The 64,145-nt window shown below is 36.4% G+C and overlaps 1 pseudogene; it reads right to left on the bottom strand.

Annotated features, from left to right (window-relative positions):
* Positions 1–37,360: 37,360 nt before the first annotated feature.
* On the bottom strand, positions 37,361–58,366 carry LOC100736613 (stAR-related lipid transfer protein 13 pseudogene; annotated as a pseudogene).
* Between the last annotated feature and the right edge of the window lie 5,779 nt (positions 58,367–64,145).

Here is a 64,145-nt window from a genome sequence, read left to right on the forward strand (position 1 = left end):
TATAGTCTCCAGTACTATACAGCAAGATCTCATTCCTTATCCATTCCAAAGGCAATAGTGTACATCTATTAACCCCAAATTCCCAGTCCATCCCACTCTCTCCCCCTCCCTCTTGGCAATCTCAGATCTGTCCTCCAAGTCCATGAGTTTCTTTTCTGTGGAAAGGTTCATTTGTGCCGTATATTAGATTCCAGATATAAGTGATATGATATGGTATTTGTCCTCCTCTTTCTGACTTCATTTAGTATGGGAGTCTCTAGTTGCATCCATGTTGCTGCAAATGGCATTATTTTGTCCTTTTTAACGGCTGAGTAGTATTCCTTTGTGTATATATGCCACATCTTCTTAGTCCATTCATCTGTCGATGGACATTTAGGTTGTTTCCATGTCTCGGCTATTGTGAATATTGCTGAAATGAACATGTAGGTGGATGTGTCTTTTTCAAAGAAAGTTTTGTCTGGATATATGCCCAAGAGTGGGATTGCTTGGTCATATGGTAGTTCTATATTTGGTTTTCTCCCATTCCTCCATACTCTTTTCCATAGTGTTTGTACCAATTTACATTCCCAGCAACAGTGCAGGAGGGTCCCTTTTTTCCACACCCCTCTCCAGCATTTGTTATTTGTGGACTTATTAATGATAACCTTTCTGACTTGTATGAGGTGATACCTCATAGTAGTTTAGATTTGCACATTTTAATTTTTTTAAATCTAAATCTAATAGGTGCAAATGCTTGGTTATGGTTTTAATTTATATTTTGTATGTTAAGTAATACTTACTATGCATTCACATTTAAAAAAGCAACTTCTTTTTCCTTTTCTGTGAACTGCCTGAACCTACTCTTAATCTGAGAAAGATATAAATAACAATGCAATTATCCATGTTCCCACAACCTAGCTTCACTTGAGGAGTCTTACCCATGCCTAAAAATCCTTGGGCATTGTGCCAGTCTCTTGTCTCATCACTTGAAGGCAGTGACCATCCTGAATTGCATCTACTCTTCTCTAGCTTTTCTCAACATTTTTTTTTTTTTTTGTCTTTTTTGTTGTTGTTGTTGCTATTTCTTGGGCCGCTCCCGCGGCATATGGAGGTTCCCAGGCTAGGGGTTGAATCGGAGCTGTAGCCACCGGCCTACGCCAGAGCCACAGCAACGCGGGATCCGAGCCGCGTCTGCAACCTACACCACAGCTGACGGCAACGCCGGATCGTTAACCCACTGAGCAAGGGCAGGGACCAAACCCGCAACCTCATGGTTCCTAGTCGGATTCGTTAACCACTGCGCCACGATGGGAACTCCTCAACAGTTTTATAATCTCTGAATTCCTAAACATTAGATCATCTAGTTTTGTATGCTTTTAAAGTTTATAATTTCCATGAAATAAAACTATATGTACTTATTTGTGATTTTTTATTCTTTTCTTTGGTGTGTTTTAAGTGTTCCTAAGAATTCTCAGGTATTATCCCTTCAAAAGTTACAGTCCCCATAATACTATCCCTGATTCTGTCTCCATGTCTTTTCATTTTTGTTAACACTTTTATCACTTTATTTCTTTTTTTTTTAACACTTTTATCACTTTATTTCTTTACGTTACATTGTAAGAAGAGTTATATCCCTCGTCTAATACATTAAATCTCTCTTCAGTTATTTAATCTTCTCTTTATCTTAAAAATTTTTATATCCATTTATAAATTTCTAGAACACACATTTGTTTCTATTTCGCATCTCCTTAGTCTTTTTGTCCTTGCTTGTACTTTGACTTTTTTATTCTCTTAAATATAGAAATAGTTATTTTATAGTCTTCATTTGATAATTCTGGTATCTGAAGTTCTGTTAAATCTTATTCTTGTCTCTGTTATTTATTCTTGCTGTCACGCATGGTACCTTGAACTCTTTGCTATTATATACACTATCATTTTTACAATTCATCATCTAGTTGTTAGTCACTCATATATAGATGTATAATTGCTATAATAAAACTGATTTTTATCTCAGATTCTTGCTAAATTATGAATTCTGAATCTTTAGCTATACTTGGGAGTTTATATATATCCAAAAATATACAACAATTTGTAAGTAATGACAGCTTTCCAATCCTCCTTCACTTATACCATTAGTTACATATTTTATTTCTTTTCTTTTTTAGTTTCATTAGATACAATCTATACAGCAATATTAATAGAAATTAATGCTGTGCATCTTCATCTCATTCCTAATCTCAGGTGCTTAGTTTTTAATATTCACCATTAGGTGCCATGTTTGCTGCAAGATATTTGTAGATAACCCTTCATGAATTAAGGAAACTTTCTTCTGTTACTGGTTTGCCAAGAGCTCTTTCTTCCTTTATCATGAAAAAAAGTTACATTTTATTAATTTTTTTGCATCCTCAGAAACATGAAATGATTTTAAGTTTTTATTCAACCTAAGTCCATCTAGATTGTGATGTATCATCACTTTATATAATGTTGAAGTCGATTTGCCAATTTTTGTTTTAGGAATTTTGTGTTGATGTTTGTGAAAAAAAATTGATGTGTAATTTTCCCTTCTTATTATTCCACTTTCAGTTTTGGTACAAAAGTTCTGCTGGCCTATAAAAATTATTTGAGAATTTTTTTCTACCTTTCTGTTCTTTGAAAGAGTTTTTGTACTATTGGTGATATTTCTTTCTCAAATTAATGGTAGAATTCACAGGGAAGCCATCTGGGCCTGCAGTTTTCTTTGCGGAATATTTTTTTAAACAGCTTTATTGAAGCGTAATTTACATACCATAAAATTCACTCATTTTAAGTGTAAACCTCAGTAATTTTTAATAAATTTACAGAGTTTTATAGCTATCATCAAAATCCAATTTTAGAATATTTTCATCACCTCAAAAGCATTTCTTATGCCAATTTGTAGTTGTTTTTACTCCCCCCCCCAGTTCTATGCAACCACTAATCTACTTTCTGTCTATATGGATTTGCCTTTTCTGGAATTTTTGTATGAATGTAATTATACAATATATCACCCTTGTCCCTAGCTTCTTGTACTTAATAAAATATTTTTGTGTTTCATCTACATTTATAGCTATATGGTCAGTAGTTTGCTGAATAGTATTCCATAATATGAATATACTTTATTTTGTTAAGCCAGTCACCAAATAATGGACATTGGGTGTTTCCACATTTTGACTATTTCTAATGATACTGTCAAGAACACTTATATGAAAGTTTTCATTTCTAGGAGTGGAATTTCTGGGTCGTATGGTATAATGATGTTTAATAATTTAAAAATCTGCCAAAATGTTTTTCAAAGTGGTCGCACCATTTTACCTTCCTACAAGCAGTGTTAGAGTTTCTCCACATCCTCAACAATAATTGTCATTATCTTTCTTTTTGACTCTAGCCATCTAGTGGATCTGAGTGGCATGTCATTGTTTTGATTTGCATTTCTCCCATGACAAATGACGTTGAGCATCTTTTCTTGTGCTTGTTTGGCATTTGTATCTCTTCTTTGGATGAATTTCTATGAAAGTTCATTGCCCATTTTAAAATTGGGGCCCTTGTCTTCTTATTACTGAATTTCCTTTGTTTATTATTACTCTAGCTATAAGTCCTTTATCAGATGTATGATATTCAAATATTTTCTCCAAATATGTGGCTGTCCATTAATTTACTTAGTGATGTCTGTTGAAGTATAAATGTTTTTGACTTTGATGAAGTCCAATTTATTATTTTTTATTTTATAAATCATGTTTTTGATATTCTATCTAAGAAAGCTTTGCCTAACTCAAGGTTACAACAGTTTTCTCTTATAGTTTCTTTTAAAAGTTTTCTAGTTTTAGCTCCAAAGTTGAGGGCTGTGATCCTTTTGAGTTTATTTGTCTAGTGTGAAATTATTTGTCTAGTCTAAATTAATCTTTTGTGTATGCAGATGTCTAATTTTAAGCTTAAAAAATTGACAATATCAAACTTTGGTGAGGATATGAAGCAAGTGGAACCAGCATACATTATTGGTGGGAATGTAGAATAGAAGAATCAATTTGGAAAAAGCATCTGTCAGTTTCTTACAAAATTTAGCATTTTACCCAAGCAATTCCATTTTGATCCAAGACATGTGAACACATATGTCCACAGAATTAGTTATGCATGAATGTTCATAGCAGTATTTTTCATAATAGCCCCAAACTGGAAATGATTGAGATGTTTGTCAATAGAAGAACTGGGAGTTGGGAGTTCCGCCTGTGATGCAGTGGAAACCAGTCTGACTAGTAACCATGAGGTTGCGGGTTTGATCCCTGGCCTTGCTCAGTGGGTTAAGGATCCACCATTGCCATGAGCTGTGGTGTAGGTCGTAAACACTGCTCTGATCCTGTGTAGCTGTGGCTGTAGCATAGGCTGGCAGCTGCAGCTCTGATTCATCCCCTAGCCTGGGAACTTCCTTATGTCATGAGTGTAGCCCTCAAAAAGGCAAAAAAAAAAAAAAAAGAAGGTAAGAAAATTCTCTGATGATATAATGTTTTCTATCTTGATTGGGGTTTAAAATACTCCAATGTATGCCTCTGTCAAAACTCAGTGGATGTACACTTAAAATCTTTCCTTTCAACTATGTGAAAATTTTATCTCAAAAGGTGGAAAACTATTGAAAGATTAATTAAACTCTTATTACAGATATGCATGCTGAACTTTGAGTTGCATTAAACTATAAGATAGATTTATGGATTGATAGAGTCATGTCTGGATAGATAGATATGTAGTAAAAGGTGTAGTAAAAATTTAATGATAGAATGTGGGTGGTAGATATATAGATAGTCACCATAAAAATTTTTAATTTTGCTCTAGATTTGAAAATTTATATAATAATGCACTCCATGGTTTCCTCAATCATGAAACTATTTTACTGCTACAGAAAGAAGGAAGGTATTTTGGATTCACTTTAAGATATGCCCTAGAAGGAGCTAGCCCTTCTTCTTCCTTAGACAATTAACTATATTGCATGATGAGAAAATATGAACCTTTAGACCACATTTTTTTAAAAATTAGTTCATCTCTAATGATGCCTTTGTTTAATTACAACAAAAATCAGGGGGCTTCAAAGAGTATCATAATTAATCCCTTTTACTTATTGAAGCCAGTCAAAACTTTTTTTTTTTTTGGTCGTTTTTAGGGCTGCTGCCGCAGCATATGGAGGTTCCCAGGCTAGGGGTCTAATCAGAGCTGTAGCCGCTGGCCTATGCCAGAGCCACAGCAACACAGGATCCGAACCGCGTCTGCGACCTACACCGCAGCTCACAGCAACGCCAGATCCTTAACCCACTGAGCAAGGCCAGGGATCGAACCCGCAACCTCCTCATGGTTCCTAGTTGGATTCGTTAACCACTGAGCCATGACAGGAACTCCAAAGGCTTTTTTTTTTTAAAGGAACTTAATGACTTTATTTCAAAAGTTTTTTGGGCATTGAGTTACCATGCAGAACACACAATGAGTGTTCATAATCCAAAGGGGATGAACTTATTGTCTCTTTTTACTTTACTTCTGAGCATTCAAATGATTTTACTCTTTCCTTGTTTCATCATTCACAAAATTTTTTTGAGAACTTCTATAAGCCACAAAATCAAACAATTGGTCATATCCATGATGAATTAAAAATTACGGAAGAGTTCTTATAAATTCTTGAAGCACAAGGCTTCTTATGATTTCCCTTTAATTTATTGTTAATATATTAAATCTTTAAATGAAATATACTCTCTACAAAACTTCCATGCTAATGCTACAACTATTTCCATTTTACATTGTAATTTGTCATTATTTATATTCATTTTTAAATAATTTCTAAATTTTTTGACCTGATTTTATATCAGTAAAGCATTTATTTTATTTATTTATTTATATCAGCATTTTATTTTTGCATACTTTCTTTTTTTTTTCTTTTGGTTTTTAGGGCTGTACCCACAGCATATGGTGGTTTCCAGGCTAGGGGTCAAATCAGAGCTGTAGCCGCTGGCCGACATTACAACCATAGCAATGCCAGATCAGAGCCGAGTCTACGACCTATACCACAGCTCACAGAAAGGCTGGATGCATAACCCACTGAATAAGGCCAGAGATCGAACCTGCATCCTCATGGTTTCTAGTCAGTTTCGTTTCCGCTGTGCCGTGATAGGAACTCCCTATTTTTGCAAATTTTCTTGAATGGCCTCTTGATTTATGGTGTAAGAAAGACTGAAAAACAAGGAAATAAAAATGAACACAAGTAAGTGTCTTTCCAAGAAAACAATAAGCAAGGTAGCTGTGTGGGCTTCACTTTCTGGGAACTAATAGCATCCTCTCTCTTCTCCGTGGGAGATCTAGGAATGCTTGTCTTTCTTACTTCCATTTTTCTACGTTTCCTTGAAGGGCTATGGAGATATAAGAGTTCGTAACTATAAGCCCAGTGAATATGTAGCAAATGTAAGCCTTGTTTTAAATATGTTGATATATTTAAATAAGTTATTTTTTGGCTACTAAAACTAAAAGGAATAAATAAAATAGTTTCCCATTTTAATATAGACCAATTATAGGTGTCCTTCAATAAAAGGATAGTAAAAGGATTTGTTGATTCTCTAAGAGAAGGAAAGTTGAAGATACTGATCAGAATTTGTGAGTCTAGAAGGAACAAAAAAGGCTTGGCAATTGCGAGTTTGTCTTGGATTTAAACACTTACAATAAATTCTTAATACTTAGCTTCTTGTCTGTGTTTGCTTTTTCTCAAAAACAGATGTTATTTATTCCAGAGACGGACAGCTCGGTTTGTGGAATATGTGTGAAGCATTTCTTGGGTTGGAAATATTTCAGATCAAATAATAATGTCACAATATCTGTTGAACCAGTAGTCCCCTGAAATGTAGCAAGAGCTATGAATAACTTTGTCTTCATAATTTTTGAGAAAATATAATAGTCATATCTTAAAATAGGCCTTTTTATTATTAACTTATAGTATTAGATATTATTAGTTGAAGACAAAACTAAATCTGAAAGCATTTTAGTATTAGGCTTGATGAGAAGAAAAGCTTAACAAAGTATTTTCCCTACCAGCAGAAAGAATTCCAAACAAGCAAACAAAAAAGAGTGAAGGCAATGTATTATAAAGGTAGACACAACAGGGATTAGAAGTAGGGATAAGGTTAGGCATGGTATTGATGAATGTGTCTTGGAAGCCCTCAGTTGAGTTGGAACCCATGTTTCAAACCACCTGAGGAATTGTAAGTTTGGGTCCAGTGAAGAATAGAGCTAGAAAAAGCTGAAGGGCAAAGAAAGGAGGAAAACAGATTCCACTTCATTTATTCATATAACCCCCCTCCCACCTTTTTTTTTTGCTGAGAGTTGGTTGCAGTTGGCATTGCATATTCAATGATGTGAAATAAAGGCATCATCTTTGTAGCTGTCAGAGTCCTTGCAAAATTTGAGGAGAGTTTAATAAATGAATTACGTAAGTTTGATTAGGATTTTAAGGAAACCAGCAAGGGACAGTGCTGGACTCCAAGGCTAGTAACCATTGGGAAACCATTACCACCTCCAGGGGAGGGGTTGGCTGACCTGAGAGGGCTCTTTGATAGGAAGAGTGGCTTTGTGCACTCAAACTATGACGGCGTCCTGTAAACAAAACAAAGTCTCCATCTCACTACCTTTCTATTCTTCCGTCTCCAGGGAGTGCCTGTTATTGGCCATACCCAAGTAGAAATGAGAAGACAAAGGGGCCTAAGTCCATATGGGTCAGCTTCTCGGGGCAGGAAGAAGAGTGTAAAAGGGTGGACAGAAGATATGAGTGGATGGCAAGTGACAGATAACTAGCAGAGTTCCTCTCCTCATGGAAACTTTCATTTTAGGGTAGTTGTTCTCAATTGGGGATATTTTGTTCCCTTAGGGGACATTTAGCAATGTTTGATGAATTTTTTTTTTTTTTTTTTTGTCTATTTGCTATTTCTTGGGCCGCTCCCACGGCATATGGAGGTTCCCAGGCTAGGGGTCCAATCGGAGCTGTAGCCACCGGCCTACACCACAGCCACAGCAACACGGGATCCGAGCCGCGCCTGCAACCTACACCACAGCTCACGGCAACGCCGGATCGTTAACCCACTGAGCAAGGGCAGGGACCGAACCCGCAACCTCATGGTTCCTAGTTGGATTCGTTAACCACTGCGCCATGACGGGAACTCCTGATGAATTTTTTAAATTGTTACAACCAAGAGGAGAAATGTTACTGGCATCTTTTGAGTGGACGCCAGGCATGCTGCTGAACATCATTCAGTGCACAGGAGAGCTCGTGCGCACACACACACACACACACACACACACACACACACACACACACACACACACTTAACATGCTGAGGCTGAAAAATTCCGTGTTAGAGAAGGAAAAAAAATTGTGCAATGATGACATGAGTAAAGATAAAAGTATAAACTATGAAGTGTCCCATGAAAGAAAACCACATGCTTCTCTAAGACCACAGGGTCAGAGAAGGCTTCCATGAGGACAAATGATTATCTGCTCAATAACACAGACTTGAAGCCTGGTGCCTAGAGGGTTAAATCCTAATGTACATATGTACACAGAAGTCCAGATATTCATAAAAACCATCAAGACTGCAAATTAAGACAGCAATTCCAAGAAGCCCTTCAAAATGGAGACAAAACTTAGCTTCTGTCAGAGAGATTTACATACTTCCAGGAAAAATCTCTAAAAATAACTCGCTTGAAGCCATGAGCTTGGAGAATATACATGGAGTTATTTGTCTGGATTCTGGTACACACTTGCACACATATGTGTGTATGTGTGATACACATAAGCATACACACAGAAAGCAGTACCGATTCTAATATCTCCTCTGAACTGTGAAGAAGATGATGACATTCAAATTTTCTCATTTCTGAGGGGAAATCACATACATAGTGCTCTGTGCAGAGAAGAAATTCATTTGAACTAGTCAAATAGAGGAGAATGAATCTTACCATTGCTGCTTCCCTGTTGTGCCTATTGATGATAATTTGTGTAGAGGTTTATCCCACATGCTGCTTAGAAATGCCGTTAACACTTGCTTGCAGTTTACATTTCCAGGACCAGGAAACCTCGGTAACAGATTTCTGCAGAGCTGACGATGAGGGTGATTAATTTTCTGAACTTATGCCTTATTTCTGTCTTGTCACTCTGATAAACCTTTCCAAGCTATTGTTGAGATGATGGGTCTCTAGATCTCAGTCATGTGAACAAGCATTTTGGTCAAGTGCAACTAATCAATGATGCCAAGATCTGTTTATCCTGCAGTTCACTAGGCACAACGGGAAGATACAGAGGCTTTAACACTCTCCCGACGTACTTGGAGGTGAAATAGCACCCATATCAGTGCAGAGAAGAGTCGTGCAAATTAATAAGCTACTGAATATAGAGATAGACTGAGTTTAGGAAAAGAAATCAGACAATAGGAGTTCACTTTTTAATATTTGCAATGGTTTTTATTTTAAACAACAAACATTTATGGCAAAAAGGCAACTTGGGACTAAGATGTACATCAAATTTGCTAAGCAGTAGTGAGATACCTGTTATAGTCATGAATCCCGTACATTTTCCCTAAATAGCAATGAAAGGTTGTTGTGTATTCCACTACTGATTTTGCAAGCTCTAATTGGCTCTGGCATTTCATTGACTCAAGTTATGTTCTCTTTTGGTGTTGGAATCTCCTCATATTATGTGTTTTCTATTTAGATACTTTTAAAAAGTTGAATTATAGCACAGGCTGAAGTGTTACTCTACATCAGAGGCAAAACCATGAACCTCCAGGGGCTTCTGATTCCATCAAGTTGTCAGAGGTGAGAAGAAAGCTGCAAGACAACTTGTTAAGATGCAATAAGCATTAACTACTCGTTAAGATCCAACACTACTATATATAAAGTAGATAACCAACAAGGACCTACTGTATAGCACAGAGAACTACACTCAATATTATGTAATAACCTATAGGGGAAAAGAATCTGAAAAGCAATATATATGTTTGAGTGTGTGTGTGTATGGCATGTATATATGCACACACACAATTTACATATATATAAATGAATCCCTGTGCTGTATACATGAAATTAACACATCATTGTAAACTATACTTTGATTTAAAAAATACATACAAAATCAGGTTCAGATTTGAATAAAAATACATCAAGCAACTTAAGCCTTAAAATGAGCTTTGAGAGAGGCTGCCTCGTATCTTCTACATTGCAGGCCCTGTTGATTCTACCAGATCTCCATAATTAGGTGCACTGGAATCCATGGGGCTCTCTGTCCTAATATCCTCTTTGTACCAGGACCCCCAAAATTTTGCAGGTGGCTGCTACTTTTCCATCTAGAAGGAATCCAATGGAAACACTTTTCTCATTTCACACTGCAGAGAATTAATAATATCAAAAATAAGAACTAACGTTTGTTTACATTACAGATAAAAATAATTACAATCTAACGTTTCAAAATAAAAAAACCCTCTAAAATGCATTTATTCTTTTTTTTTTTTTTTGTCTTTTTTGTCTTTTTAGGGCTGCACCTGTGGCATATGGAAGTTCACAGGCTAGGGGTGGATTTGGAGCTGTAGCCACTGGCCTATGCCACAGCCACAGCCACGCAGGATCCGAGCTTCGTCTGCAACCTATACCACAGCTCACAGCAATGCCAGATCCTTAACCCACTGAACAAGGCCAGGGATCGGACCTGTATCCTCATGGATACTAGTTGGGTTTATTAACCACTGAGCCACTATGGGAACTCCTAAAATGTATTTACTCTTGAAAGACAACTAAGACTTTGTTTTATGTTTGTAATTATGTAAAACAATTTAGTCATTCATTTCTCTGTATTTTGAGAAAAAGCAGTGAAACACTTATCCAGGGGGAAAAAATTTAGAAATGTCACTACCTAAACATTTTTTTTCAGGCCAAAATATCCTGAATATAAAACCAAAAAAAAAAAAAAAGAGAGAGAAAAAAAATATAACACATATAATTGTGTTTAGGTTGAATTTTTTAATCATTTAAAAATTATTTAAGTCAATAAGCCAAAAATAAATAAACCCATAGAAAAAAAGGGAAAGGATATGAGTAAATAATTTGATAAATAAATAAATAGCTTAGGAACATATGAATAGGCATTCAGTTTCACTTGTGATTTAATAAAAAAGTTTAAGACAACTGTGAAATAGCATTTTAACATTTATATTGCCAAAAAAATGGTAGTACACATCGTTGACAAAAATGTGGGGAAATGAACAATTCAAACAATATTAATTCTTGGCACTGTCTCTTTGAAGAACAATTTAGAAATATCTTTCAAAAATTTATTTATTTTTTAAAATTTTTATTTATTTATTTATTTTTCCTTTTTGCTATTTCTTTGGGCTGTTCACGCAGCATATGGAGGTTCCCAGGCTAGGGGTCGAATCGGAGCTGTAGTCACCAGCCTACACCAGAGCCACAGCAACGCGGGATCCGAGCCGCGTCTGCAACCTACACCACAGCTCATGGCAATGCCGGATCGTTAACCCACTGAGCAAGGGCAGGGACCAAACCCGCAACCTCATGGTTCCTAGTCGGATTCGTTAACCACTGCGCCACGATGGGAACTCCCAAAAACTTAAATTCAATGTTATTTAACCTGGCAATCCATTTCTGAGAGTCTACCCTATGGATATTACTCACATATGTATGAAAGATATGTGTTCATTGCTATTAGTAATGAGTCTAGAAATATTCTAAAATGCCCATTCATAGTAAACCAGTTAACTATATCATAGTAATTTATATAATGGATTAACTTGCAGTCATTTTTTTTTTTTTTTTTTAATGAGGCACCTCTCTAGGTACTGATATACTGACATAGAAACTCTTAGGTATATTAAGAGAAAAACAGAAATCTGTAGAAGGGGGTAACAGTACACCACAATCTCCATAGAAAATTCCACAAAATATACTTAAGAACTTTTAAATAGTACCTCCCTGTGGGATGATGTGGGTTGGGAGGGATAATGATTTTTACTGTTTACCTGTTTTGCTGTTTTGCATGTACATTTCCTGTTTTAATTATAATACTAAAATCTAGTGAAGAATGAATAAAATATACCATGCCAGCATGAATCGTCTGAATTCTATAGGCTTTCTAAGTTACTATCCCTCGAAGAAAGGTAGGGAAAACAAAACAAAACAAAACAAAAAAAAAGCTTAGCTTAAATATGTCAAAAGGAAATTCGTGAAAGATGAATGGAGAGATAAACATTTATTTATTTTTATTATTTATTTATTTTTTGTCTTTTTGCCTTTTTCTAGGGCTGCTCCTGTGGCATATGGAAGTTCCCAGGCTAGGGGTCTAATCAGAGCTGTAGCTGCCGGCCTACGCCAGAGCCAAGCAACGCAGGATCCGAGCCGTGTCTTCTACCTACACCACAGCTCACGGCAATGGTGGATCCTTAACCCACTGAGCAAGGCCAGGGATTGAAATCGCAACCTCATGGTTCCTAGTCAGATTAGTTAACCATTGAGCCACGTTGGGAACTCTGAGGTAAGCATTTAGAATGTGCATCTCTTTCAAATCCAGCCATATAGAGCATTTCACAATTATTTTCAGGCAGGCAATGTGTTTACCAGTCCCACTAGCTAGCTTACTTTTCATGTGAGTCATACCAACTTCTCACACTGTGTTAAAAGAACACAGTTATGGCTTCAGGATTAAGAGAAATAATCCTAAAAATATTGTGACTCTAAAAGGAAAGTGGATGGAATTCTCTCTTATATTGCCAAATTGCTTTTTTGGGCCTGGTTTATATAGGTGTTGAATAATTTGCCCAACTGCCTTCCATTGCGATGTGTTTTCTTTTCTTCACTGTTATAATAACACATAGCTATTTGTTAACATGTTCATAACTCGGGCTTTCGCATATGGTGGGTGCTTCATTTACTTGACATTTTGCTTGAGCTGTTTGAAGGTTGGTGGTTGTTTTTCTGAAGTAGCACTAATTCGTGGGGGTTGTAACATCCCTGTGGCTTTGTGGTTTCTTCTTTCCTCCCCACTGTGGTTTCCACTGAGTTCATAAGAACCAGCTGCTTTTTGAGAGTTCATGACTATATACAAAAATATTCATTGCTGGTGAGCTTCTGAAGAGTCCTCTTTTAAGTGAGATGTATTTTAAATGCATCCAGATAAATATATGCAGGTTACACACCTCCCACTTGTTTCCGTATCAGTGTCCACTTGTAAATGAACTTGAGATGGTTCCAGTCTAGAACCTGAAAATGTACTCAGTCCAAATTCTGTTTTCTTTGCTGTTTTCAGTGAGGACAATAAAAGCCAGTGTGTTTGGATTTTATACTTGTAGGTCCTCTTGTCTTATTGAATAAAAGTCAAATTGAATATTCCTAGGTCACTCCCTTTCATTCTAACTGGAAGTTACACACCCAAGATGAGAGTCATGAATAGAAAATCATGTACATAGTAAATATTTGAAAAACTCTTTCTTGCCAAAACAGGGCATTTTGATGTTATGGTTGTGTTCATATTCTCTCTTCCTTTTGGAATTCAATACCAGAATCAATAAGGGATCTTAGCTACTTAACAGAAACCTAACACACATAATTTAGTACTGATTTTCAAAAAAAAAAGAAAAACCTTGTCCTTGTGAAAGGCAACTAAAAGGTTATGTACTAACTTTTAAAAAAATTTATGGAAGTATAGTTGATTTACAATGTTGTATAAATTTTTGTTGTACAAAAAAATGACTCAGTTATACATACATATTCTTTTTTTTATATTCTTTCCATTATGGTTTAACAGGTATTGAATATAATTCCCTATTCTATGCAGTAGGACCTTGTTGTTTATCCATCCTATAAGTGTATATCACTAATTTGTATCTACGAATCCCAAACTCCTTATCCTTCCTTCTTGCCCCTTTTCCTTGGCAACCACAAGTCTGTTCTCTATATATATGAGTCTATTTTTGTTTTGTAGATATGTTGATTTGTGTCATATTTTAGGTTCCACATAGAAGTGATATATTATGGTATTAGTCTTTCTCTTTGACTTATTTCACTTGGTATGATTATCTCTAGATTCATACCTGTTGCTGCAAATGGCATTATTTTGTTCTCTTTTATTGCTGAGTGGTGTTCTATTATATATATGTACTACATCTTCTTTATCCATTCATCTGTCAGTGGACATGTAGGTTATTTCCATGTCGTGGCTATTATGAATAGTGCTGCTATGAACACAGGGATGCATGTATTTTTTCGAATTATAGTTTTGTCTGGGTATATCTCCAGGAGTGGGATTGCTGGATCATATGGGAACTCTATTTTTAGTTTTTTGAGGAACCTCCATACTGTTTTCCATAGTGGATGCACCAATATGCATTTCTTACCAGTAGAGTAAGAGGTTTCCCTTTTCTCCACACTCTCTCTCACATTTATCATTTGTAAACTTATTAATGGTAGCTATTCTGACTGGTGTGAGGTGTTACCTCAATGTAGTTTCGACTTGCATTTCTCTAATAATTAGTGATGAAAAGCATCTTTTCATATGCCTGTTGGCTGTCTTTATTTCTTCTTTGGGTAAATGTCTATTTAGGTGTTCTGCCCATTTTTCTATTGGGTTGTTTGCTTTCTTTGTTATTGAGTTGTATAAGCTATTTGTATATTTTAGAGAATAAGCCCTTGCCAGTGAAATCATTTATAAATATTTTCTCTTTGTCCATATGTTGTCTTTTTGGATTATTTTTAAATGGTTTCCTTTGCTGTGCAAAAGTTTATAAGTTTGATTAGGTCCATTTGTTTAATTTTTCTTTTATTTCTATTACCTTGGGAGACTGACCTAAGAAAACATTTCTATAATTTATGTCAGAGAATGGTTTGCCTATTTTTTTTCCATAGGAGTTTTATGGTGTCTTCTCTTATATTTAAGTCTTCAGGCCATTTTGACTTTATATTTGTGTGTGGTTTGAGGGTGTGTTCTAACTTCATTGATTTGCATGCGAATGTCCTACTTTCCCAATACCACTTTCTGAAGAGCCTGTCTTTTCCCCATTGTATATTCTTGCCTCCTTTGTTGAAGATTTATTGCCCATAGGTGCATGGGTTTGTTTCTGGGCTCTCTCTTCTGTTTCATTGATCTGTGTATCTGTTTTGGGGCCAGTACCCATGTGTTTCGATTATTATAACTTTGTAGTATTGTCTGAAGTCTGGGAGGGTTATGTCTTCTGCTTTTTTTTTCTTTTTCCTTAGGATTGCTTTAGCAATTCATATAAATTTTAGAATTACTTGTTCTAGTTCTGTGAAAAATGTCACGAATAATTTTTAAGGATCACATTAAATATGTAGATTGCTTTGGTTAGTAGGGTCATTTTAACAATGCTAAAATTCTTCCAGTCCAAGAGCATGCATATGTTTCCATTTCTTTGTATCATCTTCAGTTTTCTTTACTAATGTTTTGTAGTTATCAGCATATAGTCTTTTGCCTTTTTGGTGAGGCTTATTCTTAACTATTTTATTTTATTATATGTTATTTTAAAAGGGATTGTTCACAAGGGATATTTCCTTGTAAGTGTAATGAAATGAATCTGATTTCTTTATGTTAGTCTTGTATCCTGCTACTTAGCTGAATTTGTTTATCAGTTCTAGTAGTTTTTGTGTGGAGTCTTTAGAGCTTTCTATATATATAGTGTCACAGCATCTGTATACAATGACAATTTTATCTCTTCCCTACCAATTTGAATACCACTTATTTCTTTTTCTTGTCTGACTGCTGTGGCTAGGACTTCCAGTACGGTATTGAAGAGAAGTGGTGAGAGTGGGTATCCTTGTTTTATTCCAGATTTTAGAGGAAAGCTTTCAGATTTTTACCATTGAGTAATATATTGGTTGCGGGTTTGTCATAAATAGCTTTATTTATTTTTGTCCACACGCATGGCATGCGAAAGTTCCTGGGCCAGGGATAATGAAAGTTCCTGGGCCAGGGATAAACCCATGTGCTACAGCAGTGACCCAAGCCACTGCAGTGACAATGCCAGATCCTTAACTCACTGCAGCACACAAGAGAATTCCTGTCATAAATGGCTTTCATTATGTTGAGATATGTTTCCTCTATACCCACTTTCATAAGGTTTTTTTTTTTAGTTATTATGAATGGATGTTGAATTTTATCAAATGCTTTTTCTGTATCTCTTGAGATGATCATACAGTTTTTGTCTTCTTTTGTTGTTGATATGATGTATCACATTGATTTGTGTATGTTGAGCCATCTTTGTCAACTTGGGATGAATCCCATTTGGTCGTGGTATATAATCTTTTTTATGTTTTGTTCATTTTTTTTTCAGGGCTGCACCTGCGGCATATGGAAGTTCCCAGGCAAGGGGCCAAATCGGAGCTGCAGCTGCCAGCCTACACCACAGCTCATGGCAGCACCGGATCCCTGACCCACTGAGTGAGGCCAGGGATCGAACCTACATCCTCAAGGATACTAATCATATTCATTTCCACTGTGCCACAATGGGAACTTCTTTTTTATGTCTTGTTTGCTTAGGTTTGCTAATATTTCCCTGAGAATTTTTTCATCTATAATATGCTGATTTTAAATAGAGTTCTTGTTCCAACCCCTCGTGTGAAAAGTAAAGTAATACATTGAAAGCAAAAAAGGCCTCATTATTAGAATACACCTTGGAAGATATGAGACTATATTTTTTACTCTCTCTCTTTTTTTAAGTGGCTATTTTTAAGAGTGGGTATGATCCACGCATAGTTTTGTGATTACAGTGAAATGAATGTGAAATAAGGTGTTGGGGTTTGCAGTGAGCCTGGGTCAAATAAGCGGCATTTGTTTTTTCACAATTAGGTCCTTTGCTGGCAGTTTCAGCAAAGAGACCAAATACTGAATGTTCTTTGGATAAATATGTCTCTCATAATAAGAAGTAGCCATGTAAACATCCACAAGGCACTGTCCTACCAGCATCAGAGAGACTGCATGGTCAATGTCCCCAGTGTTCTTAGTTTTGCTATTGTTTAATTGGTACACAAACAGAAAAATAAAATAAAGTTAAATTAAATTAAAATTGAAATAACATGGAATAACCCAAACAAGATCTGCAATGGGAAAAAAATGTTTGAATGTGTGGGCCATACAATAAGAATTATTTATTTAAACAGAGGAAGTTTTCAAAATCACTTTCTTTAGGCTTAAAAATACCTGAATTTTACTTTTTCACATTCCTAATCACTTTTCTAAAATTGATTTAGTCAGTTGAGTTTTGAAATTCAGATTTTTTTCAGATTTTATAGACGTAATACAGTGCACATGTACATGTAATATGTAATGACTCTCCATGGTTGTCTCGGGCACCTCCTTTTAATCAAACACATTAAGATTTCTACAGTGAAAAGCAGAAATACTCATATTAAGTGAGATAAATAGACTCTAAATAGGGTCATATTGGTTCAAGTCAGGTTTTGCCACTAAATAAATAAATGCTGCTAATTTTTTAAAAAACTTGATATTCAGAGTTTCTATATTTAATAATTGTGGATGAGGAATGGTGAATTGTATTAAACTGGCACTGCATAGCATGCAAGATTATGTAAAAGGCTTTTCCACTGTTACCAACAAAATTACAAACCTAGTCTTATTTTCTCTTAACGTGGAAAAACATAGTTGGTAATGAGTTAAAGTTCAGGAAGAACACACACAGTGAATCAGAGGCGCCGGCACCAAAATTTAAGCACATCACTCAAGCAGGATTCTCTGTTCTAGAAGCTGGGAAAACACATGGGGTTGGAAAAGCTGCATTGGCTTATTTGAACTGGGTGCCATATCTCTTAAAAAGTTAAGCCTTACGCTGCTCATTTAATTTGTGAGCTCTAATTGATGTAATTGAACTTTAACCTTGAGGGTAAAGTGTGGCCAAGACCCAGAGAGTTATGCTGCTATTAGGGATTGTTATCCCAGTTAACGCTCATTTGACATTTATAGAAACTATCAGTGGTTTATAATGATGACTGTTTTGATGAAGAGTGTTAGAGTCAGTGTTTCTGATGACTTCATTGATTAAATGGAATCAGTTACATGACAGGAACTCATTATTAATTAGCTAAAATTTTTAAAAAGAAATACTGGCTTAAGAAACTTGGAATATAATAAAAGTTATATGTTAAAAAAGGCTGCTTGAAGATAGGTGAAAGAAGAAGACCTCAGATATCCAGACAGTTCTTTAAGTAAACCTGCTTATTTTCTCTTTGATGGTTTGCATGTGTCGATTGTTTCCTTCTGATAGTAAAGCAGAAATATTGGACCAGAGTGGAAAGACATGTTCAAAACACAGGGTATGTTGAAGACTCAGCAGAAGTGGAAAACTTCCCAGGTAAATGTGTTTGGGAAGTCCCCACATGCTCACATGACAGAGATTCAGTGAACCTTGCTAATGAAACCCACCTTCTCTCCCACGCCAACCTTCAGCCCTTATGTACCTGCACCTGACATGCAAAGCTATTGTCCGAAGACCTTCTTTTAGACTTTCCTAATAAGCAACCATCACTTCCTGATATTAAACCCTCTGCTTTGTTTCTGTATGAATGTCCAACTCCTGTCTTCCCCATCCTTCTCACCCACATGAGCTTGATCTGATTACAGGGTATTTAAGTTTGAATATACTCAAACTTATTTCTGCTTAAGTCAAAGTTTTCATCCCTGTTAGTCATCAAAATCTCCCCCAACCTTTCCCAGTGTCTGTTATTAAAGCAAAACAAACTAGACCCTCAAGTAGATTACATTACTATCTGCATCCACTTCTAAAAGAGACAGTTGAGAGAATAGTAGAATTCTTAACAGAAAGCACAATCTTTTGGTGCAAAGCTTGGCTTTCTCACTTATCAGTCATCTAATCCTCAGCAGGCCACCTTGCTTCTCGGACTTGAAATTTCTCTTGGTTAAAATGGAAGATTATTGCTTTAAGTGACCACTGGTCTTCCTTCAGCTTGATTCTTGGATTCTTCTATTTTTGACAGACCTGCCATCCTACCCTCATTGGCCTCTTTTACTATGAAGTAATAAAGTAGAATTTCCTGAATTGATTCCAGTCCTCCCATATAAAGTTATTATCCAGTTTCTCTTCCATGCTAGCTACCAACCCTTCCTTCCTTGGCCTCTCCCCTACACTAATTAAGTGAAGACCATTTGTACATGTGCTCAACCCAGAATGAGAAAAGACATGAGATTTTAAGTATGTTTGCAACTTGAACAATAGTGTTTACTTGCTTCAGGCTTACACTTGAGAATTGGTCAAAAGAGTCATTTACCTGGCAAAATCATAACTTGATAGGAAACTCTATTCATTTAAGTGTTTTCTAAAAAATATTTCTCGCTTCTCAGCTCTTAATAGCACAATTTTGTTTCTCTGATTCTTCCTACAAGAGTAATTACTGGCACTTTGTGGGCTTACCTTTTAAAAAAAGAAAGGATAAGAGAGAAAGAAACATTTGTAAAAAATATATTTTGTTCTCTTGTATTTTCGTTATAAAACAGTGTAGCAACTGACAGTTTAGTATTTGACGTTTATGATTTTTTTTCTCCCTGCCTGCACCTACCTCCTACATTTGACTTGGAAGGAAAAGAGATGTCAATGAAAAACAAAAACATTTATATCTTAACAATATTTACTAATATAAATTGAAGCAAAATGGATAGATTTATGTAAATGAACCCCTCCTTAGCACTAGCATCTGTGATTTTGTTATAAAATTTATTTGTTATAAAATATGTTATCTATATTATAAAATCTCTTTAACATATTACAAATAAACATTTATTTTGTTTAAGAAGAGCAGCAGTTGTGGTGTTTCATACACTATATTTTTTTAATGTGTCTGAAGCTCTAAATAGAATAGTTTTTTTTTTTTTTTTTGGAGGCTGCCCTGTGGCATATGGGAGTTCCCAGCCTCGGGGTCAAATTGAAGCTGCAACTGCCCACCTACACCGCAGTCACAGTAACTTGGGATCCCAGCTATGTCTGTAATCTACACCATAGCTAACAGCAATGCTGGATCCTTAACCCACTGAGCAGGGTCTGGGATCGAACTCGCATCCTCATGTATGCTAAGTTGTGTTCATTACTGCTGAGCTACAATGGGAACTCCACTAAGTATTATTTTAAAATATATAATCTCTCCAGAAGAAAATATTCAACTAAGATGATTTTTAATATAAGTGAATTGTTAGGAGATTTTATATTAAAGTCATTTTTGAATTTTTCACAGCACAAGATGTAGAAATTTGCAAACTTCCTGTACAGGGCAGTGTAATCTCTATTCAAATAACGTGTTCAATAACATGTTGGTAATCTTCCATATCTATATTTAAAATATTTAAATACTTTAATATCCCTATAGTATTTGTTGAACAAAAAAATGTTCCCAGTCAGAGAATTTAAGAAAAGAGAGATCCCATTAAAGGGAGTGGGAGGGACTGGGAGCTTGGAGTAAATAGATGCAGAATGTTGCCTTTAGGATGGATTAGCAATGGGATCCTGCTGTGTAGCACTGGGAACTCTGTCTAGTCAATTATGATGGAACACATAATGTGAGAAAGAATGTATACATACATGAGTAAGTGGGTCATCATGCTGTGCAGTAGAAAAAATACATAAAAAATTAAAAAAATTAAAAAAATTATAAAATAAATATATGTCCTCAAGAAAGAACCAACTGAGCACAGGTGTAGAGAAGTCTTAAGGCAGCAGAAAGGCAAATACTCACTTTCAACTGCATTTTAACTGAAATTATGCCAGATGCCATTTTTAATATCTGAATAATTGTCCAAAATCAGCTGGTACAGCATTTACCAATTTAAAATCCAGGACAAAAGCAGAAATGATAATTTGGCAGTTGCTTGAACATGTTGAGATAGGGATTTGTGCTTAGGGAAAAATTACCCATGGGATTGAGTGGTTAAAATTTTGACCTTTAGAAAATTAATCTCTCCAGTACACCATTTTTCAGTCAATGAAATGGGATATTTGCCAACTACCCCCACATGAGATTTATAATATGAATGTAAGCAAATCATGTAGAAATAAAGAGAAAAACATGTAAGTGAAAAAATCCCAGTAATTTTTATTTTTTCCATCATAGCTGGTTTACAGTGTTCTCTCAATTTTCTACTGTACAGCAAGGTGACCCAGTCACACACACATTCTTTTTTCTCACATTATCATGCTCCATCATAAGTGACTAGATATAGTCTCCAGTGCTATACAGCAAGATCTCATTCCTTATCCATTCCAAAGGCAATAGTGTGCATCTATTAACCCCAAATTCCCAGTCCATCCCACTCTCTCCCCCTCCCTCTTGGCAACCTCAGATCTGTCTTCCAAGTCCATGAGTTTCTTTTCTGTGGAAAGGTTCATTTGTGCTGTATATTAGATTCCAGCTATAAGTGATATCATATGGTATATATCTTTCTTTTGCTTACTTATTTTACGTAGTATGAAAGTCTCTAGTTCCATCTATGTTGCTGCAGACAGCATTATTTCATTCTTTTTGATGAACGAGTAGTATTCCATTGTGTATATATGCCACATCTTAGTCTATTCATCTGTCGATGGACATTTAGGTTGTTTCCATGTCTCGGCTATTGTGAATAGTGCTGAAATGAACATGTGGGTGCGTGTGTCTTTTTCAAAGAAAGTTTTGTCTGGATATATGCCCAAGAGTGGGATTGCTTGGTCATATGGTAGTTCTATATTTGGTTTTCTCCCATTCCTCCATACTCTTTTCCATAGTGTTTGTACCAATTTACATTCCTACCAACAGTGTAGGAGGGTCCCCTTTTCTCCACACCCTCTCCAGCATTTGTTTTTTGTGGACTTTTAAAAGATGGCCATTCAGACTGGTGTGAGGTGGTATCTCATAGTAGTTTAGATTTGCATTTCTCTAATAATCAGTGATGTTGAATGTTTTTTCATGTGCTTGCTGGACATCTGTATATTTTCTTTTGAGAAATGTCTATTCAGGTCTTTTGCCCATTTTTCCATTTGGTTTTTGCCTTTTTGGCTGTTGAGTTGTATAAGTTTTTTTTATATTTTGGAGATTAAGCCCTTGTCCATTACCTCATTTGAAACTACTTTCTCCCATTTTTAAGTTGTCTTTTTGTGTTTTTGTTTTTTTTTTTTTCTGGTTTCCTTTGCTGTGCAAAAGCTTGTCAATTTGATTAGGTCTCATTGGTTTATTTTTGCTTTAAGTTTCATTTCCTTTTAATGTCTTTTTTTTTGTTCATTAAAAAAAATACAAGTGGATCATGCTTTTTAAAGACAATTTAGAAAATGAATGTGGTAGCTCTATCTTAGGACTTTCTTAAAGATGTTCATGTATTTCAAGTCTAAATTGGCCTGGGTGTTTTATCCTTTTGATGAAAGGAAATCCAGTTTTCCTCTGGACTCTTAAAGAATTCCCTCTCAGAATCTCTGATGCAGATAGAGGGGTAGAAAGAGAATTTTATTCTACCACGCCCAATTCCCTCCACTCTGGGAGCTGGTTATCCAGTTTTGCTCCAGGACTGCCAGTGCTCAGCTTCTCACAGCCTCTGTGATCTGCTTCCTGCCTTCATCCATCATTGAAATGACAGATTCTTACTTGGAGAACCCAGGGTATTGCAGGATTAAGACTTGGGGGGAGGAGGGGAGGGGATGGTAGTTTCAAATTTGGCAACCTCACTCGATGACATCATTTCTCTCCAGAATATCATTGTCTTTCCTTCCAAGGCAGCCTCTCAGATGCCCATCCAACAGGGACATGGGTGCTTTGATGGTCATGGCAAGCTCCTGACCTGTGACAGGACTGAGAAGATAGTAGCCATAGGTTCAAGGTTTCCCATCTATCTTCTGAGAATAGAGCCAGACTGGTGAGGTTCTGACTCTTTCTGTTCTTTCTGGAGTCATAGATGGGGTGGAAACCCTTTCTGTGGATGAGACTCAAATCCTCTTTCACAGTGATCCTAGGCCCAAGTACTATTTGTATGACCAGAAGTTTCTGGAACAAACTGTTGAAGGCTTAAGTACATGTTCCCCACTGTGAACATACCCAGCTTTGCCTCCAGTGCTAATCTAACATGGTCTCATCTCTAACAAAGCAGAACTTTCCTTCTGTCTTAGTTCCCACTTTATATATCTGAACTCTCAGAGTTAAAGTTCCTTGCAGCTTTTTCTTGGTTTATATTCTTTTCTCTCTCCTTATTCTCTCTCTTGGTGTTTCATCCATCCTTAAGTCTTTCAAATATATCCATTTGCTGGTGATTCCCTAATATGTAGCTCTAGTCAGACTTCTCTTCAGACCTCCAAGGTGATGATGGTTTGAAGGAGCAAGAGTAATGTAAGTGCTCAGGTGAGCCTGGACTCTTGATCTTCTTTTTTTTTGTTGTTGTTCCATGGTTGCACCCATGGTATATGGAAATTCCCAGGCCAGGGATTGACTCTGAAATGCAGCTTTGAACTGGGTTGCAACTGTGGAAATGCTGGATCCTTTAATCCACTGTGCCAGGCCTGGGATTGAACTTGTACCTCTGCTGCAGGGGCCCTCACTGCTGCAGTCAGCTTCTTAACCCATTGCACTGTAGTGGGAATTCCAGGATTCTTGATCTATTTTGAAGACTAGAGAATTTCTTGGTTGCTGTGAGAAAAAGAGACTTTGGGCTTGGTTGAATGGAGATGCCATATGAGATGAAGAAGATTGTGGGAAGAACAAGTTTGATAGAGAACATCGACAGTTCAGTTTTGAGATGTATATCAGATATATTATTAGTGCAAGAGATGTCGAGAAGGCAGATCTCTATTGGAATGAAGAGTTAGAAAAGAGATCTGGAGGTTGTCAGCATAGAATTCATATAATAGGACAAAGCCTTATTCTATATTATATAAAAATATTATAAAATATTGTATAGAATATATAGAAAATAATATAAAATATTTGCATATATGTAGCACTTATTTGCATTATATTTGTACATTTAAAATGTTTATAGTATTTATAATATTCATATAAATATGTATAGAAACATAAATGGATATAATGTTATTAATATTTGTAAGTCTTTTGATCACTATGCACCACTATCTTTCAAAATGGCTGTACAATTTACACTCCCTTCATCTGTCTGCAAATGTATCCATTTCCCTCTAGTATGTTGTTTACTTAGGCATCACATTCCAACTGGGTATAAATAACTAGGAACTGGTGAAGAGCTCTATTTATCCACAGGCTAAAAGATGGCACTTCTCCAAGATTATGAGCAGTTCAGAGACTTTATTCTTGTATACATGGGATGAGTAAGGGGATTTTGGTTTTCAGTTTAAAAGATTAACTCCAAGGGAGCTGTCCTGGTTCAAATAGCTAGCCACTGTGAAAATCTGATGGCGATCAAGATGACTGATACTTCCTGAGGAATAAAGAGAAGAACCAGTCTCCCTTATGTTGTCGTGTGCCAAATGGGGTTAGGTCCTTGCAATACCAGAAAATGAAACAAATTTCTTTAAGAAGATGGTATTGCACTTATGAACAGATAATTGAATTGTTGCAAGCTCGGGTTTTTGCTGTTATTACCCCAATTATTGGTTAGCTGTATTTATAACTGATATGGATTTGAAAAATAGATTATTGCCACTTTTGTTAGTTATTTTCCCTGCCCTTTCCCCCAACGACCCCATTCCTTCACTTTCACCATGCCTGGGAGTTAGGTTGGTTTCCTACTAGCTTAGGAAATGAGCCAATGACTGCTAAGTGATCTTTCTCACCAGGACAGCATTTTCAGGCTGGGGAAGTGGTTGAAATTTATAGTAATACTATATCTTTAGAGAGCATCTTTCTCTTAGGAGCTTGTTGTATTTTATAGACATTCAGCTTGATTCTCCCCAGGACCCAGGAGAAACCAGTAATGGTAATGACATACACAAATACCTATAAACCTTAATAATAGATGCCCATATTGTCCTAGGAAGGAAATGTCTACCTTGACTGTAGCCTTTCTACTTAGTGGAAAACTCTGCTGAGAGAAACTGCACCTCCAATGCCTGACTGCCACCCCACTCCTCTCCACCCCCAAGCCCAAAAGGTTGAGCTGCATCATGGGCCTGAGTGGATTTCCCCTTTCATTCTAGTAGAGGAAAAATTGTGCTGATCATTATTCTAATGAAGGAAATACCACTCTAGAGACTTATGGTTCAACAATTCAGTTCAATAGCAATTTTGGAGTGGCTACTATGTGCCAGATCTTTTGTGACAAATGGGGTCCTGACTGAATGCTGAGTCTTTAAGATGTGGCTCCCAGCCATGTGCCAACAAAGCAGTGCCAGGCAGGCTGCATCAGAACTGACTGCAGAGGTGTTTTAACAGAGATTCCAGAATCCTGCTGGACAGCTAGTAGGTCTCCGGTGAGTTCCAGGTTTCCACCTTTTTAGATAAAATATGTTTTGACAAAAAAAGGTGATTTTCTTGAGCTATCAAATCTAGGAGTCATTATTTTATAGATTAGCTACACTGTGATAGCATTGTATTTTAAACAATTTGGGAAACGCAAAGTGCAGAAAGAACATTCTTGACTGGCATGAGGCAGTAGTGGTGTGTGGTGATAAAAGTTGGAGCTTGGACTCAGACTGACTCTCCTTTTTCTGCTCTGTGTGATATTAGCAGCCTCTCAAGAGCTTTAACATTCTGTTTTGGCACACAGCTGTCTTCTGTAAAATAGAAGTAATACTCCCTTATTTTATAGGTTGTTTGACTGATTAAATGAGATGTTGCATGCAAATTGCGATTCCATAGTTACTCTGTTAGTGGTGGTTATTGCTGCTGTGATCATTGGTAAAACTAAGGAAAAAGTCAGACGATCTGTATTCACCCTCTTTATTAGAATACTGGGCCTCTCTGACAACAGCTCTATAGGGACAGATGTCAAACACACACCCACGCGCACACACACACAGTTTACATGCAAAGTGTGCATAAATGGAAGGTATGGCCAGTAGTGTGTCTCAAATAACATTCCACTTTGTCTTAATCTAATTATTTGTTTTAAGAAGCAAGTTAAAAGAACACAGTGTTGTTCTCATGTAGGTTCCTGAATTATTTTCCCTTCAAGCCAATGTTGGCATCACTAGTTTTGAGTTCTTCCAACGAGGGCCTCTGCTATCTTGTATATTTATGAACCCAATCCATACGTATATTCAGTGTTGACATGGAAGGGCTGACCAGATCATACATTCTGTGCTAGCATTCATCCCAAAGGAGACAGAAAAAATGCTGGGTACTTTCTGGGAAAAAAAAAAAATCAATGGACGTCACATAGAAACTGCAGGAGAAAAATCCCTTAAAGTTTTATATGTGGCTTCTGCCTTGCAGGTTTAGTCATCATCAGTTAAGACAAGACATTCCCCCTAGGGGAGAAGAGGGATGTAAGTTCCAGGAAAAGACGAGGGCAGAGCAGAGCCATTGCCAAGCCAGGAAGGAGAGGGTTAACAGAGCCTAGGATAGTCACCAGTTAGCACTTGTGAGGATGTTTTATAGACACGGCAAGTAAAACAGGCCAGATTCCAGATGTCACCGCTGAGGTTACTAGCCTCAGGAGGGATCTCCAAACAATCCCTCTTAATTCCACTTTCTTCACAAGGTGGAAAGAAGAGGGAAAGAGTGTTGGAGAAAGCAATCAGGGAAGCAGGGGTGGGCAGGGAATATGTGAATGTCAATAATGAGAAAGATGCACTTATCATTTATCAACGTGTTTCCAAAAGTGGTTCTACAAGTGTTTGATTAAAGGTATGCAACAGGCATTTTCTCGTGTTCTTGTTATCATGTCATTGAGGTATAATGATTTTAGTGTTTGTTGATGTCTAAGGTAGTTTTCCTCAAGATATTTAGTATTTCATTGGTTCATTCATTCTTTCATGCAAGCATTCACTGATTTATTTACCAAAAATTCCTTGAACTGTTTGGCAGTTTCTATAAGCCAAACAAAGAGATATTAAGGATATTTATGCCCTTAAAGCTCATGGAGACAGAGACACAGAGAAATGGGAAGTTAATTGTGATGAGATAAGGTTAGAGTGATGGGCAAGTCTCTGGGAGTGTGGAGGTGGGACCAAAGGCTCTGATGGAGGCTTGGGAAGAATTCAGAGAAGCATATTATATGTTGCTATATCTTAAAAGAAGACTGTGATACTTGTAGCTGCACATAAGGAGACACCCAACCCAGGTAGGGAGTAGGAACTGCTGGGCCTGGAAACTTAAGTAACATGAAATTAGTCAAGAAAAATGAAGCCTATTTCCATGTGGATAGTCCGCTGTGCACTTCGGGTGGATAAAGAGAGGGATAGCTGATTGGAATCAGGCTGGGGAGACTACCCTTTATCTCGTGAAAATAGGGAAATGATTCATGTTGTTTGGCAGGAAAAATGGTATGCTCATTCAGTATTTTGTGCACATGTACCTTGTTTTATTGTGCTTTGCTTTATTATGTTTTTTTTTTTTTTTACAAATAGGTTTGTGACAACCTTGCCTGGAGTAAGTCTGTTGGGCCATTTTTCCAACAATGTTTGCTCACTTTGTCTCTCTGTGTCACTCTTTTGTAATTCTTGCAATATTTGAAGCTTTTCATTATTAGTAAATTTGTCATGGTGATCTGTGGTCGGTGATCTTTGATGTTAACTATTATAATTGTTTTGGGGACACCATGAACCACACCCATATAAGATGGCAAATGTAATAGATAAATACCGTGTGTGTTCTGACTGCTCCACTGACCATTCCCTGTCTCTCTCTCTTCAGGCCTTCCTATTCCCTGAGACACAACAATATTGAAATTAGCTCAATTAGTAATCTTACAATGGTCCCTAAGCATGCAAGTGAAAAAAACTTGTCAATGTGGCAAAAACTTCATTGTTGTAGTTAAAAAAATTGTCGCAGCTACCCCAACCTTTCACAACCACCACCCTGATCAGTCAGCAGCCTTTATTTAACATGGAAGCAAGATCCTCCACCAGCAAAAAGATCATGACTCGGTGAAGGTTCAGACGATGATTAGCATTTTTGGCAATAAAGTACTTTTTAATTAAGGTCTATGTAGTTTTAAAAAATATTTTACTATTACACAATTAATAGATTATAGAATAATGTAAACAAAGCTTTTATATGTTCTGGGAAACCAAAAAAAAAAAAAAAAAAAAAAAAGCTGTGACTTGCTTTACTGCAACGTTTGCTTTTTTTTGCAAATGGAACCTGCAGTATCTCCAAAGTATGTATGTATATGTTTAACAGAGTAGAGAAGGGAATAGAGATGATGGAGACAGGAAGGAAGAATGAATTCATTAAGAGGACATGAACGTTAACTAAAACCTGCCATCCTCTGGGCATAGTGCTGGAGTGCTTCCATAAAATATTTCCTTGTAGAATCCATGCATCCACACACAACATTCACTTCCAGGGAATTAGGCTTATCCAGATGATGTAAGCTGCCCAAGCTACCAAGTTCATCAGTGGCTGATAAAGATTACAAACCCAAGGGTCTTGAAGGTGAAAGACCATGCTCTCCCCTCTCTAGACCTTGAGATGCCCCAGGCAAAAGGTATTCTACCTCAGGATTTTGCCTGGACTTGAGGGGATGCTGATGAGAGTCTGTTGCTAACTTAAAAGAAGGCTTGAAACAACCAAGTGAAATAGAGTCTAGCTGCAACAACTGAGTAAGACCTCGAATCTTAATCTTCCTGTCACAAAAGACAAAGAAGGATGATCAGGATTAACACAGTTGGCAATCTCAGCAGCCCGTCATCAGCAGTGCACTCTGAGCACACACTGAACAGCACTTAGCCCTACCCGAGCCATTGTGACTGACAAGAGAAGTGCTCTGTCTTCTGAACATGCACAACACGGACAATTCTTCCAAATGAATTATTCATTCAAAGCTTCCAACAAAAAGCACGTTGCTTTTCATTCAGCGAGGGGGCTGTGAGGAGGGGGATTAGAAGTGCTGAGGTGACAGGAAGGATGTTGGCGTTATTAAACAGATGGAGGTGCTCTAATAATAAGCTTTAAGGTAACAGTTGCTAAATAAAGGCAAGCCTAGTGAAATATGCAATTAAAAAAAGAATAGAAATTGATTGGAGAAAACTAGTCAGGGATCACAAATGCAAGTTGGCTTGGTACCTAAGGTGTGAGAAGAATTTAAAGACGAACACATTTTCTGAAAACAGTTGTGGTTTCTTTCTTTTCTTTCTTTTTTTTTTTCAGATGTCATTTCTTAAAAAGTCAACTAATTATTAGAGATTCAAATGAACTCTGATGAATACTGAAAAATGCATGCTAATATCATTAGGAAATTTACTAGCCACAAAAAAATCTCAGGCAGATGGTATTTTAGAACTGATTTTCTCCTCCAAAGACAGACACAATTTGGGAATTGTCTCTCAAGGATATTTTTAGGTCACACAAATGAAAGACAAATAAATAAATGAATCAGAAAAATTTAGGACATAAAGACAAAGGTTTATTTTTTTGGAATTGTTTTAAATCAGTGAGAAAATTCTAAATATCTCATTAAAATGAATAAAGATATTTATAAGCAATTCACGAAAAGGAAGTTGAATGGTCAATGGTCAATATAATTTCACACAAAAACTATCCAAAAGTCAATCATCACAAAAATTCAAATGAGAGAACAATTTCAGACAGTATTTATTTAGCCAGTCCACTGGCAATCTTTATTTATTTATTTTTTGTCTTTTTAGAGCTGCACCTATGGCATATGGAGGTTCCCAGGTGGCTGGTTGAATTGGAGCTATAGCTGCCAGCTTACACCATACTCACAGCACCGTGGATCTGAGCCGCATCTGTGACCTACACCACAGCTCACGGCAATGCTGGACCCTTAACCCACTGAGCAAGGCCAGGGATTGAACCCACATCCTCGTGGATGCTAGTCAGGTTTGTTAACCACTGAGCCATGAGAGGAACTCCTCAACTGGCAATCTTTAAATGATAAGGAGTCTTGGCAAGTTTCCTAAGGAAATGGGTATCATCAGACACTGTATTGATATGTGTTTCTGTAGGCCATTTTGGTAATAGTCATACATAAAAAATGAAAATTTGTAAACATCCAGTCAGCCTTTCATGTGTAGGGATTTATTCAAAGAAGTAATGGAAACAATATGCAAATATTTGTCATTGACAAAATAGTTACCTCAAGACCTTTACCTGAAAAACCTGTTTAACCTCTGTGTCTTGAAGTAGGTGTCATCTTAACTTTCATTAACAGTGGAAGAAACAGAACTGACTTCTTAGACATTAATTAATTTTGGTCAATGTCACTCAACTTGTAAGGCATGAATGAGATGGGATTGGAATCGAGTCTGCCTGCAGAACCTGTATTCTATTGTTTGTAGGACAGTAGAAGCTTTCTTAAAATTTTTCAATTCAACTGGTTTATCAGGTGAATGGACAACCCATTCCATCTGCAAATCACAGGGATGAATGTTCATTGCATGCTGTATGCCTCTCTTGAGCCCAAATACTTGGGCTTCTCCAGCTGAGTTATATATTTATCCACAGTCAGTTATTTCCTCCCCATGCATTTATCCTAGGTATAATTATCACTCTCATTATGTAATTTAATTATTGTATAAATTTCAAGCCCCATATGAGGGTGAAAATAGATTTTGTTTCTATGAATCCTAAGTTAATATTTTGAACATACTTCATACATTAAAGCTGCTAAAAACTGTTGCCGTTGAATTAGGAGGGAGCAAGACAGTTATGAAATATTAGGAAGATTTCATTAACTCACTATTAATCACTTTATAACTAATGGCTTCATGTTTCCTTAAGTTCTTGCTCCACTTAAAATACTAATAAATAACTAATATTTCTGGAACACTGTGGTAGTCAGAATAATACATTTCTTCACCCCCCCCCATAAAAAAGAAAGATGTCTACATCCTAATCTCCAGAATCTGTATGTTAGATTACTTGGCAAAAGAGAATTATGATTGCTAATATTTTAGTGTAAAATAGGGAGATTATCCTGGATTATCTGGGTGGGTCCACTGTAATCAGAATGATCCTTAAACTTGGAAGACTGAGATAGAAGAGGAGAGGCAAAGAAAGATGTGATGAAAGGTGCAAGTTCAACACGATGCCATGTGACAAGGACCCTACCTGCCTTTGCTGGCTCTAAAGGTGGAAGCACAGAGCCACAAGCCAAGGAGCTAAGGCACCCTTTAGTAGCTGGAATAAGGCAAGGAACTTAGGTCTCCCCTGAAGCCTCCAGAAAGGAACACAGTCCTGCTGACACCTCAGTTTTAGCCCAGTGAGACCTGTGTTGGACTTCTGACCTATAGTACAGTAAAATCATTAATTGTATTCGGTTTGTACTCATTTGTTCATGTTAGCAGCAAAACACTGCTATAAATATATAGTTTTAAGTGAGACCTGTGTTGGACTCCTGACCTATAGTACAGTAAAATCATTAATCGTACTCAGTTTGTACTCATTTGTTCACGTTAGCAGCAAAACACTGCTATAAATATATAGTTTTAATTGTATTATCTACTCAAACATGCCTCTTTAAATAACTGACTTTGTAGTAGGAGCTCAGAAAAGGGAGAAAGAATGGAATTCAACATGACCATAATAGTTAGTATTATTGTTAAAAAGAGAGAAGGGGTTGTTGTAAAGCCCTGTTGAGGGAATTGATACAGAGTACAGTGGTTACGAGAGAGAGATGTAGAATCAGATTCCCTGTTGGAGACTGGCCTTAGCAGCTTATACTTTTAACTAGAAAAGAGCCTGGTACCTGATCAGTACTCAGTAAATATTAACTGTTATGATGACATGACAGTCCATCAGAAGTGCAAGTCACTCTGAAATATAAAGTGACTAAAGCAAAAGTGTTATTATAGTTCTAGGTTAACTCTATAGACCTGTCCAGACCCTTCCCCTATTTGCATCTCCTGCTTGGCCCAGTTTGGTGGGTTTGCTATTCAGTCCTTGAGGTTTTTTCCTCTTCCTGGTAATTTTCATTTCTTTGCCACTTTTCTCTTCTTGCCAAGTCCTATTTATCTCTTAAATTTTAGCTTGACTTTGTTTTCTATGAAATCTTCCCAGATAGTTGCTGCCTGCTGCCTATAAGTAGTAACCTTTCCTTTAACTCTTCTAGAATGGGGCCTGCATGATTATGAGATTGGAGTTCATGCTTCCAATGACTGGTGTTGAAAAGTCTCTCTGGAATAAATAAAAGGATGGGCCCGGGGGGAAGGAGTGACTTCTCAGAAAGATAGGAAACTATATAGCTGAAAAATCCATAGGAAGTTGAAGTCTCTGAAGGCAGGAAGTATATCTTTAGGGGGATGAAACTTTAAGGAAAGAGAAATGAGCACTGACTTTGGGACTAGGGAGAGAAAGACAAGGACAATGGGATGGCTTCCTAAAAAAATGCTGTTGTTCTGTGTTAGTGAAAATCCTGAAATGAGGTGTCTGGGCCTGTCTTCCCTGCCATCATTATGACCATAGATTTCTTGAGGACAGAAATGAAAGAGTACACATGCATCATTTCAGTACCTACCACAATACAGTGCCTTGAACACAGTCAGCTCTCAAAGAAAATTTATTTCAATTGTTATTCCTTGGATTCTGAATACTCTACACATTAACATGCTCCACAAGGGAACTTTACCTATTGGGAATTCAGGAACTTACTTTAATAACTATAAAAATATAACAAGGAGAATAAGAAGATAAGACACAGACTGGGAGGAAATAATTGCAAATGACTTATCCAATAGAGCACTGCTATCTAAAATATACAAAGAACTCTTAAAGCTCAAAAATGAGAAGATGAACAACCCAGTTTAAAGAATGGATGCATGTACCTATATAAAAGATATTTTGTTATACAACAGCAACTATCACAACATTGTAAATCAACTATGCTTCAAGAAAACTTTAAAAAATGAAAAAAATGAGCAAGGCTTAGATACCTCATCAAAGAAGATGGCCAATAAGCAGATGAAAAGATGCTCAACATTTTATGTCATTAGGGACTTTTCAATTAAAACTAAAATGAAATACCACTACATACCCACTACAGTGGCCAAAGTCCAGAACACTGACAACATCAGATGTTGGTGAGGATGTGGAGCAACCAGAATGCTTTTTCTTTGGAGGTGGGAATATAAGACGTTATAGCTGCTTTGGGAGATGACAGTTTCTTACAAAACTAAACATACTCTTACATAACATCTAGTAATTATGCTTCTTGGTATTCACCCAAATGAGTTGAAACCTTATGTTCACAAAAAACCTGCACATGTATGTTTATAACAGCTTTGTTCAGAATTGCCAGAACTTGAAAGCAACCAAAATGTCCTTTAGTAGGTGAAGGGATAAATAAACTGTGGTGCACTCAGACAATGAAATATTTTTTGGCACTAAAAAGAAAAGAGCTCTCAAGCTGGGAAAAGACATGGAGGAAACGTAAATGAAGACTACAGTGTAAAGAAAGCCAATCTGAAAAGGTTGCACATTGTCTGATTCCAACTATTTGACATTCCGTGAAAGGCGAAAACTAAAGATACAGTAAAAAGGTTACCAAGGGTTAGTGGAGAGGGTAGGGTGAATAGGTGGAGCACAGAGGACTTTAAGGGCTCTGAATCTACTCTGTGTGATACTGTAATGTAAACTATAGGCTTTGGGTGATAATGATGTGTCAGTGTAGATTCATCAGTTGTAACAATGTACCACTCTGGTACCTGATGTTGATGGTAGGGGAGGTTGTGTGTGGGTGGAGGCAGGGCATATATGGGAACTTTCTGTACTATTTTTCTATGAATTTGAAATTGCTTTAAAAAATAAACCCTATTAATTACATATACACTGTTTATTTATTTGTTTATATAAAACAAGTCTCGTCCTCTAAATTTCTTACTTATACAGGGTGCCCTGGAGTACCTGACCTTTTAATGCATAAGTAAAAAAGATCAGTTTGCCATTGCTCTTCCTTCCTTATCCATACCTCCCATGCATTGGACAAAAGTTTATGACCTTTAGTTGCTAAGGTCAGCTTTGCCCATTAGTGACTGAGAATTAAGTAAATAAATGAACTGGGTTTTCATACCCCATTGCTTAAAACGTTTTGTCCTTAGTATACATTTTAAAGTCTTTAAGAGGACTTATACAACCCACTCTAATCTAGCACCTGTCTGCCTTTCAAGTCACACCTCTTGCTCCTCCTCACTTTTATTGTTTGTTGCTCTAATTTAAAAAAAAAAACAAAAAACAAAAAAAAACAACTTCCTTTTTATTTGAGAATGACATTTCACTTTGCTGATTTTCCCACCAGGGCCATTACACTTGCTGTTCTCTTTTTCTAGATAATTCTCTGTCTCATACATTCACCTCCTTTTGTTTTCTCGATTATATCTGCCCTATGTTTTTCTCAGGCTCTTGAGTAGATTAAAAATCAAATACATAATTGCAGGCTTTGTAAAAAAATGTGTTTTATATTTGTAGAACCTAGTCCTGGAAATCCAAGTTGCTCTGTAGGATCAGAAAAGGCACTTCTGAAGAAGTGATTATACACCTAAAACAGGAAAAGACCACTGGGATGAATCATGTATGTGAAAGAGAAAACCTAGCCTGGGCAGCCAGGGGGTAGGGATTAAAAACAGACTCTGGTTAGAGGGACTTAGGTCCAAATCATAGTTCCTTAGAACCATAGGACTTGACAGTTAACCTCTTCAAGCTCACCTGTAAAATCAGAAATACCAGAGTCTCCAACCTGATAGGGGTTTTTTTTTTTTTTTCTTCTTTTTTAAAGAATATAAGTGTAAACATTAAAACCATATTAAATATAACTGGCGTTATTATAGATTCCATTTTGAATATATTGAATTTAAGTGCCACTGGGATACCCAGTGTCCTAGAAAGCAGTTGTGTTTATGCTTCTGAATTTCAGGAGCGAGATCTAGGTAGATGATTTTGATTTGGGAATTATCAACACACTCATACATACAACTTGAAGCCTTGTGATGGAAGGAGGTGACCTAGGCTGAGTGTGACAAATGAGAAGTTAATAGCCTGGGACTTCAACATTTACAGGTTAGGAATAAAAAGAGAACTAGAAATAAGTACTGAGAAAACATCAGGGAAGTTAAGGTGTTTTGTATTTGAAGAAGACACATGGTCACTTTTGTGGAATCCATGACTTGGTGACTTACCTCTGCAGTCCAGATGCACCATGCATGTGAAGAAAATTGTGCTTTAGGAAAATGAAAAATGATGACATATCACAGACCTCCAAGAGTTTCTGACAAAGTCAAATCTCTGAATAGTACATCTGCAGAAATGAACTTTTGGGAGCCTTATATGATTGCCATGTCTCTTAAGACACAAAATTTAGTCATCTTTATAGGGCAGTACTGTTCATGACATCACTGGCAATAAAACTATCCAAGCTTTAAAAATAAATTTAAAATATAGAATTTCCTTGACTACTGGTTCCTGCAGCAGTAAAATATATACTTTGAGTTACATAGAATTGTGGATGGTTTAATTAAAAGCCAGCATTCCATGAATATTATGGAGATAAGAGACCTGCAGCCAAGGGTGAGGTGCCTTATCTGAAAACGCCAACGTAACAAGTGGTAATGTTCTCTTCTGGATTGGATTTTTAAATAGAGTAGCTATAATGCCCCACACAGCAACACTGTTAATTTGTAAAGTCAAGTTGTACCCCTTCTCTGTGTCCCTTTGCTGGATTTTAGTTCTGGCTGAGAAAAGGGAATGTGAAACTTAAGATCTATGCATAACAAACACATATAATTCATAACCTGACATGCAGAAAATGGCTATCTGCTAACAAGCGTCCATGAGTGGCCTGGCCATTTGTTGAAATCTTCTGAGTCAACCTGGATTTAATCCTAAGTAGAGGAGCAATGAGTTTCTGTTCTCTTAAGGAAAAGCTGATCTCCACGGGCTAATGTGGATCCTGATGGCAATAATGCACTTACAGATACTGGCCATTTGCAGAGCTTTGGCTAGGTGGGCTCCTTCACTTAGGATGGCCATGCTGCCTCAATTTCACCTGGTTGGAATGAAAAGGTACTTTAGCTTGAAGTGAAATGAGTGAGATGAGAAGCAGAAAGCCAAAATCTCAGCCCTCTTGGGTTACTAACCCTACTTTCCTAAGCTTGCAGTGTTTTGAAAGCTGCTCTGTCTGGCCTTTGAAATTGCATTCAAATCCTCTTCTGAAAGTCCTCTGACAGTAACCAATCTCGTATGGTGAGGGCAGCTTGAGACTGAAAAAGGAACATATAACTGTGATGGGTCTATTGAATATACTAGAAGGCATCTTAAAGTGGAATAATACAATTGGTTTCAAAAGCTACACTTCCCCCCAGAAGTCACCAGCGAGGGTAAATTGGATGGGAATGCGTAAAAATTGAGTTCCTTGGGCTTTTTTCCCCATGACTTGGTACTAGTAAATTTTCTTCCATCTCCTTTTATTTCCTGGCTTACTCGCCTCTCATTCATGTACTAGAGCAGAATATAAACAGCTGGTTCATTTGCAATCCATTATGACATTTATAATACTGCCATCCTCATAAAGACAAGGTTTATTGTTAAGAATATGCTATTTCCAGAGTCTAACAACTTGTTATCTGACAGATTGTATATCCGGATTTCGAATTTATAATTCATCACAATTTAGTCCACTTGAAACTGACCCCCAAATTGCAAAACACGGGGATTTTTTTTTTCCTTTGCTTGTAAGAATAACAATTTAAACATGACTGATTACTCAAAATGAGCCTGCTCCCTTTGTCTCTTTGGGGTGAAAATATTATTTTTAGCCAGTTCCTAGGTTTACAAGAGCTGTACATTTTGACTCTGACACTTCCCTCCTGGTATTTATACTTTTATTCATAGACTTGGAAATTGACAAGGTATTGTAAATCGTGTTCCTATTTTAGGAACAGTGCACCAAAGAAGGAAAGATCAGTTGCTTCCACCTTAAAAGGTTTAAACCTCAGCCGGGGGGTGGGGGGTGGAAATAAAAGTATGTCTTTTTAAGTAATATCATGTCATCTTCTTAATGATGCTGATTCTGAATAATTCAGCCTCCATGGAAGTTGCAGGGCCAGAATCTATAGCTCTGTCTCTCTTGGGAATGGTGGTGGGGAGAGGAGTTTATTATTACTGAGCCTGACAGGAGAGTTTTCTGGCAGGTTAATTGCTACAGCAGGACTAGCTGGGAGTTTGCTGGTGATATATAGCGACTAAAGGAAGTGAAGGGGATCAACTATGCCTGTTACAGCACAAATATCTTCATGCGCCTCAGGTTCCTCTGAAAGATATGAGAAATAAATGTTCGCTGTTCATTTTCTGTCTGCACAATACAAATAGCCTCCGGCTGAACATGGCGTCTGCAGCACAGAGACTTAAAAAAAAAAGCAGCAGAAGAAGAGGAAATTTGCAAATTAACGTTATTAGAAACATTCCTGCCTGAAAGTGCTGAAAATCAATTTCAATATATTTTGCATTTTAATGAATTGCCAAAGAGATAAATCAGCTGTGTTTGAGGAAAGCTTGCCTGGCAATGATGTTTTCTTATCGCATCTTGTCTTAACTGATAGCATTTAAAATGAAACCAGTGTTAATTGAAGGCGTGGGAAATGTAACTGCTAGTTAATGAAGTAAATGCATGCTAGTTAGGCAGAATTAGAAATTTGCTTTAATGTACTAACTCTAACATTGTCTTCCTGCTCTTACAGCCCTTAATTCCAAAGTAGTAATGCTTAGTGTTATAAATGGTTGAAAGGCAAAGCAACATTGTTTCCCGACCCTATAGCTAAAGGCCACTGTGTTTTAATCCCTAGTGGAAACAGAATGCAAATTGTCTTGTTGTTTTTATTTTACTCGGTAAACAACAAATTTCAACTCCTGAGCCTTACGGGAGCCTTGGAAGAAGGCAAAATCTCCCACTTCTTTTCTATCAAGAAAATTAGCAGTCTAACTTTTCAATCTATCAGCTATTTTGCACTGTTTAAAATTGCCTAGCTGAAAGAGGAAGTGGGTTTGTTAATATTTCTCAGGTTCTAGCTTCTTTATATCCTGTCAGTGCTTCCTCAGCACTAAATATGTGCTCATTCAAATACTATTGAAATGAATGGGTGGAAGGATATTTGCCCTGCTTTGATCTCTTTGTCTTTGAACAACAAAGAAACCATCACATTTTCCACTATGTATATATATATGTTTAACAAATATAATATGCGTTATATACCAACACCTTACACTGGTATATACAGAATATACAAGCATTTTTTTCCTGATTTCTGCAAGGATATCATCCACTTTGATTTCATATTGTTCTTACTAATTGCATTTCACTGTCCTATAGGTCATGAGCTTTCTTTCTTTTTTGTTTTTTAAATTCTATAAAACAAAATAAGGCAATCTCTTTCTTGGGAAATAATTTCTTGAAAAGTAACAAGTGACATCATTTGGCAAACTTAAATTAGATAGCAACAAAGGAGGTAATTTATATGATACACCACAGAGCATTCTGAGTTTGGAGGTTGCTTAGTTGTCCTCTACTTTCTGTCAGTGAAATGGAAAACCTTGCCTTATGAAATCATTTGGCTAATGTAAGATTTATTCTCTGTAATGCTGGAAGTTTTTCTCTCTTAAATTTTTAATCTCATCACTGGTGTGCCAACTAACTAAACATCAAATTTTTAATTGTGAGCAATTCATAATTCAAAAACTTTATATGCAATTAATGAGAAACATATTTCCTAATGGATAGAAAATATGCACATTAGATATTAACCATGGAAACCTTGAAAGATCTGATATAGTGTGCTGAATAAACTGGACCTTACAGGTAAATTATCATGGATAACATGGCTCTTGGTCTCTATAATTGAGAATAAAGTGAGAAACAATTTTGATGCCTAATTGTTCATGTGAAACGTATAACTGCTTTTATTTCTGAGGACTTTTAAAGTCACTTATCCCCCTAAAGCCCATTTTAAGCCAGAAAATACCTTTCTGTTTTTACAAGTATCTTTGATACCCTCCCAACCCTTAGCATTATTGATCACTCCACGAGCAAAGAGCTCTCTGTGGAGCAGATAGAGAGTAAAGAGCCATGTCCCACTATATGGTTTCTGGTCCCTTGCTAAATGATGGGGGAAGCAGCTAATTGCTGAGGCCATAGAACTTGAGCCATTTAGAAGGCGAATGTCAAAGACAATGATGCTGTGTACTTCAGAAGATGCATTTTATATCTTGCTGGATAGTTCTTGGTGCTTGCTTTGCCCATTGTTACATCCACAACGTCAGATAAAGTGCCCACTGATCTATTGTGCTGGCCATCTATGCTCCTGCTCAATTCAGTAACATCTTCTAGTGCCAACTTAGTGCAATTCGGTGAGGATACTACCAGCAGTGTAAGCCCTGGACTTAAGTTTTAAGGCTTCATATCCCACCTCTACCCATTCATTCTTTGTTTCCTCACTAAGCATTGATATATTCTGAGCCCCAGTCTCCTTTTCCGTAAAATGGGTATACTAATATCTGCTTTATAGCTCTCATAGGATTGCTTGAGGGTTATGATGGATAGAAATGTACATTACTGTGATATAAGAAAAATACCAAAGGCAGCTGTAGTACAAATGTTAATAGTCATGGTTTTATAAAGAGTGGGGATTTTACGTTAAAGAATCAGGAAAGGTTTTTTGGGGGTCAGATGGATATTGAGCTGTAATGTTATTCTCTGAAAATTTATCTCATGTTTATGTAGAAATTCTCTGTGATGACAGCTTGTAAAATTAAATGCCTTTTTTTTTCAATTTTCAAACATGTGGACGAAATTATATATAGTATAGAATTAAATCTCTCTTACTATTAAGATCAGGGCCCCATTTACTAATTCGGTAATATCACCCAATCCTGGTTGTCTCATGCAGCCATGGGGAGAGTCAAATATACATCTCTCACATAAACAAATTTTATAAACATCATATATAAAACATGGAGTTACTTAATAAACATGAGGTGTTAAAATGATGAATTCTTCCAGTAAACCCAAGGGTAAAGAGCCTTTAAAAAATCATCTAATTCCTCCTGATACACTTTTCTAGAGAGATCTTGACATAGTGTGCAGCCAAGCTGGCTCTGAAAAACCATTCCTAGCAGCTATTTTTTCTGATCATTTAAAATGCCCATTGCAAATGTCAGAGATATAATTGGCCTAAGCCTGTATTGGAAACCATATTGCATAAAAGGCTTGGGACCTTTTCCTTTTATTGATTTCATTCAATTTCTTATAAGCAGTATTTTAAAGTAAGTACTGAAAAATAATTAACCAAACTTTATAGTTATCCAGCATCTTACATTTGTCTAATTAAAACCATGTGCATTATATTTTCTAGACAGTGTTATTGAGATACAATTGATAATAAAAAAACTGAATACAATTGATGAGTTTGGAGATATGCACACATCCATGAAAGCAGTGCCATCATCAAGGCAATAAACATACCCATCACCTCCAAAAGTTTCTTTGTGCCCCTTTGGGTTTTGTTTGTTTGCTTTTGTTTCTGTGGTAATATGGTAACATTTAACATGATATCCATCCTTTTAACAAAATGCTAAGTTTACAGTACTGAATTGTTTGCTATAGGCACTGTGTTGTACAGCAGATCTCTAGAACTTACTCATGTCCCATAAATGAAACTTGATGCCTGTTGAAAAACTCCCTGTTTCCTTTGCCCCCATCCCCAGAAACCACCATTCTACTCTCTGTTTCTAAAACTTTGACTGTTTTAGACACCAAATGTAAGTTGTATCCAGTGTTTATTCATTTGTGACTGGCTTCCTTCACTTAGCATAATGTCTTCCAGGTTCATCCGTGTTATGAATAAGATTTCCTTCTTAAGAACAAATATGATTCCATTGTATGTATATATCACATTTTATCTGTCTGATCATCTGTCAACAGACATTTAGTTTGTTTCCATATCTTGGCTATTGTGAATAATGCTGTCATGATTGTGGACAGGATTGCAAATACAGTAGTTCCCCCTTATCTGTGGGGATACATTCCAAGACTCCCTGTGAGTGCCTGAAACCCTGGGTAATACCAAACCTTATATATACACCACATTTTTATTTCCATGCATACATGTTTGTTATAAAATTTAATTTATAATTTAGGCACAGTAAGAGATTCATAATAATAAACTAGAACAATTATGATAATATACTATAATAAAAGCTACGTGAATGTGATCTCTTTCTTTCAGAATATCTTATTGTACAAATTTAATGCCTTTTCAATCTGACTTAAGCACTTAACATATACTGTGGCCTAACTTTTGCAGTTTGAGATCCAACAGCCATGCTAACACAATTCTTTTCCCTTCTTTTTAATGTCACAAATAGAAAAATTGTAGCAATCTCAGCATACATTTTTTTTCCTTCCTTAAGTTGAGAATTTTCACTTTTTCACTTAAAGGAAGCGCTTTACAGCTTTTCTTTGGCATATTCAGATTGCCAGCATTGCTACTCTTATGCTTTGGGGCCATTATTAAGTATAGTAAGAGTTACTTGAGCACAGCACTGCAATACCAAGACAATCAACCTGATAACTAAGACAGCTACCAAGCGACAAAGGGGTGGAGTACACTGGACAAAAGGATGCTCACATCCCAGGCTGGACAGAGCAGTTTGGTGGGAGAATTCATCTCACAACTTAGAATGGCCTGAAAGTAAAACTTATAAATTATTTATTTCTGGAATTTTCCATTTAATACTTTCAGACTGAAGTTGACCACATGTAACAGAAATCAAAACCATGGATAAAGGGGTCTACTGTATCTCTTTGACATCCTGATTTCAGTTCTTTTGGCTATCTACCTGAAAGTGGGATTATTGAATCATATAGTTGTTCTATTTTTAATTTTTTGAGGAATTGCTATACTTTTTTTCCCATAGGTGGTGTGCTATTTTACATCCCCACCAACAATGATTAAGGGTTCCAATTTCCCACATTCTTACCAATGCTCATTACCTTTTTTTTCCCCCCATAATGACCATCTTAACAGGCATGAGATGCTATCTCGTTGTGGCTTTGATTTGCATTTCCTTGATGATTAGTGATATTGAGCACCTTTTCATATACCTATTGGCCATTTATGTGTCTTCTTTGAATAAATGTCTATTCAAGTCTTTTGCCATTTTTTTTTTTGAAGGACTGCACCTTTGGCTACTCCCAGGCTGAGTCGAATGGGAGCTGCAGCTGCCAGCCTATACCACAGCCACAGCAATGCCAGATCCAAGCTGCGTTAGTAACCTACGCCACTGGTCATTGCAATGCCAGATCCTTAATCCACTGAGTGGGACTGGGGATTGATGGGACCTCATAGATACTAGTTGGGTTCGTTATGGCTGAGCCACAACGGGAACTCCATTGTTCATTTTTAATCAAGTCATTTGGTTCATTTTGTTACTAAGTTGAAAGAATTCCTTATATGTCTTTATTATTAATTCCTTATCAGATATATGGTTTTCAGATATTTTTGCTATTGAACCATGTTAATTTTGCCCAATGTGCGGCTAGTCAAAACACTGAGACACCAGGTTTGCAGCAAAGAGAGGGTTTATTCACAGGCAGCCATGTGAAGAGAGAAGAGAACAAGCCTCAGATTTTCTTCCCTGAAGGTACAGGGATTGAACATTTATGGGACAAAAGAAGAGGGGTGAATGCCTTTAGCATCATGGCTTAGTTGGTTAAAGCATCTATCTAGTAAACAGAAATGGGGTGACCTGAGTCATGAGGAATGTGGGGAACTTGGGAAAAGGTGATTAGGAAAAGTTATGGTAATTCACTCTACACAAGTGTAACCAAGCAACAAGCCTCTTCATGGAATGCCATTTGTTAAAACAAATGGACGCACTGACCATTATCTGAGGGTGGAATTTTCAACCCTCAGAAATCATAAGGTCACTTAGTGGACACTCACACACTCAATCGAAGAATCATTAGTCCTATCCAGTCACAACCAGCTTAGGTTGAAATAGACACAACTGACTCCAAGTTCCTAGAAAATGACTCAGGCGAGCACCTTATTGCTTAGTCCAAAAGCAAGTTTGGACCTGCAAGTTTTTCATAGCAACAATTAAAACAGCCTTGATTAGTGAAGATAGGTTACAGGCACAATGGATTTAACTAATGATTACCTTCAGTTTCATTTTCTTCCATTCTGTTGATGGCTTCTTTTGCTGTATGGAAGCTTGTTAATTTGATGTAATCCTAATTGTCTATTTTCACTTTTGTTGCCTGTGTTTTTGATGTCCTAGCCAAGAAGCCACTATTTTTTTTTTTTTTTGTCTTTTTGCCATTTCTTGGGCCACTCCCGCGGCATATGGAGGTTCCCAGGCTAGGGGTTGAATCGGATCCGTAGCCGCCGGCCTATGCCTAGAGCCACAGCAACGCAGGATCCGAGCTGCGTCTGCAACCTACACCACAGCTCATGGCAATGCCGGATGGTTAACCCACTGAGCAAGGGCAGGGATCGAACCCGCAACCTCATGGTTCCTAGTCGGATTCGTTAACCACTGCACCACGATGGGAACTCCAAGAAGCCACTATTAAGACAAATATCAAGAAGTTTTCTTCTATATTTTCCTCTAGGAGTTTTACAATTTCAGATATTACATTTAAGTATTTTAGAAATTTTTAGTTGATTGTTGTATACAGTGTATGATAAAGGTCCGATTTTATTCTTTTGCATGTGGATATCCAGTTTTCAACAGTACTTGTTGAAGAGAATACCCTTTCCCCATTGCATATTCTTTACACCCTTGTTGAAAATGAGTTTGACTGTCTTTATGTCTGTATGACAGTAACATGCTGTTTTAGTTATTATGACTTTGTAATATATTTTGATATCAGGAAATGTGATGCCTCCAACTTTGTTTTTCTTTCTCAAGATTACTCTGGCTATCTGTAGTCTTTCAAATTTTGTATTTTTTTCTGAACTATTTCTGAAAAGAATGCCGTTGGGATTTTGATGGGGAAAGCATTAACTATGGATCAGTTTGAGTAGTATGATCCCATGTTCATAGACTGGAAGACTTAATATTGTTAAAATGGCGATGCAAATAGTATTTTAAACATAAAAGTGAAAATATGAAGCAATACAATGCTTACTTTTAAAATGAAACAAAATTTAAGTTCATGTTGCAGTTTTAGTTTTAAGATTATTTCCAGAGTAGCTGCTTCTCTTTATTCATTCTCCAGTCTTCTTCCTCAAACCATACCCTGTACCTTACTGTTGTAGCATACTTTTAAAAACTTGGTTAGATAAGGGCTACCTAATGTTTATTATTGCATTTAAAGGATGATAAAAGAGGAAAGAAATGACTTTTTTCAAAGAAAATCAGTATTAATATAATTATTATTTCCTTGGAGTCAAACTCATTCTTGTCCTCACCCCCTCTTTATAATGTTATTAGTGTTTTTGTTTGTTTGGTTAATTTATTTTTAACTTTTAGTTTAAGAGTCAAAGCTAACAGGATTTCCAAAAGGAAGGGCGTGAAATTTTGCATCTTTAGTGTAGCTATGCTTTTAATGCTGGTTTTGAAAATGGGTTGTGGCTTACTAAAAAAGCATGGACATAATATTAAATGGTAAGGAGCTATCTGTTCAGGATCCTCTGGGTGATGGCCATTTTGCAGGCAAGCCAACAGTGAGTCAATTGTAATTGAAAACCATATCTAATAAAATGACAAAGTCATTAGATTCCCCATGAGGCACAACATATCTGGGCAGAGAAACTAGAAATAAGAACTTTCTTCTGGTCCCAAGAATTAGGACAAGACAGCATCACATGGCCTGGCTTCACAAACCAATGAAGAGAAAGTTCTCTGATTTCTGGGAGCATGCTGTCCCATGCTAGGACATCAACTTGGTGATGCAGCACAGATGTTTCTTGGGTCATCTAGTGACAATGTGCCAATACTGAGCTTAGGTCTTAAGAGGTTCTGTTTATCTGAATCCTTAACCTATGAGAAGAAGCAATTCTGCTTTGCTTGCAAGTCTAGGATATATGAGACACATACATTGCAGACCTGGACCACGGCACCACCTATCCTATCAACCCATGAGAATCAATGATTGATGTGTAAGCCACTGAAATTTTTTTTATTGCTTATTACAATAACAATGTTACTGTAACAATTGTTGACCAGTATGAGGTCTTTGATTGACCAGAGCCTATTTTGAAATGGCTATCTAGCAAAAGTTAGACTTAGGTTTAATATGTTGTCATTGTTTTACTATTAATTATATATTCTGAGCTGTATAGTATTTTTAGTTCTATATAGCTCAGATGATTACAAGTTTTATCTTTTGTTCCAGTTTTCATTGTTTATTAATGAGAAGTATAGAGCTCCAAGTGAAAGAGAACTTTGTTTCATTAACAATGGCTGTCATAGGCATACATAACTATTTTCATATACTTATCAAAATGCTAATACTGTTTCTGATTTTTCTCTTGGTTCTTAGCATTCAGAGCTCTATTTTATCAGTGGTATAGACTGGACGTATAAGCCATGGATCAAAGATCAAGATATAACCTGTTAATTCTGTTTGAAAACAGCATAATACAGAGCTTCAGACTAGGAGTCCAAAGGTCCAGGACCCGCCATTTGTTATGCCACCAATTACCTATTCTATTTAGGAGAAAAATCTTAATAACTACTTGATCCACAGATCCCATAAGACTATAAAATTCTACAATTTTCTGATTCTGGACCTTTCACTTAGTTGTGTCAATTCATAGTAATGTCAGAAAATGAAATTCTGACAAGACTGTCATTAATATTATAAGTGTGAAAGAAACCGAGAAGGTGTCTACAGAGACTTTTGTGACTGCTCAAGTAGCTCTTCAGTAAGATTGATTTAAGAAAGAACATGTATGAAAGCTAAAAATACAGCCACGTGACCAAAGGGAAGTGATACTAATAAAGCTCAAACTCAGAATGAGATTAAAACTTAAGAGAAATGATGAATTTAAAAGTCAGGAAGAGAAAGACAAATACCATATGATATCACTCATATCTGGTATCTAATATACAGCACAAATGAACCTTTCCACAGAAAATAAAATCATGGACTTGGAGAATAAACTTGTGGTTGCCTGGGGGAAGGGCAGGGAGTGGAAGGGATTGGGAGCTTGGGGTTAACGGATGCAACCTATTGCTTTTGGAATGGACTAACAATGAGATCTTGCTGTGTAGCACTGAGAACTATGTCTAGATACTTACAGGGCAGCACGACAATGGGAGAAAAAAATTATGTATACATATATGTGTAACTGGGTTCCCATGCTGTACAGTGGGAAAAAAAAAGTGTGTTTGGGGAAATAACAATAAAAAATAAATTAAAAAAAATAAATAAAAATTTTACAAAATGAGTTATGATGAGAATGGGAATAACAAAGATAGTATTGGCAGATTGATTGGAGCACCTAAGACCCTGGCAAGTGTAGTCCCTGCCATGGACTTTGTGCTTTTCGAGGGTCACTCTCTGGTCTGCCTTTTGGAAGAAAAAGATCATGGGATTTAGGGAATACACTCAAATAGAATGGACCCCTTGTTCTTAGACCATGGTCCCCATGACTTGGGACTCTGAATTACCCTTCCCTAATGCCTTAAGCCTGCTTTCAGTGCCTGATAAACCTCTTCTTTGGATTTGTCCTCACAAGGATAGATGGCCAACACATAGCTGTTTGCAGGGGATAGAGCATGGCTCAAATGGGCTGATGTGTGAAAGTATACAGAATGGAACAAAGGATGGAAAAAGAAGTGAGGTGAGCCTGGGGCTGGCTTTCCATGCATGCAATCTGTGCAATTACAGGGACATGCATGAAGAAGCACCCTGAACTTAGTTTAAGGCTCTGCTATTGATGTTTTGATATTCTTAATAATTTTGTCATTGACTTTGCTTTTCACAGATGAAGTCTAATAGGACTAATGGAAAATGCATGTAAGCAGAGAAGATATACACAATTTGCATGCTCGCCACTGTTCCTTGTCACCCTGTTTGCATGCTAGCATTCATAGTGCCCCATGAGCACAGAATTCCAGTGAATACATAATGCATCGGAGTTCAGCGAGACTCAAAGCAAGTATAGATAACATGTTAGGTCTATTTCTAAGGGTGGGCACTGACAGTCTTGAGAGCTATGCTTTCCATTTTAATCAGAACTTGCTTTGAATGCAGAAAGAAAGCATTGGTGTTCTAAGAAACATGAATGACCAAAGAACCATATCACATTCTTTTTTATTTGTATTTTTTTCTCTTTAATAGCTAAGCATTTGCACTGAAAACAGTGACAGAAAAAAAGTGAAAGATAGGGTGGTCAGTGGTTTCTTTCCTGGTCAGCTCTTTCTTACTAATCAATAAGCTGAAGGTAGAGATTTCTGGCAAGTATGAATATATGAAAAAATGAACTTAAAAAAGTTGAATTAATTTTGTGCAGTGTTTCCAGTGCTGTCATAACAAATATGTGTCTGTATGTATGTATGAGCTACAAAATGTGAGTCATGTAATTTAGGTGATTCTGCATACAGGTTAAATGCTCTCATATTTGTATTTAAAACTGACATTGCACAATATAAAAAGGTGCAGTAGAAAGATTTTAAAACATAAAGATGTTTGCATTTAAAATTGGGATCACATACTAAAAGGATATAAAATTCATGCTAATAATTTAAAATTTCAAGTTTTCTTTACTTAAATAGAAAATACAAAACACCCCTGACACCTTGAGAAAGAGAGAATTAGGGACTGAGGAAGAGAGGGCAAAACTTCATATTTTAATGTATTTAATGACTTTTTTTTGTACTTCGTTAGCAAGGGGCCTAAACATTTTTATTGTGCACTATGCCATGCAAATTATATAGCCTATCTTTGGTGGGCCATGGGTAGAAGGCCCTTGATGGGAACTAGCTCCTAGGGTATCTAAATTGTAACCAGTCCTTTCAAGTTCTCCTTATAGCCTGTTTGTCAAGGTAAGAGGATATGGAACATACTTAATTGATTTGGGAAGAAACTTAATTCTAAATATTTAGATATGTGATATGTGGGCACCCATATTTTCTCTTGCACCTGGCTCTGAGTTATTATCTGTGGGCTTGCTGTTGTCATCAGGACTATGACAATAGAAGAGAGGACTTTGGGGTTTGGAGCATTGGCATAGGCTGCTGGTTGCCTCCAGCAAATCCAACTCTGACTATGTCAGGAAAAAAGTAGCAAAATGTATATAGATCTGGAAAATGAATGTTAGCTCCTATGGAAACTCTTGGGGAAATAGAGGTGGTTGTGACTTGGCATGGGATGGAAAAAAAAGCCAAAGCAGGTGTAGCACCAGGAGCCCCCATCAAAAGATTGGTCAAGGGAGAACTCTGGAGTGGGGCTGCTTTAAAAAAGAAAAAAGCAGCATCCACCTAACACAGCTTGGTTGGTAGGTAACTCCATGGAAGTATTAAAGTCTGGCTGATGTGTCTTTAAGCCGTCTTATAAGCGGTACCTGCTACTTTTCTCCTAGATTCTACATGTTGTATGGTTGGAGGTGAAAAGCCCTTGAAGGAAAGCCACATCCAGAAAAATCAGACAAGGAATTTGGAAGGTAGAGTTGCAAATATATTTGGGAGTTGGCAGCAAATAGGTAAATTCTCGCCAAGATTGTCGCTCTGGGACCCATCCACTCCAGACAGATCCCTCTTCTTTAGGTCACTGAGGAAGTCATAAAACAGAGCCTGGGCTTTGGCCCCCTCCCCAAGTACACACTGACAGTTTACCCAGGTGCAGTAGTCATGTCCAAGGCTACTTACAGGGAAGTAGGATGATCACTTAATCTATCATTCAAATTGAAACAATTTTGATAGTGAAAGGGGAGCAATTAATAGCTACCTCAATGGGTATAAATTGCAAATGTCCCAGGCCAACCAGGATACATGGTAACCCTGCCCTAAGTCTTTATTTGTGTAAATTAGAAAAAAAAAAAAAAAAAAAAAAAAACCAACACCACTTTTCTGGATGAAGAAATGAGAAAACCATACTCACCACAAGGTGGATAAATTGTTAAAAACAATTTTAGAGGCACAACATATCTGGACAGAAAAACTAGAAATAAATACTTTACTCTGGTCCCAAGAATTAGGAAAAGATAGCATCACATGGCCTGGCTTCACAAGCCAATGAAGGGAAAGTTCACTTTGATTTCTGGGAGCATGAAGTCCCGTGCTAGGGCATCAATTTAGTGATGCAGCACAGATGTTTGTTGGTTCCCCTAGTCCCCTCAGCAGGTATGTTTATGCAGTGTTTGGTCAGCAGAGTCATGTATGGTGGCCATACTTGTGACCACAGGAGAATATAAGCTTCAGGGAATATATCAAGACTTCTGAGGAGCACAAATACTGTTTTAAAAAGTATACTGAAATAGTAAATTTATATTTAATTAAAAATAAACAATGCCAGATTTGAAAATCAGCATGCTAAATACTTAAAAAGCTATATGGGAGACTATTTATAATCTGAAGCAGGAATAAGCATGTTTAAAGAAAAAAACATTTGTAAATACCATGAAAGGCTTCTGGATTAAAACCATGAAGTATCCCAAACAGGATAGGAAAGAGGGAAAAAAAATCCACTTTAGTACATTTATAAGGAAAATTAAGAACACCACAAAGAAAAATTCAAAAAGTCCAGAAAAAAAAATAGATGAATATAAATTAAAAATGATGAACTATAAATAGATGAGATAAATCAGGTTTCTTGGTCACAAAGACAGGCCAAAAGATAGTGAAGTAATAATATCAGACTTTTGAAGGAAAGTAAGTGTGAACCTAGAATTTTACATCCTGCTAAATTACCATTTAAACATGAAATCACAGTGAAGATAATTCTCAAACACACAGAGCATCAGAAGGGTTACCATATAAACACCTCCTTTGAAAACACTTGTGATGAAAATATGTCATTCATAACTAAGTAAATTCTGTAATACAGTAGGTAAAATATTATAATTTTTCTTAAAAAATCACATATTCATACCAATTCAGAACCAAAATTATTTTATTTATTTTTATTATAGTTGGTTTACAGTGTTTCTTTAATCTCTGTTGTACAGCAAAGTGACCCAGTCATACATAGTTCCCTGTGCTGTATAGTAGCATTCCATTGCCCATCCATTCCAAATTTAACAGTTTGCATCCACCAACTGCAAACTCCATGTCCATCCCACTCCCTCTCCCCTCCCCCCTTCCCCTGGCAACCACAATTCTGTTCTCTGTGGCTGTGATCTGTCTCTGTTTTGTAGGTAGGATCGTTTTTGTCGTATTTTAGATTCCACATGTAACTGATGTAATATGGTATTTATCTTTTTCTTTCTGACTTCACTTGGTATGAGAATCTCTAGTTGCATCCATGTTGCTACAAATGGCATTGTTTTGTCCTTTTTTATGGTTGAGTAGTATTCATAGTATTCATATATATACACACACACACACACCACATCTTCTTAATCCATTCACCTGTCAGTGGACATTTTGATTGTTTCCTGGACTTGGCTGTTATAAATAGTGCTGTGATGAACATAGAGGTACATGTATCTTTTGACCTATATGTAGAAATATCATATGATCCAGTATTCCCACTCCTGGGCATACATCCAGACAAAAAAAAGAGTCAAAATTCTTAATGGGAAGTATGGGTCCATGGGTAGGTAAGGAGAACCCAGAGGAAGAAAAAAATCATGTCAGCTCACTTTTCTTGTCTAAAAAACATTGTAGACTGATGTTTAAAATATTCATAGGAAGAAATGAATGTAGGCATAGGTCTTTATAAATCACATTTAACCACCTGAAGAAAAAAAACAGAATGTATAACTTTCAAATAAAACAATCTTTCCAATGAAAGGCCACATGGAAGGGGACATAAAGCAGAAAGAAAGCCTAGGAAATAGAAAATATAAAGTTAAATAGCCAAAATAAGTCCTAATGGAAGATTAATTACAGTAAATATAAATAAATTGAATTCAAATACCAGAAGACTGGAATAAAAATACAAAATTGAACAACATATTGTCTACCTTATTTATTCTTTAATATATAGGACAAATCAAGATGAATTGTAAGAAATCCAGTGTAGTGATTTAAAACTAGATAAAATAAGACTTCCCTGGTGGCTCAGCAGCTTAAGGATCTGGCATTGGCACTGCTATGGCTCAGGTCACTGCTGTGGCACAGGTTAGATCCCTGGCCCAGGAACTTCTGCTTGCTGTGGGTGTGGCCAAAAAAATAATACAATAAAAGGAAATAAAATAAACCTAGATAAAATAGAATTTATGGTAAAATATGTCATAAAACATAAAGAGATTATATATACTGGTAAAACAAACAATAGATCAAGAGTATGTAACAATTATGAATATATATGTAACTAAAATAGTCTGTAAAATATATGATAAAACAACTGCTAGAAGCAAAAGGTAGACTTGAAAACTAAAAAAATGGAAAATAAAAAAGTCAGTATTTTAATGCATTTCTTAAAACTAGATATGTAAAGCAAAAAAAGGTAAAAATAAAAGTTTGAAAAATGCTATTAAGAAGTTCAAAGTAAGTGATTCAGAATGAACCTTACATTGAACAACAACAAAACTTTTTTCAAGTTATATGAGAACTTCAAAAGGTTACCATAAAGGAAGAGCAAAAACATTGTTTTTGTGTGGCCCTAAAAAGACAAAGAGACGCACCCAAAAAAGAAACAATAACATCATATAAAATATAGTCTCCTACAATAATATCATGGGCATAAAATTAAGAGCAAGAGTAGATATAAATTAACTTCATATATATGATTGTTAAAAATCATTTAATGTTTTAAATTTATAAAAAATAAATTAAGAAATAATATATAATGACATGAGTTAAAGAGGAAATCAAGAAAAATGTGTAAATACTTTAAAACTAAATGGCAATGAAAACACTATTGGTAATGAAATCACCCACAGCATACCAATAGCAAAACATTATTCGTCATGAAAACACCCACAGCATCCAGAAGTTCCTGGGCCAGGGGTTGAATTGGAGCTGCAGTTGCATCAACACCAGATAGTTAACTCACTTTGCAGAGCTGGGGATTGAACCCACACCTCCATAGCAACCCAAACCCCTTCAGAGATAATGATGGATCTTTAACCCACTGTGCCACAGCAGAACTCCAAAACACTTTAAGTTACAGTGGGTATTTTTGCAATGCTCCCTCCAGTAAGTTATTAAACCAAAAAGCTATGGTGTGTAAAATTCAAGATGTATACAAGGGTATTTGAATTTTTTCAATTCTCTATCAAGGGAGGAAAGAAGTTAGGTTTCATTGGTGGCAAATTAACTGCAGATGTTTCACCTTTATGGTACTAAGAGGATGATCTTAAAAGAAGGAAGCTAAAAGTTAGAAGTTAAAAAGTTAAAATTTATTTCGAATGAGTTATATTTGATGATATTAAGTAAGAGCAATATTTGCAAAGCCATATAAAGACATACCTCAGAGATACTGCAGTTTTGGTTCCATAGCACCACCAGAAAAGAATTATCACAGTGAAGTGAGTCACACCCATGTTTTGCTTTTCCAGTGCATATTAAAGTTATGTTTACCCTATACTGTAGTCTATTAAGTGTGTAATAGCATTATATCTAAAAAAAACAATGTGCATACCTTAATTTAAAAGTACTTTATTGCTAAAAAGTGCTAACAACCATCACCTGAGTCTTCAGTAAGTCATAATCTTTTTGCAACAATAATATCAAAGATCACTGATCACCATAATGAATACAATAATAATGATAAAGTTTGAAATACTTCCAGAACTACTGAAATATGACATAGAGGCACAAAGTGAGCAAATGCTGTTAGAAAAATAGTGCTGATAGACTTGTCTGCACAGGGCTGCCACAGATCTTCAATTTGTAAAAAATACAGTGTTTGTGAAAGTGCCCTAAAGTGAAGCACGATAAAGTGAAACGTGCCTATATTGTGTATGTGTGTGTATATGTATCGGACTAAAGGTTGGTTATAAAATGTTAATGGCTAGAGTAAGGGGCTTTTACATTTGGTTTCTGTTTGTTTAGCCTAAAACTAGTTGTATATCAGAATCACCTGCAGAAGCAAAAAAAAAAAAAAAAAAAAAAAAAAAAATCAACAAAATCTGGATGCCTTGGTCCCATCTCTGAAGATTCTTGTTCAGTGGGGTCTGGATTTCTTCTATGTTTAAAAACCTCTACAGGTGATTCTGATACGATGCATAGCCACAATGTAAAGCTTCTGATTTATAGGAAATAATACCTGATTATTTTATTATTTTATAGTTATATTAAAGTTGCACTTTTGATGGATCAGTCTGATGTCAAAATGTGCTCCCCACTTGGGGAAAAAAGGGAACTAGTACTCTCTACTGCCACTTGGTGGCAGCATACATATATTGCAAGGGCAATTATTGTAGGAGGCCAATTTGCTAGAACATTTTAGAATTGGAAGACTATAGAGATCATCTAGTCAAGCTTTCAACTTTTGTAGTTGTGAAAACTCAGGCCCATATAAATGAAATGATTTATCTCCTAGAACATTAGTGAAAGAGTATGAAATAAAAAATATCTCTGAACTTTTAATTTAGTGCTATTTCTATTAATCTCAAGTATTAACTCAAACTTCAGTATGACAGATTTGGAATTGAATTCTTGCTTGAATTTATCGGTTGCGTGCCTTTTAGTAAGTTACTCAAATACTTTGAACCTTGCTTTTCACATATGTAAAATAGTGAGCCTTGACTGATATAGAGTATGAGCTAGGCTAGCACTGTTCTTAACACACATAAGTACTTAAAATTTCTTGGCTCTCCATCCTCTTAAAAAAAAACAAACCTCTGTTCACTTAACAATAAAAGTATCTTTTAGTTAGCACGCCACTCTAGAATTGACGATGTTTTGGCAGGAGATATAGTGTTCTTTTTCTTACTGGGGTTTTTTATATCTGATATTTGAATTGCATTTAAACATCAACATCTCTTATTTATACTGTATTAATGAATTTGATGAATTTTTAAAAGAAATATGCAAGAATTAAGCTGCCTTACTCTCAAGAAATATAATTTGATAGTGATGGGTAGAATCATAAACAGTATTTTGACAAGGTGTCCATATTGGGTGTGAACAATCTGTGCTCTTATTTTCTATTAAAAATAACTAGAATCTGGCATTCCCTGGTGGCTCAGTGAGTTGTCACTGCTGGGGTCTGTTGTTATAGAGGTAGCACAGATACGATCCCTGGCCCAGGAACTTCTACATGCTGTGGGTGTGGCAAAAAATTAAAAAAAAGAATAACTAAAATCCTTTCAAAATTTGTTTTAGGAGTTTTCGTCATGGTTGAGGGGAAATGAATCTGACTAGTATCCCTGAGGTTCTAGGTTTGATGGATTAAGTGTCAGGAGATATGTTTCTATAATATTTTCTTAGCCTCTTTGCTTCTATTTTCTATGCTGAAAATTCCACCTTGTCCTGCTTTACTTTACCCCATATTTCTGCTTGAAAAACAGTCTCAGTGCTGGTAAATAACTTAAGCTTAAGAACAAAGACCTAAAGGCATAGGTTATCCATATGGTCAGCTGAATGAGGACATAATGTGTTGGTCTAGGCATGCTGGACCTGTGCAGATTTGCATGCTGTTTGCACAGCATGATATGTCCTGTTAAAAGAAGAGAAAGAGGAACCTCATGGCCCCAAGTGGTTTATGAGTGGTCGTTAGCAGAATATGCATCAGCAAGGAGAACAAGGTGCAAACCTAGGCATGCCATTTGCAAGAAGCACAATAATGATTCTCTAGATGCTATGCGTAGACAGCTAACACCAAGTTTCCTCAAATGCTAATGATTGTTAAATGCCTAAAGGTCAGAATAAAAGCTTAACCATCTACCAGCTATGTGACTTTTAAAATAATAATTAAAAAAATCCTATATCCTGCACCTACAACCCCCTCCTCATTTGACATAATCCTCAAGAGCACAATAAAAGCAGTGTGGTTTCTTGAGGCAGTGCACTTGGTCCCTGAGACCTTGAGTCCCCAGTTCCCACCTTTAATTAAGATAAATGACTCTGTGTCTTATTTATGTTAACTTTTTCTTAAGTTCCACAGCACCTGTTCTTCAGCCTTCACATGCAGAGCTGGCCTATGAAGTTAAGGATCTGGTGTTATGGTGAGCTGTGGTGTAGGTCAAAGATGTGGCTGGGATCTGGCATTGCTGTGGCTGTGGCATAGTGGGAACCTCCATATGCCATGGGTGCGGCCCTAAAAAGCAAATAAAAAAACAATTGTTTTAAAGGACTGTTATTTTCTTCTGACTCAAATATTTAAGTTACCGTAAAAAAAAAAAAAGACAATCTTCTGAATCCTTATTTAAAAGTCTTTTAATATAAAGCAAATATTTTTTTGCACCATTTCCCAAATTTTTCATCATCACATTAGGTGAGGTTTCCTGGTGATTATCATTTTACAATAGTATCTCCATTTTCACCTTCCTTAAATGTGTTGCCTAACAGATGTGCAATTAAAACACAGCTTCACTCTTAACACATTTTTGATTTTGTATGCAAACAGTATGAAGAAAAATGGATCAAGGAATTCAGTCATAAAAGTGAGTGGATTACTGATACATGATATGTCATGAATGAAACTAAGTGAAAAGTCAGATGCAAAGACCACTTGTATTGTGGCATTTATACAAGATATCCAATATAGGGAAATCCACAGAAACTGAAAGTGTCTTAGTGGTTTACTAGGGTTTGGGAGAGGGGGAAATAGGGAATTACTACTCAAAATAGGTGTTAGGTGTCTTTTGGGGTGATTGTTTTACAACATTATGAATGTACTAAATTCCACTGAATTGTGCAGTGAATTGTAAAATGATCAAAATAGTGAATTTTATGTTATGTTCATTTTACTACAATAAAAGGAGAAAGCATTAGGGGAATGGCTTTGTGTTTAGGAAAGTAAGGTGAACTGGCCAAGAAAAAGAGAGTTTTACTATTGAATTTTCCCCCAGCTTTCCAATTGAATTGGTCCTTAGCAAAAAAAATAGCCTGAACCTATAGATGATATTCTTTCATCACATTCCAGGGAAGAGTAAAGATAAATAAAATCCAGCCATTCTGACTGGCCAGTGGGAACCTGCTATACAGCACAGGGGGCTCTACCCAATATTCTGTGATAATCTTTATGGGAAAATAATCTGAAAGAGAATGGATGTGTGTATATACCTAACTTAATTTCTTCCTGGCACAGCAGAAATTATCACAACATTGTAAATCAACTATATTTCAAAGAAAAAACTTTAAAAAATGAAATAAAAATCCAACCATTCCTCTTTAGTATGTCTATGACACCCCTTTGGTTAATGTTCTGCCCAAATTATGAGGACATTTAAATTTAGGTTTCCTCTACTCTAGTACTTTACTTACAGCTCATTCATACATGTAGATAAGAACTCTTTGATTCAATGGACCCTGTGGTGCTGGTTGTGATCGGTCTCATGTAAAGAAAAGGAAATGTGTTTAATCAGGGCATATTTTCACACTTTGGTGTTAGCAGCAGATTCTGCTCAGTTTATGGGACAGTGGGAGACAGGGTCCAGGGCATTTTGGAAAGAACCATGTGAGGAAGGGACTCACCGAATGAGATGCTTTATTTCTCTGGAAGGATAGGGCAGGCACCATGCTGCTCAGTAGATACTGATAAGATTTTAGTTTGCTTGTCCAGAGTTCCTACCACCTTCCACTGCACCAAATCCTCATCCCGCAGGTGGTGCTCCCTAAGCACATAATCAAAACAACCAAGAGGAGTGCTACCATCTCCACAGAAGCCTTCCATAGCCTCAGTGGAAGCCTGACTCCCACCTTTTTGAAAGCAAGATCTGTGTTGTCTGCACTGGAACATGCGACCCATTCTTTGAACTTATCCTTGGCTTCCTTCTGGAGGCCCTGGACGAGATATTCCAGGGACCTGTGGAAAGTGGCCAAGCTCTCCTCCAATTGGGTTCCCAGGTCTTCCACAATTGGAGGATGGATCTCAGCCTCCACATACAATTTATGAGACAGGGACAACACCTCACATGGAACCCCCCCCCCAAAAAAAAAATCGACCACACTCCATGATCCTGTGGGCCAATCCCTGAACTACAGCCAGATCCTCACTGAGGTCCTTTTGATCCAGCTTCCTGGTAGCACATTTCTTCTGCATGATTCTGGGGGAGCTTGCTTTCTTCAGTAAATTCAGGTGAAAGAGGGAAGGGAGCCAGATAGCCAAGTTCGTGGAAGTCATTTGATCTGTCCACCACGTTGACCATGTTGTTGACAAAACACAGGAGTGTCTGCAGCCTTTGCTGCTCTCATGGGCCAGCCACAGGACGGTGGCCTGCACTCCTGCAGCCACTGCTCTTTGGGGGCATATTGTTAGATGTGGAGGATGGTCTCACAGAGCTTGTTGGTGGAAAGAGGCTCAGGGAGGTCCTGGAAGAACTGTTTTACTGTTTCTACCACATTGTAAGCAGACTGGTCCTTGCGGCTGACGTTCTCAGGGAAGCTCTTGTTCGCTTGACATAGGCATGGATTTGAGATTTCACACCTGATTTGCAAAAAAGACCTACCTGATGGAGACAGTTGCTGCCTGGATACCTCAGTGCTTGCTAGATACTCTGCAACAGGGCCTGCCTGGTTCAGAACATGAACAGTAAGAGGAATGACAAAGACAGCCTTGTCTCTGTAATCAGGAACTTTTATCCTCTTCATGAACTTGGCAGTGCCCAAGTCCAGCTGCATTTGCTAGACATGGGTGCTTTTCCATGATGGCCATGAGGCGATGTAGCAAGAAGCAGTGGCACAGGTTCAGCTGGCAGGCTGGCGATTACTGATGGGCATCAACACATGGACTACTGAGGCAGGCGTGAGAGTGGGAAGCTGTTCCCTGGAGTAACCTATTGAGCCTTGTCAGAGAGGCCCCTGCTACAGAGTCCCTTGTTTCTCTGACCCCAGTGGCCTCTGGTTCATTAAAAGATGCTCCATCTTTTTGCATATCACTGGGTATTGTCTGACCCTCTGAAACAGAGTTGCCTTGTAAATCTAAGGCGATCTGATTAGGAGAGAGGAAGTGGCAGAAGCCAGCTTCTCCAGTCAATGCTTTGTGGCTCCGCAGTTCAGGTCACATTCTAACTGGATATTTTCCTTTTCCTTTTATCTTTCCTATCAGGTCATCTGCCTATACCCCCTCCCCCCGCCTTTTAGGTGGGGAAGATGCTGATTAGCTGCTTTTTTTTTTTTTTTTTTTTTTTGTAGAAAAACTATTGTTTTAGATTTCTTGTTGGTGAATGTTATTGATTTACTGCCAAATGAGCTTTGGTGGTTGATGTAGAGGGTCTCTTGGGAACTTAACTTTTTCAATTTTAAGTGTAATAGCTTTTTTGTTTGAGTTGGCTTTTACTGGGTGCTTCAAGCTTTGCTCTTGGCTTTTTGACAGGGGACTAAATAGTACCACATTTCATTTGGGATTCCAATAAATAAAGGATCCCATGTCCTCCTGGAGACTTTTTCATAATTTTCCTTTGTGCCCTGTAACAGGCAGATGAGGATTCCAGAAAAAAGACATAGACATGAATATCAGTAACCTGACATTGTTAGAATTTGCTTTGGCCATGCTCCTGGTCTCATTCTACTTCTTGCATCAGATGGCTTTAGAGAGCAGTAGCTATATGTATTATAAATGAAATATAATATCAATATATTGATATTAATAAATAGTATATTAATATATAAATGTAACATTAATATTTATGATAACATAAAATTATGTATTATATTAATATACATTTATATATAACATATAGCATATATAAAATATATAATGTATAAATATATTAATGCACTATATTTATATGTTATGTATATTAATATATTCATAATGTCATTATCATATATAATATTGATTACAGAATAATTATATAATGATATGATGCATAAATATGTAATTATTACAATCTGATATATTTAATATACTATATAACACAAAATATATTAATTATAATACAGTTATAGTATATAAATATAGTACATATATTTATATATAATATAAAATATAATATATTAATTGTAATACAGTTACATTATATATTTATATATTTTAACTATATATTACACATATAAGTATGAATAGATATCCAGTGATAAATATATAAACTAGAAGTTAAACAAGGGACAAAGATCCTTTAAAAGGCTGGGTAGAGTCTTGAAACATTTTAAAAAATACATATCATTGATTAAGCTAAAAACTCAATGGTTATATGAAACAACAGATTAATTATGGAGGAGAAGAATAAAATGATATTTTTAAAAATATGGCAGAAGAGATTTTCTGCCTACTTATATAAATAGATTGATTCTGAAAAAATATACCTTATATTATTGACCCAATAATGGTAAAGGATATTTTAAAGGGCTTCTCTCAAAAAAAAAAAAAGGGAAATAGCAAAAGATAGGTCATCTAGGGGGAAAAAATATCAATATTTTCATTGTTTTGGGGTGAAATAAGCCTTAGGTTAGCAACAATGTGGAGGAGCTGACCCTTAGTTACTTACACTAAGCTGGAATCTTTAAAAATATTTAAATATTTATAAATGAAAATTTTATTAAAATTAATGACCAAGTGTTTTAATTGACATGAGCAGAGCAAAACAACAAACCCTGAGACCATAGAAAATATAGATAATAACGATATGAACAGGACTTAGCAGAACAGGAAAAAGTATAATTAGGTGATTTAGTAGGTCAAAATGATATTCTTTGAAAATATTTAAAAATCACTTTGATTAAGAAAAAACAAAAAAATAAATAATATACAGAAAGTATCAGGATAATATTATAGCAGAGAGTACAAACAGAGAATATAAGAAATACCAGTAAATTTGAACATTTTTGTAAAATGGACAGTTTCCTAACTCCCACAGTTTACCAAAACTGACACAAGAGGAAATACATAACTGGAGTTCTTTAACCAGTAATTAAGTCAATAGTTTACAATCATCCTCCAAGAAAATACCAGACCAAGAGCATTTGGGAGGTAAATTCTACCAAACTTCTATAAACAGATAACATCAGTATTAATAAAGAAAATTTCCTAGAGAATAGCAAAAGAAAGACTGTTCCTTTTTTTAATTTTATAAGGTCTATATAATCTTGATGCTGAAAATAGATAAGGACTATAAGAAAAAAGAAACTTACAAGTTAAATTTACTTATGAATATAAAAGCAATTTTTTTGTCGTTGTCTCTTTTGCCTTTTCTAGGGCCGTTCCCATGGCACATGGAGGTTCCCAGGCTGAGTGGTAGCTGCTGACCTACGCCTTAGCCACAGCAACATGGGATCTGAGCTGTGTCTGCGACCCACACCAGAGCTCATGGCAACACCAGATCCTTAACTCACTGAGCAGGAGCAGGGATCGAACCTGCAACCTCAGGGTTCCTAGTTGGATTTGTTAAACCATTGCACCACAACGGGAACTCCTAAAAGCAAATTTTTATTTTTTTAAATTTTGTATTATAGTTGATTTACAATTATCTGTCAATTTCTGCTGCACAGCAAAGTGACATAGTGTTTTATATATATAGATATATATATATATATATTCTTTTTCTTATATTCTATTATGTTCTATCACAAGTGATTGGATATAGTTCCCTCTGCTATGCAGCAGCACCGCATTGCTAATCCATTCTAAATGTAATAGTTTTAATCTACTAACCTCAAACTCCCAGTCGACCCACTCCCTCCCCCTTTCCCTTGGCTACCACAGGTCTGCTCTCCATGCCTGTAAGTATGTTTCTGTTCTTTAGATAGGTTCAACTGTGCCATATTTTAGATTCTACATATGAGTGATGCATGATTTTTGTCTTTCTCCTTCTGACTTATTTCACTTAAATGAGAATCTCTAGTTGCATCCATGTTGCTGCAAATGGCATTTTGTTGTTCTTTTTATGGCTGAGTAGTATTCTATTGTGTATATGTCCTGGTCCCATCACTGACCATCCTCACAAACTTAAAAATGTTAACTTTACTTTTCTGAATGTTGGAGTCTTTCCTAGGATATGGAAGCAAAATGGAACCTTCTCCCGGGAATAGTAGGAGGTTTAAAGGAGTAAATATGTAAACTTCTTAGGACAGTGCCTAGTTTTAGAGAGATCAATGAAAGACAAATGAAAGAAATAAAAGGTGGTGAGTTCAGTCTATATATTTCTTACATTAAACCACCTCTGCATTCATAGGATGACTCCAACTAGGTCATGCTTTTTCTCACTCCAGTGAACTTCGGTAGCTAATAGTTTTAAAAATTTGGTTTTGATGTAGTACCTTATAATATGACTGTATTTTGGAGATAAAGCCCTTAAATAGGTAGCTAAGGTAAAATGAGGTCATATGAATGGGCCCTAATCCAATATTGTTGTTGTCCTTATAGAAAGAGACTGTTAAGACACTGACTTGCATTGAGAGAAGACTAGGGGAAGACAAAAGTAAAAGATGGTATCTAGAAGCCAAGAAGAGAAGCCTCTTTTCTCAGACTTCTCACCTCTAGAACCGTATGTAAATTAATTTCTGTTAACTTACTAAATCTGTGTTACTTTGTCATAGAAGCTCTAGGAAACTAATACATCTTTTTAATGACCTCCTTGTCTTAGGTTGAAAATTCAGTATTTGACATCATACCTAGAAAACAAAAATAACATCTAAAATTTCTTGTTGTAGTCTTTCTTCCCCATTCTCATTGCTGATAATTTCCATATTTGGGTATCTTTTCTGTATCTTATAAGTAGAGTGTTATGCTCATTCCTAGCTCTACTTCTTCTTCTTCTTCTTCTTTTTTTTTTTTTTTTTTTTTTTTTTTTTTGTCCTTTTTTGGGCTGCATTTGTAGCATAAGGAAGTTTTCAGGCTAGGGGTCCAGACGGAGCTGTAGCTGCCAGCCTATGCCACAGTCACAGCAACACTAGATCTGAGCCACATTTGCAACCTACACTGCAGCTGATGGCAACACTGGATCCTTAACTCACTGAACAAGGCCAGGGATTGTATCCTCATGAATACTAGCTGGGTTAGTTACCACTGAGTCACGATGGGAACTCCCTAGCCCTACTCCTAATATACAATAAATGTGCAGGTACTGAATAGATTTTGGAGAAGTGCCACATGTAGTTGGGGTGTGTGTGCGTGCCTGTTTGTATGTGTGTATTTCTTTTTTTGGTGTAATCTACGACTCTCTAGTTTTGTGTCTAGTGCACTTGAATACTAATCACTGAATTTAATTCACCAAAAATTGTCAAAAAATAATGAGGAAAGAGTGATAAAAGTGATGGAGAAGAAAAATCATTCAGGGAAGTGTAATACTGTGAAGTATAGGATCTTATTAATAAGGTTATGTTAGTCTAGAGGAAATAACAGTAAATATCGTTAAGGAGCCTGACTGGTATTTACTGACCACTAGATACATCCCTGAGTTCTATTCTTAGACTCTGCCTGTATGATTACTCATGTCTGGAAGTATTATTTAAACAACTACAGTCACTTAATGGAAAATGAATATATCTTTAGAGAATTAACAGTAATTTTTCTGTTTGATTAAAAAGCAATATTGACTGTCTCTTTGAAAAACTCTGTTGTATTTGTAAGCAGGAAAGCATTGGCTGTTAAAAATAGATGATGTAAAGAGATGAGTAGAAGCTTTGGTAATAATTATAACTGAATTTAATTCTCCCTTCTACCACTCATCAGCTGGATAACGTTAGGCAAGTTTTATACCTCCCTGGAAAGTCACTCAATTCACTATCTAAAATGGCATAATAGCCATTATAGCATCTTTTTAGGAGTTTTAAATCAGTTATTGAAATAAAAGTACACAATATTTAGAAAACTATGGGTTCCTTAATAAGTGTTTTGACTTTTAATTTTTCTAGTATCCTGACCCTCATCACATAAAGAAAAACACTTTTTATGTCCACAACAAATACTTCAGTGTTTTAAAGTTCAAGGATTAAAAATAAAATAATCAAATGGCTTACTACCATATAATTAGAAGGAAAAATTAGGTGTTCACAAGAGTTCCAAATTAGAACACACAGTTTTATTAGACATTTATTTATGTTTGCTGCTATGTTGTTGACAGTAAAGAATTAAATTTAAAAGATTTAATTCTTTCACTTTTAACACTTTATACTATTAGTTTAAAAATGATATACTGACCCATACTGAATTTTCAGAATTGGATATATATATATATTTTTTTTGTCTTTTCTAGGGTCGCTCCCGTGGCATATGGAGGGTCCCAGGCTAGGGGTCCAATTGGAGCTGTAGCCGCCGGCCTACACCAGAGCCACAGCAATGCAGGATCCGAGCCGCATCTGCAACCTACACCACAGCTAATGGCAATGCCGGATCCTTAACCCCCTGAGCAAGGTCAGGGACCGAACCTGTAACCTCATTGTTTCCAGTTGGATTCGCTAACCACTGCGCCATGACAGGAACTTCCAGAATTGGAGATTTTGCCTTTTGGATATTTTCATTCAAATTCCTACAGGCAATGGAGCAATGAATTCAGTACAGAAAACAAAAAAACAGTGAATTTAAGCAAATTCTCTCTCTCTCTCTATAAATATACTATATATTACTATGGTACTATATATAAACATATATGTCCTACCATGTTCCAGAAAGCATTGTGATAGCTTATTGGAATACATACACACAACCCAATATAATAATGAAAATACTTAATATAAACAGGGTTAGGGATACATAGGTGGAATGTGAAGAAAAGACAGGGAAATATGAACAGGAAGTGTAGTTAATTGAGTAATATCACTATTTTGACTTTAAGATTCTCTGTGGATAAAACAACATGGTAAATAATTGGTTACAAAGCCTCATTATTTGAAGGTGCCAG

Source organism: Sus scrofa, chromosome 1 (genome assembly GCF_054392235.1).
Source record: "Sus scrofa isolate SSC_HxYL_T2T_F1_AM1 chromosome 1, Sscrofa_HxYL_maternal_Yorkshire_Landrace_v2.0, whole genome shotgun sequence".
NCBI classification, from domain to species: domain Eukaryota; kingdom Metazoa; phylum Chordata; class Mammalia; order Artiodactyla; family Suidae; genus Sus; species Sus scrofa.